We start from the raw sequence: 60948 nt of genomic DNA on the forward strand, positions 1-60948 counted from the left end.
TTTTAGCATAAAGAAATTGTTAAAGTTCAAATATTTAATGAACTCATTTTGAGTAAATAAAGTTACTTGAATCATCCTGAAACAAGATTTACAAAGGTATAAAAGTTTCAACTGCTACATTTAAAAATGAATCATAATGAGGTATAAAAGTAATAAAAAGAAAAATTTGGAAAAGTTGGGACTCGAACCTAGGTGGTTCAGTCCAGAACCTAACACAGGACCACTTCACCAAAGCAACTTATATATAAGATAGTATATTACACGTAGCATTATACAGAATATCAACCTATGAATCAAAGGTTCTCGAGCCAAGCCTTCTTACTTAAATATGGTATACATAGGGTTGAGGGGAGACTATAACCTACCTTCGCCCTTATGTAGATCCGCTACTGGTTGTAAGGCGCTCAAAAGCTATTGCAAAGCAGTTGTAAGGCGTTGCAAAAGCTGTCACAAGGCGTTACAAAACTGCCGCAAAGCGTTGCAAACCTGTCGCAAGGTGTTGCATATTAAAAAAGTACTTAGGGAGCTGAAGACTTAAAAAAAATTGACAGATCATTTTTAACTAAAGTCCAAATTTTGTAAGGAGATTTGACCAGATTTCCCTATCCACAACCTACACTCACATCTCATTATGTATACTATCTTCGCCACTTGCAAAACAGGTAAATGGTGAATTTTCCATCTACACATCAGTAGATCACCCTATACATCAATCATCCGTAAAACATGAGAAATTATATGACTTACTTGTATAATCTTTCTTCTATGGATATAGTAGAATTTAAACTCCCTTCAACACAATGTAGAGATGCACATATTACCACTAAAGTAAGCTTGAGACAAAATCCTATTTACTTAACAACCACATGTACAAATGAAGTTTGCCAAGTAGCTTTTTGGTCAATGGATCACATCCTAATGTTGGTTTCTTTTTACAACAACTAGATTAAAAAAAACAACATAAAGATACTTGTTATTCCTTTTGCCTCTTATGGTTTAGTCCTTGTTTTTTTTTCAAAGAAATTAATAATCAGGTAATTGGATGAAAAGAGGAATTTCTAACAAATAAATACGGCTAACCCTAGAAGTTATGATAACCCTAGAAATCAAATCGGTTGGAAGCTTTGGAGGGAAAGGAAGGAATTTTTTACAAGAACAACACCACGTTAGTGGGACCTATTGCCGTCCATATAAATACCACAATTAACAAAGACACTTCATAATAAGATATTAATGAAAATTATTCCACATGATCAAAGATACCAGGTGGGCCATAGCACAAAACTTAACTTTACTCTAGCCATATATTAGGCTCATGGTGATCGTGGGATGTCTTTATCTGGATCCGTCTCATATCTCATATATATAGTACTAATTTGAACAATCCAAGTTATATGTTGGTAGGCGAGTTGCAAAATTTGGATAATAAGTATGTCCCTTTGATCTTGAAGAAATGTTGGTAGATTGGCTTCGATATCAGGTTCAATCATTGAGCGAAACTTGTATAAGTTTAAAAATTCAAACTATTTTCTATCCGAAGTTAGTTAATACTTGCATATTCATCCTAGACGTCTATTTAGTGCCTCACTTAATCTTTTACTAGCTCATAGAAAAGGAACACTTACCTCAATGGAAGTTGAGAAATGATTCTGTACTTCTAACTTGTACTGACTACTCTAATTCAGGCTTTCACTCAACTATAGCTCAAAATGGAAATGTTATAAGTTCAAATGCCTATGACCCCCACAGACAAATCAATCAAATCCTCTTTCCCACATTTAACCATGAATTCGCCCGTAATGGATTTGGTTGTCAGGGTGCAACTACTATTCGTCTGTCTATATATCCATCGCTAGGCAGGCAAGAGGCGCGGCCTAGTCTCTTCATCCTTGGAGTGGCCCAAGTAAGAAAGATCAACGAAACATACAATTGATTCTCGTTACGAAGAAATGAGAGGGTTGGTCCAATGGGGTGTCCTATGAATAGCAGGGGCACGTCATTCTTCTAAAGAGACCAAGAAGGAAACAGTCGAAACGGATGATCAAATTCATTTTTCTCGGAAATATGTTTCTGAATTTTAGTTTAGACAGTGGGAACTACACCATGCTTTCTCATTTGGTGTCATTTCTCTTCCAATAATCATGCCTACAAAAGCATTGATAGTAGCTTAATTTCTTTCTTTCTTTTGAGGGCTAAATGAGTCTATCTCTATTTCATAGGAGTAGGTAATTGAATATGGAGCTATAGACGAGCATTTTCTAGTTGTCGAAAATTGTCTTCGGGCCTTTGAGGAGCATAACACACGGACAAGCACACACTATTGGTGTCGGTGATGAGGCTTATTGTATACACGGTGGAGCTCAGGAATATCTAATGCAAGATGGGTATCTGAGCGACAATATAGCGGATTTTTGTGGGTTGGGTAACGCAACCTATTAAAGTTTGTCAACTCTTAATTGTTTAGGGTTTAGGGCTATTTCTCACCTCGATAATGGATCTGGAAAACCTAGTACTCACTCTTTAGCAAGAACATGAAGTTCCCTAGGGAGCTTATCATTATGGGCTAGAACCATCCCCTCCTCTTTCCATCCGACAACCTTCTCATCGAGTCTTTTACTATTAATTCGACGCTTGAGTGTCAGACCAGGGACGCCTCTAATTGGACACATAATGACTTGCAACCAAGACAAGCTAACTTCAATCTTGAGTTAAACAACAAAAGAACCTTATCAATTGATGATGATATATTTTCGTTTAACTTCCAAGAACATAGCTAGCTAGCTATTCAGACCTAAAGAAAAACATCTAACAGTAACTAAGAATTAGTTACCTTAAACAGTGGACTCACTCCAGATATCACCACTAGGGTTAAGTAGATTACCTTCACCTGCAAAGTAATCGGAGAGAGATCGAAAAAGAGGGAGAGAGAAGTAGAGGAAAATACATAAAATAGATATATGTTATTCTCAAGCAGGTCACTTATGTACAAGGGATTATTATCACAAACCGCCCATTGTATAATGTTTCCACAAATATCATATTCAAACAATATTATATATGTATATATATATATATATATGTCTAATTTACATACAATCCTCCTCCCATGGCTCATAAAAGCTATATCATATAATATCATTGTATGTATATATGCATGTAAAAGCCAGTTATTTATAAACTTTTATCATCACTTACCATCTAGATCTTAGAACCCTTTTTTTTTCTTTTTCCATTGTGTAACAATTCCAACTCTTGCTGCCTTTCACTCTCGTCGATCGGTATGCCGGAAAGTTCCAAAACCTATTTTATCATCAAGTTGTGTATTTATCAGCTATTTCCTGCATGACTTGAACCTTCATGTTAAGGCACTTTATATAATGTGCAGTTTCTTCCAATAAGCTACACAAATCCATGGCTTCTCCTCCCGGTACTAGTTGACGAAGTTTATCCGTTCGGCTCCACGCTTTTTGACCTTCTTTATTCTGTATAGTTTTCTTCTTCCTCTTCACCACCATCTTCGTCTTTCTATTATTAGCAACCACTTTTTTCCTTATCAAAACTCGATTTCGTACTTGGTTTCGATGTTTCGAAAGTATTGCACGGCTCCAAGATCGACTAGACCCAATGGTGGTAGCCATGGATGTATCAGCTGCAACCTTGATTTTATGACTACATTCTTTTAGGGTTTTGATAGATGAAAAAGTTGGGTTGTTGGTCTTTTTTATTCTTGATAAAGCTCTAATGAATCGAATAGTAAATTGGGTCTTAACAGAATTTCTGTTTGAAGATTTACTTTGATGATTCATGGATGACAAAATTTTGAAAGAACCTAGGATAGTTTCAATTAAAGATTGAAATAATATAAGATGAGAAAGAGAAGGTGATATTTACTAAACTTATTTAAGGTGTGAATTCACAAATTTGAGTGATGTGTTTGTTGACTTAAAGAGAGAGAGAGAGAGAGAGATTGGTGGTACTTGTTACTACTAAGTTTCAAGAAACTCATGAAGAATGAATCCAAGGGAAATATAGTATCAATGGGCACATAGAGAGATTTTCTTCTGACACAAAGGGTCCTCTTGTCAGAGATTTAAAAGGTAAAATTCAATTCTGACACAAAGAATCAACACCCACACCATCTACTACAACTTATAACTAAATTATATAGAGAGAGAAAGAAAGAAAGACTCACATATAAGATAGGAAGAGAATGAATTGAGAACTAGAGAGAGAGAGAGAGAGAGAGAAGGGTTAGAGAGATGGGTAATGAAAGATGAGGAGATGAATGAAACTTGGGAATGAAGGCTAGTTGTTTTTTTTCTTCTTTTTTGGGTTAAAGGGTTGGAGAAGTGGGTTTATGGGCCCACCAAAGGATCAACCACCACATGTTAGCACATGGTTGCAATCACTCTTATTGGTCGAGGGGACCTTTCTATTCCCTCTTTTAATATCCTTACTAATTTTTTATAATTATTTCTTTAATTACTTCATTAGTCCCATTTCTTAGTCAATTGAATTCTCCCATTTCATGTTCTTCTTTTCTTGTGTTTTTATTAAAAACATTTATAGGCGGCTGGTTTCATGTGTAATGCAGTTTACTTGGACCCAAATATATTCTTCCATGATCGATTCCAGCTTGACTCTTCATATACACATCTTCTATCCCCACCTATAGCATACAGATAAAAGTATTATGTTAAAGTGCTCTTATAACATCGTTGTCGTCTGTTTATATCTAACGATGATCTAGCAGACAATCATAATTATGCAAGTAATGTCTTTTGTTTTAAAGTAACATTTTAATCTTTTTTTACTTCCCCATAAAATATTGTAGTAGGAAACTCAATGTAAATTAGTGTCCTAAGTGTCTACACAAATAACCCTAAACATGCTAAGAAACCATGGTATATAAAAGTAAATCATAGTTTTCATATCTGAATTCAGGAATTCTTAATGTTTAGAGGAATATAACTATTCGATTATTACCCAAATTCTCTTTACATTGACTCGTCTAACAAATAAGTACATAAAGTAAATATTAGAAGATAGCATGCTACATCAATTGGAGAGAAACAAGATAAAAGATGGTTATTGGGTATACTAGATACTTGCCCTAAAAAGCAAAAGAATGAAGAATAGAACCTCCTAGCCCGACTTTAGCATCAAAAAGCAATTACTACAACAAATAATCTTTAACAAAAAAAAAGTTAGTAATTGTTAAATATTCTAATATTATTAAATATTCTAATATTATTAAATATTAATTATTCCTTTTCTCAAGTAGTTTTAATTTAATAGAGAAACCGAAAAGAGACAAGACAAGGAAGCATATCAAGACGCACGCTCGACCAAGGAGCATTAATTTTCTTTTTAATTGGTGGATTTCAATCACAAAAGATAGAAGAAAAAAATGAAAATGTGGTCCCATGGTTGTCTATAAGCTTATATTAATCAACCATTCTAATTAGACCTCTTAACCAACACATTAAAATACTCTATTATTGGATAAGTAAATCAACGCGTTCGCTTTTTATTCGTTGGTCAGCCTCACCGATCATGTGGCATGTGTCTATATGTCGATATTTATTATTATTTTATTTGTTCTAGTTGTTGAAATGGATCAAAATCTATTGAGAAAAACTTAGGGAAACTTAATCAAAATCCCAAAATTTAGAAAACCTCGTATCTAATTGGTTTTTTGAAGGAGGTTTGTGAAGGAGGTTTCCAATTTTGGTTTCAAATTGGTTTTTTGAATTATGGCGGTTTGAATGCTCATAGGCGGTTCCAATTTGGGTTTCCAAATTGGATGGTTTCTAAATTTTGGTTTCCAAAATTTGGTTCCCCACCGGCTTATATTGTAATATAAATAAGGGTCTTGAGTCTTTGTAACATACACCATCAACAAGCAACAACAACTCTTCTTTAGAGAGAGAGCTAAAGAGAGAGAGCAAGTGAGAGAGAAATTTTTTGTTCATAGTTTTGAGCGGTGTTAAATTTCTCGGTCGTCGAAGATTTAGTATAGAGGTTAATTTCTATACGGTACCATCTTGGGACGAACTTGCGGGTTGTGTGAGTCGTCTTCATCTATCCTTCAATAAAGATTTCTTGTTCGCCCGAGGACGTAGGCTTTAAAGCCGAACCTCGTTAAATTCTGTTCGCATATTTGATTTTGACTTAGCTTTTCGATTAATCATCATAATCGGATCAATTTCTAGGATAGGTTCGATAGCTTCCCCGACTTTTAGTTATAACACATCTTACCACTCCAATGACGAGTTGTTGGCATTTGCATCATATATATCATATCCATTTTGATGGGTTAAGACTTAATAGTATTTTAATTTTCAGTGGAAACCCTCTTACCGGCATTTTCTTTGTGTGTGTATACCAGCGTATGTGTATATAACGAAAATAGAAATACTAAGAAAATGTTTCAGTGTACTTGTAGAATTGTATATAACACTATCTTAAGTGAGGTGCATGTATTGTACATATAAAGAAAATATGAGAACAAGGTAACCTTGCTGAGAGCCCATTTTGAACAGAATTTGGATTAGTGAATTTGGATTAGCGATTTTGGTGGTGCCTATAAAGCTTTGCTTGACCTTATTGGGTAGCCAGAGAGAGCTGGTGGCAGAGAAGAGAGAGAGAGAGAGAGATACTGGTCGGCAAAACTTCTGCCCTACGTCGGGATCATCTTCAGTTTTGGGTTTTTTATTTATATTTGGCGTGTTGGTTTATTCAATGACAAAGGTGTGCCTCTATAACTTCCCTGCATTATTTACCTCAATTTCCATTTTCCTTTTGGATAAGCTCTGGGCCTAGCTCTCAAACAGATCTTCTTTGAGTGCTTCAAAATCTCTTAAACACTGTTTGTTGTGGGCTCCTAAGAGCATCTTCAATGCAACTCAATATTAAAATATAAGTGCTATCTATTATTTTAGAATTTTTTTTAAAAAAAAAAAACCTCTTCAATGCAAAACTCAAATGAGATCTTAAGATGATGTGGAAACATTTAATTTTAAGAAGTGTCAATTACAAATTCTATTTTTAAGATCTCTTTTAATTATCTTAAGTATCTTACTCATCAAATTCAATTTTTGTACCAATTGAAATCAATTACTTTTCCCTATTAAACATGTGTATGTAACTATTAGAGTTATTTTAGTGTTGCATTTGAGAAGGACTTGAATTTAGTCATATCGGACATCTCAAGAGACTTGACACATAAGTCAATTAGAGTTTTTTTAGTGTTGTATTTTCTCCAATACAACACTCAAAAATATCTCCAGTAATCTTATATGTTAAGTTCTAATTGAGATTTTCATTTTTAGGTGAAGCAAATAGAAATTCTCAAATTTTGTGTCCCCAATGAAAAACTCTAACCTTGTTTGGTTTATTTATGTGGCATGATTACGCTTGTAGAAAAATAATTAATTACTTTGAAAATGTATTAAGACTTAATTTCTATTCGTACCATTTCAATATTGATCAGTTGGACAAGAGATATCTCAAGATGACACTCTATTTTTAAAGTGTTTAAGAATAAACTCTAAAAATCATAAGTGACACTCAAACATTCTAAGATGGTCTAAAACATTATGAACTCTGAACCTACACCTCTATTTTCTTTTAGAGCAAGAACATAGGATTTTTACAGTTATTGTCAACCATCCATCTTCAATCAGACACTATATATTTGGAACTCATAACGATATGGAGGTAGTTATTTGAGGCATCCTAATCAAGATTTCTATTGTATTTTCACGAATTGAATTTTTTTTTTTTCTTAAGTACTTAACAACAATTTTTGTCTATAAAATTATCAAGTGACAAAAACGTAAAAAACACGAGTTGTTCTTGACAAAATCTCAATTCTATTGATTTCCAATAATGATAAGCATTTGAAAAAAGAAAGGCAAGATTAAAGTTATCTCCAATAATGAAAATATTGAGAACACATTCTTGATTGTCTTTTGGTCTGGAATTCGAGACATGAATATTATGTTACCCTTTCTCAAAATAAAAGAACACAATCTCGAATCAAATATAGGGTAACATAAAAAACAACGAAAGAAACGTTTAAAGCATTTATGAACTTTACAATGACTCACGTGGACAAAGAATTTACAAATTCACATTTATAACACCGAACTCCAAAGCAAAATTAGTCCGTGTATAAGATATAGAGTGTGCCCTTAGCCATTAACATAACAAGAATAATGAGGAAATGATTTAAGAAATGAATTATGGTAGAAGTTTTGAGCCAAAGAGATAGGAGTTTGGAGGTAGATGAAACTTGAGCAGGAACAACACTAAATTATGAAATATAATCACCTATAGAAAATGAGTGAAAGTAAGACAGAATTGTAGGATATTAATAAAATGTCACCAAAGTTTGAGATGTAATTGATTCTTTTTCGAATAAATCTCAAAGTGAACCCTTACAGTATCGTAGATATCATGTTGTCATGAAAAGAGAGCATAAACAATAGTAGTTTTTTGTCACAATGACATTGTCAATTTTTGAACTATGAGATTATCGTGATTCACTTCAGTCGATAAGGTGGTAACATAGGCGGAGAGACAAACGGTTTTTTAGTATGAAAAAAACAAATTATAGAATGTTATAACTAAAAGTCGCGGAAGCTATCGAACCTATCCTAGAAATTGATCCGATTATGAAGATTAATCGAAAAGCTAAGTCAAAATCTAAATATGCAAACAGAATTTACGAGGTTCGGCTTTAAAGCCTACGTCCTCGGGCGAACAAGAAATCTTTATTGAAGGATAGATGAAGACGACTCACACAACCCGCAAGTTCGTCCCAAGATGGTACCGTATAGAATTTAACCTTCTATACTAGATCTTCGACGACCGAGAAATTTAACACCGCTCAAAAAACTATGAAAAATTTCTCACTCTTGCTCTCTCTCTCTAGCTCTCTCTCTCTAGCTCTCTCTAAAGAAGAGTTGTTGTTGCTTGTGTTGGTGATGATTAGTGGTGGAACTCAACCCCTATTTATAATAATAATATAAGCCGACATCAATAGGGACTTGCCGACTAATTGAATCCAAAAATTGGAACCCATCCAATTTGGAAACCGCCACAACCCAAACCGCCATTCAAATTTGGAAACTGCCTCTTAAATCCAATTTGGAAACCGTCTCTTACATAGAAACCAGTTTTTTGGAGGGCTCCAGCCTCTAAATATGTCATGAGTTTAAAACTTCATAGTGACCTGTTTATTTCAGGCAGCCCTCGTGTCCCAGCAGAAAACACCAAATACACACATAACGCTCTGAGTACCAACAACTTGACCCACCAAGTTTGATGGTGGGATCCAATCCCACCACCTTTACAGGCTGTTGACAGCCGTTCATTAACCCTCAATCATATTGTAGGTCCTGTTCACCCACGTCTATGTGTAGTTAACAGAATTTAACATTGACCAGCCCAATAGGTCAAATAAATTGACTCTCCTTTTCTTTTGGGTTAATTCCGTTTTGGCCCCCATATTGTGACCAATTCACTGTTTTGGCCCCAAATAGTGTCCGGCAGTTCGTTTTGACCCCAAAGGGCCAAATATTTTACCAAATTATCTTCGGGGGGGGGGGGGGGGGGGGGGGGGGGGGGGCCAAAATGGAATTATTTATGAAAAAAAGGAAAAAGACACAAAATCCACATCACCTATTTCTTTCTCCTCCGCTTCACCTTATCTCTCCTCCATCACACCACCTCCTCTCCACCTCACCTTTCTTCTCCGGCGAATGGTCGCCGGCCGTAATAAAAATTTTGGGCGGTCACCTTCAACATAAAAAAAATTATCTCTCTTCTTCTTCTTCTTTTTTTACCTCTCTCTCTCTCTACCAATCTCACTCTAACCCCCCCTCCCCCCCCCCCCCTTTATACAACTCCAGCGAAGGGGAAGAGCCCCCTCCGTCGGAGAACCAGATCTTGAAGGTCTGGTTTCAAATCAGACCGAGATCTGGTTGTAGAAACTAGACGGGAATCTGGTTTCTACCAACTAGAACCGGGATCTGGTTGTAGAAACCAGACCTTGAAGGTCTGTTTCTCCGCCTTCGTCGGAGTTGTATAGAGAAAGAGAGGGGTTAAAGAGAGAGATAAGAGAGAGGGGTTAGAGTGAGATTAGTAGAGAGAGATGCAAAAAAAGAAGAAGAAGAAAGAGAATTTTTTTTTATGTTGAAGGTGACCAGGCGGAATTTTTATTCCGGGCGGCGACCATTCGCCGGAGAAGAAAGGTGAGGTGGAGAGGAGGTGGTGTGATGGAGGAGAGATAAGGTGAAGTGGAGGAGAAAGAAATAGGTGATGTGGATTTTGTGTCTTTTTCATTTTTTTCATAAATAATTCCATTTTGGCACCCGAGGATAATTTAGTAAAAAATTTGGCACTAATGGGCCAAAACGAACTACAAAACACAATTAAGGTCCAAAACGTTGAGTTGGTCACAATATGGGGGCCAAAACGAAATTAGCCCTTTTCTTTTTTTACTTTTTCAGGGGACGCCCCAATTTTTACTCTTGAGATGCCCCAAGTCCCTAAAACACATTTTCACCCAACAAAAAGTGCCAAATGGCAACTTGGGTATCAAATACCAGAAACATCAAAATTTGGAGTAGAAGTGAAATTCCAAAGCATTTATTTGCAATTTTGAACATTTGGAGAGTACTAAGGTTAAAAAAAGAACAATAGAGAGTTCATATATCAAACAGGGAATGTGAGAGGATAAACAAAGGGAAAACTCCAATTACAACCTTCTGTCAACATGCCATTCAAAGCTACCTCAAACAACAATTTCTTCAACCTTTTAAGTGGCGCAACCATATACTGCCACCGGACTACCACCGGATGTGATCCAACCGCCATTCCTCTCCGTTTACTACCTAATCTTATTGTCCCTCCTCTCCTCCTCCTTAGCCGGCTCGGTCGTGAGCGATACCAACCCACAAAACCTGGTGAATTCGATCCCGTTGACAAACTACTACCATTGCTCAATGATCTCTTTAACATTTTGAATTGCTTTCTAAATTTTCAAGAGAAAGCTTTTTCTTTCTAGGGTCTAACTAACACTAGCTTCAATGATCCTTATATAGAATGTGGGCTATTGTTTATATATGATCATGACCAACATAATTACTACAATAATTTATAAATATACTAATTTATTTATTTTTTTGAAAAAAATATTAATTGTTCAATCATACTTAATTCATTTTTGTACCATTAGAAATGTCTTTTTTCATATGGGTTATGGTAGTAATCATCAAAACTGGACCCATACAACCATTTCAGAAGTTAATTAGAAAGAAAATTAAGAAGATAATTAACCCAATTTTTCATTGAAAGGTTAATGACCTTCAAATAATCAACCTTTTCAATACAAGGAAAGGGTTTATTGCCACGTGCCACATGGATAATAGAAACATATTCAATCTTGACCGTTTGTTACATCAAGGATTCATGGGATAAGATATTTAACTTTTTGTTAATTGCCTTTGCTTAGGTCATACCTAAGACTATTGATATTTATACTTTTCCTTAAACTACACCTCTCAAGTATAATAAGTTTTCTTCCAACAAAAAAAAAGTATAATAAGTTTTCATAAAGATCCATCATATCTAATGAGAGCAAATGTCTTTTAATTTACTCCTCTTTATATTTTTAATTGTATTTAAATAGTCAAATAATACATTTTTATTTAATCTTTGCAGTAGTCCAACAAAAAAAGTATCATATTTTTTCAACTTCTTCACTACATCCACTTTAACTTAAACTAGTTATTTTTAAATCTTAATTTAAAAGACATTCTATCTATCGTTAAGTGGAAGGAGGTGTTTGGAATTTTCAACTTTTCGGGCGGGAGTATTTTTTGTGGTTAACTGCATCAACCTATCTCAATAACATATGGTCTCAATAACATATGGTGATAGGATTCATACAGAGAAATAACTTCGGGGTGTAGCTTAGGTTTCGATCGTGTCAATCTAGCTTTTGAAAAAAAAACGAAAGTGCTACAATCACAATGATTTGACAAAAGAAGTTACCCAGCTGATGTGGCAGTTGTGATATTTATCTCTTAACGGTCTAGATTTAGTCAAAGTTTGAAATCACAACCGCCACATCAGCTGGGTAACTTCTTTTGCCAAAATCTTTCGTGATTTTAACATGTCCCAAAAAAAAAACTAAGTGGAGTTGCATTTGAGGTTACCCTGTTAGGCAGTTACTAATTATCTCGGAGTAATATATATAGTTGCATTATGTATATTCCTTTTAAGAGATTAATCAAGGTATCATAACTTTTTTCTACTACTGGTTGAGTTGGGTGGCCGGAGGGGGCACCCCTGTGTGGCTCACCAACTTTGAATTATTTTCACATTATTTGTCATGCGAGGTATATATAAGTTTGATAAAATCATTGCTTGAGTTTTCTTATCATAACTTTGTTATCTTATTGATTGTCGGTCTTTATTTTTCTTTTTATATTAACAAGTTTTAAGAAAATGGCCTGATGAAAAATAGTTTTTAGTTACAATGATTACACTCATTGCCCTTTATTCATCTTATTATTCAAACATAACTTTAAAGATGACTTTTAGATAGTTTTCTGAATTAACTATAAAAAAAAAAAAAAAAAAACAACTTACCAAGTGGTAGTGAAGTTGGCTGAAAAGTTGAGACTCTGAGCCTGAGGGTTGAGATTATGATCATGATCCATTAAAATTAGTATTAAATAAAGAGCTTTGTCACAGTATCTTCTACCCCACAATTCAGTGATATCCCCTTCCCTGTTTTTAGGGGATTTGGGCTCTAAATTTTCCATATTTTATTACTATTTGTTGTAATAAAATCTTCTCTTATATATTAGATTCATATCATATTTAGATAATAACCCTAGTGTGGGTGTTTTATACTCAAAAAAATTATGTTTACTTCAATATTAATTATAAAGGCAATTCAACACGACAATTAGGTTTATATAGCCCATTTTTGTATCAAGAACATTAGGTTTTATTTTATAGCAATGCAGCTCCAATATTAATTATAAAGGCAATTCAACACGACAATTCGTCACTGATCCATAATATAAATTTTGTTTAAATGATCATTATAAACAATATAATTGTAAGAGTAAAGAGATAAAGAGGCTGCCGTTAGATGAAGAAGAATAGAAGCTGGACTCAAAGAGTATGATATGGGCACTCAAGGTGTACGTGTAAGTCACACATGTGACAGATTAGACAGTTAGTTAAGAGAGGTTTTCTGTTAATGTAAAGTTAGTTAGGATTAACTAACCATAATTCTCTTTTCTATCTTTTCTGTTTTCATTCTTCTATATAAAGGGAAGTATGTAATCTTGGTCAGTAATAAGAGAAATCTATGAATGTTAATTGAATACTTCTAGTTTTCATGGTAACAGAGCCCTAGAATTTTTTTTCGAATTCACCAAATCACGATTCGAGAAAACCTAATTGGGACCATTGTTATTCAAAAGTGAGTTGCTTCTTCTGTCATCCAAGAATCAGAGACGCAATCTTTACAAAGAAGCTGTTGAATCTTCTGCAATCAACGAATCAGAGATCGTTGTCTTCTTCAAATGGAAAATCCAGGAGCCACTGTTCATGCTCCAACTACGAATTTAGGTCAGTATTCCCACAATCCTAATATTACCAGACTGATTTCAGCTAGGTTAGATGGTTCTAATTTCCTAGTTTGGAAAGATCAAATTGAAAATGCCCTAATTGGCAATGATTTGATCTGTTATATTGATGGTTCTTATGAAGAACCTCCTCAATTAATAGTAATTGGGGGTAGAGATGTTGTTAATCCCACATATATTCAATGGCGAAAGAATGATAGTTTTGTTAAAGCATGCATCAAAGCCACCATTTCTCATTCTATAGCTTCAGATATATTAGGGTTAAAAACAGCTAGAGAAATTTGGCAATATCTTGAGTTAATATTTCTTCAAGAATTTGAAGCCAAGAAAGCATCATTGAGAAACAAGCTTCAAAATATTAAGAAAGGGGCAGCTTCCATTTCAGAATACCTAAGTAAGATTAAGAATCTGGCTGATTCTCTTGTGGCAGTAAATGATAAGGTAAGTGACTCTGAATTAGCAAGAATTGCTCTTCAAGGTCTTGGAAAAGAGTACTCTCAATTCGTGATTACTATTCAAAATAGAGAAGGAGCTCTTAATTTTGCTGAACTAAGAAGTAGGCTAACTCATCATGAACATTGGCTTCAAGAACAAGATACCAATGTTGAAGATGAGTCCTATTTTGTTAAAAGATTCCCAAATAAGAAGGTTATAAAATCATCTTTCTCAAATCAGAAACCCCAAATGTCAAATTCCAGTTTTGGTCAAAGACCTCAACCCAGACAGAACCCTTTTCCTTCCTCTTCTTCTTCACAATCAAGAACTAATTTCTTTGACTATACCACTATTCCTTGTGCCATTTGCTATAAATGGGGTCATACCGCAAGACAATGTCGCATGAGGTTTAGGGATTTCTCAGACTCACCCTATCCAAAAACCCCTCAAAGAAACTTTGCAAACTTACATTTACAAGAAACAGAACACGAAGATGACTATGAGGAAGGTGTGGAGGTCCAAGAAACAGAAGAAGAAGAAGAAGAAGAAGAAGAAGAGGCACACTATGGTGCTGAAATGTCACAATCAGCACTAGACATTACATCAAGAGGGCATCTTTCTGCACCTAATCTTGAAGAAGTTCACTTGACCTGTCACAAAGAAAAAGATAAGAAATGGATTGCTGATACTGGGGCCACAAGCCACATGACCCACTCTAAGAGCAATCTGCATTCTAGTACTTCCTATACTGGTGACAATGGTGTTATGATAGGAAATGGAAAATGCTTGGACATTGATAGTACAGGCCAAGCTACTGTTAGTACAGGTACACACTCTTTTCAACTCAAAAAGGTGTTACATGTACCAAGTATTAAGAAGAACCTTCTCTCTATTTCCAAGTTCACTAAAGAAAATTTCTGCAGTGTTGAATTTCTTCCATGGGGGTTTCTTATTAGAGATCTTTGGTCCAAAGAGATATTGGCAGATGGACCTATGGTGAACAATTTGTATAGCATTGATTTCCAAATGAGTCCTTATGATAGCTACACCAATAATTCTGAAGAAGCTTATTCTGTCATAGCTTCAGCCAAAGTTTGGCATAATAGACTTGGGCATCCCTCCAAGGATATAATCTTTGCCTTGGAGAAGAATGACAAGATTAAACTGTCCTCAAAAGATCTTGATGGTATTTGCTCATCTTGTCAACTAGGAAAGAGTCAGAAACTCCCTTTTCTTCCATCTGATAGTGTCACTCATGAACCACTTGAGCTCATCCATTGTGACATATGGGGACCAGCACCTGTGTCAACTAAGTCTGGCATCAGATATTACATTCTCTTCATGGATGACTATAGTCATTTCTTTTGGATCTATCCTATGAAGCTAAGATCAGAGAGTTTGCGTTGCTTTCAACATTTCTAGAGACACTATGAAAGGTTGCTTTCTACTCCCATCAAGTATTTTCAAAGTGATGGTGCACCAGAATTAGCAAAGGGAGAATTTCAGGCACATTTGAGTAAGTGTGGCATATTGTTTAGAAGCTCATGCCCATATACTCCCCAACAGAATGGGAAAGCTGAAAGAAAGAATAGACATATCACTTCAATGGGAAATACATTGCTATTTCAAGCATCCTTGCCTAAGGAATTTTGGTTCCATGCCTATTCTACTGCAACCTACCTCATAAATAGAACACCTAGTAAGGTACTCTCTTTCCTTACTCCTTATGAAGTTTTATTTCACAAATGTCCAAATTATGCCATGCTTAAGGTCTTTGGAACAACTTGTTATCCTTATTTGGGAGACACTAAAAGTGATAAGCTCAGCCCCAAATCTGCAAAATGTATATTTCTTGGTTATAGCCCTATTCATAAAGGCTACAAGTGCATGGATTTGGATTCCCACAAAGAATATGTCTCTAGACATGTGATTTTTGATGAGTATAGCTTTCCCTTTGCTGAAAAAGGCAATACTTTGAAGTATTCATCTACTGATCCTGGTACAACCTATACCATTTTACCTCTACCACCACTTCCAGCTAGCACTGATCCTTATACTGCTCCATATCATATAGACTATCCTTTGACTGACCAGGAAGTAGTGTCCACTTCTAGTCAAGTACAAGTAGCTTCTCCCCTCACCACAAATTCTACTTCAGAATCTTCTCCTGCTTCTTCATCTTCCCAACCAGTTATAAATTCTCATACTATGCAAACCAGACTTAAAAGTGGTATCTCTAAACCAAAGATCATTCCTGATCATGTTGCTCTCTCCACATCTCCATATATCTTAGACTCCTCTTTTTTGGCTAATTCTTCTCCTATCATGGAACCCAAATCATACAAAGAGGCAGCCAAGTCTGCTGATTGGTGTCAAGCCATGAAAGCAGAATATGAATCACTTATGCTTAATCACACTTGGACATTAACACCTAAGTTACCTTCTATGAATGTCCTTGGAAGCAAGTGGGTGTTTAAGGTAAAGTACAAGTCTGATGGTTCTTTAGAGAGGTTTAAGGCTAGACTTGTTGCTCAAGGATATGCTCAGCAAGAAGGAATTGATTATCAAGAGACTTTTAGTCCTGTGGTCAAAATCCAAACTGTAAGAGTTGTCCTTACATTGGCTGTGACAAACAATTGGAAAATTCTTCAGCTTGATGTATCTAATGCCTTCCTTCATGGAGACTTGCATGAAAATGACTATATGAAACAACCTGCTGGTTTCATTGACACTCAGTTTCCAGACTATGTTTGTCATCTTCATAAGTCCTTATATGGACTCAAGCAAACACCAAGAGCATGGTTCACAAGAATAGCTTCCTATCTTGTCAAATGGGGTTTTACTAAGAGCTGCTCTGATACCTCTATGTTTGTATGGTATGTTGATGGTCAAATGTTGGTATTTCTATTATATGTTGATGATATCATCTTAACTGGATCAAGTTTGAAGTTGATTAACTCCCTAGTGGCTGCTTTGGGAAAGGAATTTGCTATGAAACAGTTAGGGGATCTTCATTATTTCTTGGGAATAGAAGTCTTGAGGTCTTCTTCTTCTCCTTCTCTTCAGCTCACTCAAACTAAATATATTGTTGAATTACTCAACAAAGCAGGCATGATTGAATGCAAACCAAGCTTGGTTCCTGTTTCATTTGGCAAAAGAGTCTCTAAGTTAGATGGGGATTTGGTTGATGATCCTCTCTTTTACAGAAGCATGGTTGGAGGGCTGCAATATGCTACTATGACAAGACCAGATGTGACATATGCAGTTAACTATCTATCCCAATTTATGCACCAACCAACATCAGTGCATCTTATGCTGCTCAAGAAAGTTCTGAGGTATCTCAAAGGCACAATTGGAGCTGGCATAAGTATTTCTCCTGGTGATATTTCTACACTTAGTGGCTACTCAGATTCAGACTGGGGTAGCTGTCCAGACTCTAGAAGATCTACTAGTGGCTATTGCATATACTTAGGCACCACTCTAGTTTGCTGGTCTTCTAAGAAACAAATGACAATGTCTAGATCTTCCACAGAAGCTGAATATAGAGCACTGTCTTTGGCTACTTCTGAGCTGCTTTGGATGTCCTATCTATTGAAGGAACTTCATGTCTCTGTCAAATTTCCAATGACATTATATTGTGACAATATGGGAGCTAAGTACTTAGCTTATAATCCTGTTTTTCATGCAAGAACAAAGCATGTTGAAATTGATCTTCATTTCATCAGGGATTTAGTTCAAGAGAAGACCATTGAAGTAAAATTTGTTGCTTCTGATAGGAATCTTGCTGATGTTTTTACAAAAGGACTACTGTTCTCTCTTTTTGATACTATTCGACACAAACTTATGTTTCTTCCCAACTTGAAACATCTGTTTGAGGGGGGATGTAAGAGTAAAGAGATAAAGAGGCTGCCGTTAGATGAAGAAGAATAGAAGCTGGACTCAAAGAGTATGATATGGGCACTCAAGGTGTACGTGTAAGTCACACATGTGACAGATTAGACAGTTAGTTAAGAGAGGTTTTCTGTTAATGTAAAGTTAGTTAGGATTAACTAACCATAATTCTCTTTTCTATCTTTTCTGTTTTCATTCTTCTATATAAAGGGAAGTATGTAATCTTGGTCAGTAATAAGAGAAATCTATGAATGTTAATTGAATACTTCTAGTTTTCAATAATATTTACTGAAACTACAATATAAAAATGAATTGTGCAATTGAATTAAAATTTGAATCATTATATTCGCATGCGAACAACTTTAAGTCTCTCACCACCTACCGTTATCGCCCTAAACAATCATAGAATTGGTCTCTACATCAAGGTGAATGATATTCTGCAATTTCGAAAGACTATATATCATTCTCAAATAATTATATCAAATTATTGACAAATGTTTTGGAATTTTACTTCCCACATTTTCTTGCTTATGCTGTCTGAGCTATCCATTTGTGAAAGTGACTTTAAGACAATCAACCTAATTTTTTATATTAGAGTCAGATAGATCAGATCATTATTAGTTGGCCTAATGTCTTTTTCCCCCGCAATCCTTTCATAGACATAAAATCTCCAAGTTGTCAAAGAACTGTGCCGTTATTTTAGATTTTTGCTACTAGGTCATATTATTTTGGACTTTTTTTTGTTGAACATATTATTTTGGACTTGGCACGTAATGGTTTACTTTTATTTTTATTTTGTTGCAATCGTAGTGGTTTATTTGTTACTAATGATAATATATGTTGAACATAACAACTAGACTGATGTATCTAAAAATATATATTCAAGATGGGTGACTGGGCAAAAATCAACCATAGCCTGAGCCCGGCATAAGATGCATATTTTGGGCATTACCAACCATCAACTGGGCTATTCTAACACTAAGAGCACTTCTAACGGAACGGTTAATCTTGAAAACTTGAGTGTTACATAAAGTTTTTGGATTTTTTTAAGTCTGCTCTCATACAATATTCAATTACGATCTCTAAGATGATGTGGCGGTAGTTAATTAGAGATATCTCAATAAAACATTTTGTTTCTAAAAAGTCTTCTTAAGATATCTCTAATTGTCCACCTAATCAACTTTTTAAATTTAACCAATAGAAATCAAACTTAGTATATATCTCAAAACTAACTAAATATTTTTTTACAAAAATTGTTATGTTACTTAAGTAAACAGAACAACTTTAGAGATATGTGTTGGAGACATACACAAATTGAAGGATCTCTATTTCCGCTTATCAGAATGAAAATCTTAATTGAAACGGGAGGCACACAAAAAATCTTGGGTTATTTAGACATTGCTCCCAAGATATTTACTGTTATGATGGTTGTACCCCCAAACTGAAATATGTATGGTATTGACTCTCATTCTCGATTTTTTCGTTAAATACCAGTTAAGTGGTTCTCGTGTCAACCACATGCTTGACTTGTGACAAGAATACCCTTTTTGAAATATTTAAGTTATTTAGACATTGACGTAATCTATTTATTGATATTAGGACTACACCTCCAAAACAAAAATATGTTTAGGGTTGACTCTCATTCTCGATTTTTTTTTGTCAAATACCAATTAAGTAGTTTACGTGCGGTTTTGTATTTTTCTCATTTTCAAGATTTTCATAGATAGCTTTTATGATGGGAAACTCATCCTAATTTGACAACATGAGAAGTTAAGATCTCAAATCGCATAATTTATAGAAAGTGATTGGTCCATGAACTCGAAGTTAGTCTGAGAGTCCGATTTAAATAAGCTAGAAACATTAAGAAAAATAGGCTACCCGAAGTCCGAGACGAATTCGACCCGTCTGGTTAGAACTACCGATGGGAAACACATAAAAAGGGCTTAACCCAAGTATTTTGTGATTCAATAAGTCTGGATGATTAAAAAGATTAGAGAAGGTCTCAGATATATAATCGTTAATACAAAGTCTAGCCCTTAGTTAGTTTTAAACTTGTTACTCATAATATAAAAAATGCAGGTAGTTGGCAAGCGACCCACTTTACTGATGTTTAACGAAAAATCGAAAATGAGAGTCGACCCCAGACATATTTGCATTTTGGGGGTAGTCATTAAATTACTAAATAACGGGTTATCAATGTCTAAATAAACCTACATATTTCGTGAAGGATATTTTTGTCATAAGTCACGCATGTGGTTGACACGCGAACTACTTATCTTATATTTAATAGAAAATTTAAGAATGGAGGTCAATTCCGCATATATTTTTATTTGGGTTATTTTTCAAATAGCCCCCAACTTTATGACAAGCTTCCTGCCTAGTCCCCCTACTTTATCAAAAATACTAAGATGACCCTCTTTTTCAGTTACCATTATAAGTCCGTTAACTAGTCATCACCTCTCTGTCCTACATCTCATCACCTTTGTCTGCCACCTAATCTTCTCGCCACCTCACCGTCTTCCCTGGCGAAGGTCGTCGGTCGGCCAAATTTCCGACCGGTGACCTTCAAACATAAAAAAAAAAACTTTCTTCTTCTTTTTCTCTCATGTTCTCTCTCTTCCTCCCCCGTTCTCTCTCCCTCTCTCTCTTCCTCCCATGTTCTCTCTCTCTCTTCCTCCCATATTCTCTCTCTCCCTCTTCCTCCCTTGTTCTCTCTCTCTCTCTCTCGTCCTTTCTCTCTACTCTCTCTCTCTCTCTCTCTCTCTCTCTCTCGTCCTTTCTCTCTACTCTCTCTCTCTCATCCTTTTTCTCTACTCTATCTCTCTAAACACTCCGACTAAGGGGTATCCCTTCGCTGGAGGTCTGGTTTATCAGACCTAGAAGATCTGGTGAACCAGATCTAGGTCTGGTTCGAACATTAAACAAACAGTTAGTTTTCATTAAACAACTAAAAAAGATGAAAAAATATGATTAATGAACCAAAATAGAAAAACTCAATGTTGTCAAAATTTAAGAATTAATGAAGGAAACAAATTATTTTTCCTAAGATTCAACAAAAACTAAGAACTAAACAAATGAAGTAGAGGAATGAAAATTTCATTATCTCTGTAAATCTTTGTTAGTTTAGAGAGAGAAGACAACTCAGGGGTAACAAAATGATGAATCAACCGCGAAACACTTCCGATTCAACCAAATTCATCCACAAAAAATCAATGAAGAAATTCACAAATATCAGACCTCAATATTGCAATATTCACTCCAATTTCAGTTCAAATTCATGAGAAGATAAATCAGATGAAAACTTGAAGCTGAAAATTCTCCTATAAGAAGCTTCATCAAAGTTATTAACTACACAAAATTCAAACTAACAAGGAAAAAAGAACTAAAACTATATCTGAAATCCGAATTCTCTTCCTTCTTTGTATCGGCCATTTCAATATCAAGAAGTAACAAAACAATCAAACACAAACAAAAGCACTCGATTAGAGAAACCTCCGTTGTTGTTTTCATTTCTATATTCAACTTTCTCTCTCTAGATTTCTTCGAGAATTTAAGGTTTGGTTAATGAAAACTAAGAATAGTTTGTTTAATGAAAACTAAGATCTAGGTCTACTTCAAACTGTTTGTTTAATGTACGAATAGACCTTCAAATGTCTGTGCGAACCAGACCTCCGGCGAAGGGAAACCCCTTCGCCGGAGTGTTTAGAAAGAAAGAGAGGGGAGAGAAAGATAACAGGGGAGGAAAAGAGAGAACAGGAGAGAGAAATTATTTTTTTTTATGTTTGAAGGTCGCCGACCGGAAATTGGCCGGTCGGCGACCTTGGCCAGTGAAGACGATGAAGTGGCAGAGAGATGTGATGAAATGAGATGGAGGAGAGAGAGGTGATGACTAGTTAACAGTCTTATAACGGTAACTGAAAAAGGGGACCATCTAAGTATTTTCGATAAAGTAGGGAGTTAGGCAGGAAGCTGGTCATAAAGTTGGGGGCTTATAACGGTAGTCCTATTAGGGTAATATTGCTAAATAGTTGGGAGTTATTGTCTAAATAATCCCAAAAATTTTATTGCTCCAGGTGCTCCATTTACCCATAAACTCCTCCTAAGCTTGGGCTTTGAGGATATGCGGAACTAGGGGTGGCAGGGGAGGGCAATGGCCCTCCGTGAAATTGGGTTAGTAAAGGCTCTTATTTTGACTTGCCCTCCCTGAAATTGGGTTAGTAAAGGCTCTTATTTTGACTTTCTAACAATAAGATTGACTCCAACAAAATTTTTATGTATGATGTGATATAATAGATTTCACCTTTCCCCTCCCTAACACTATTTTGTGGTTTCACCTCGCTTTGAGTGAGCAATAAACTATGACGCTTTTAGAACTCCCGATTAGGTGATGTAGAGATAATGAAACATTGACTTCACTTTCTTGACTTGGTCGGTCAACAAAACACCAAACTTTAGCAACCTTGGAACAAGAAGTAGGTCGTTATACGTTACCTTCTTCTTAGTGACTAGAGAGAGAGAGAAATTGGCTTGTTTGTTGTTACAACTACCTCGAGATACACATTTATCAACGGAAACAATAATCCAACCGTTCCACCATTTTCATACCTAATTCGTACTTCAATAATAAACGCGCCATCAAGTTACCAACCTCCCTCTAATCAAACATCCTCTTTCATTAACAACCGTTGGATTAAAATCTATTAATCATATAGTAGATCTCTAGGTTAAATGAACGGTCATAATTTAAGAATGAGTACAAATACTGGGGTGTACGTTAAGGAAAAAACAGCCAATAATGGATTACCGCTCTTGGTTGTTCAGTTGTTCTTCTCAAGTTATTCAAAGTTGCTTTCGTAATTCTCTAATGGCGACTTCAGTCAACGTTAAACGACAAAGTCAAATTTCCAAGTCGTCATTATCTGTCTTTAAACTTTACTACTATCACTTTTGTTTCTTAACCCTAACTCTCTCTATGGTTTCTCAAAAACTGCTGATTTTTTCTTTCTAGGGTTTTTTTTTTAATTGAGGTTTGATGATGGAGGAACAACAACCCATTGAAATTAAAGCTATGAAAGCTTTAGGGTTAGGGTTTGATTTAACTTCTGATTTTAGATTGAAATTTGCTAAAGGAATTCGAGATAGTGATAATGAAAGGTTAGTAGTTCTTGATGAAGAGAATCTTAGAGACATTGTTATTCCTGGTGGACCAACAATTTCTGGTGTTCCAAGAGATATTGGTTGTGATAAAGGGGATCGGATTAGGTTTAAATCAGATGTTCTTGAGTTTAATCAGGTAAAAATTCTTTCCCCCTTTTCTACTAAAATGTCTGATTTTAAGAGAAAATCATGCTTAATTGTTAATCGTTTTTTAGATCATATTTAACATAAATTTTAAGGTGAATTTTTTTCCATCCATGGTGATTATAGTTAGCAAAATTTAGGGTATTCTTTTATCTCTCTTTTCTAATTTAGGTATTACTTCTGCTAAACTAAATCATGTTAATTTCCCATAATTTAATACCATTGACTAACTAATTGAGAAATCAAATCCTAGTATGCTATGATATTCTTAAGAATATAATCACTCCTAAACCTATGTAACAACGATACTCGGTTTTAGAATCGATGCTCGTATAGGACACTCGATACCCTAGTCAGATACTTCAATCATTTCAGTGGGTATAAATTTTAGGGTTGAGTTGCATCTCCTTGAGCTTTAAAATGATCGTTTTTACGAGTGACAACTCGATACATGAGCTTTGAGGGCATCCCTTGTTTTTGTTCTTTGAAATTGATTGCTCTTCTTGAAAGTTAGTTTTTTCCCCCTTGTTGTTTGATTGCTCTTATTTTGATGTATAAGTGTGGTTCTAGCTTATGGTCGTTTTATAGAGAAGACCCGTTCCTTACTGCTCTTTTCGTTGGCAGATGTCGGAATTACTTAACCAGAAGTGTGCAGTACAAGGAAAAGTGCCTTCGGGTTATTTTAATTCGATTTTTGATTTCAGTGGTCTATGGTTGAATGATGCCACCGACACTAAATATCTCGCTTTTGATGGTTATTTCATCTCATTGTATTATTTACACCTAACAGCGTCTCCATTAATCCTTCAAGAGAAAATAAAGAAAGCTGTTCCTTCTAACTGGGATCCGGCATTACTATCTAGGTAGTTATCTTTAACTTCTACTCATGGCTTAGATGAATAATTGTCACACTCATGGTTTATAAGAAATTTGTTTCTTCTGGTTCTTCTTTCCTTTAAATGGTTTGTTAGTTGCCAAATAGTCGGCCAGTAAGCTTCTGGAGGTGCCTCTTATAGTCTGTCTAAGAATTGACACTAACCTATTTTTCGATCTTTATTGTACATTACAGGTTCATCCAGAGATATGGGACACATATAATTGTAGGAATGGCTATTGGAGGTCAAGATTTAGTTTGTGTTAGACAAAACCATTCTTCCTCCATTGCTCCTGCAGAACTAAAACGACTTCTGGAGGATCTGGGAGATTCTTGGTTTTCAGATGGTGGGGGTTTTTCTCCGTTAAGGAGGACTCCAGAAACAAAAAGAAAGGTAGTTTAAAGAATACTTCTTATACTATTTTTGCTGTGTCAGATACGGATACTCCGACACATGTTAGATAATTCCAATCATTTTCATGCTAAAATGTGAGATTTTCTTTTTATGGGTATACTTGCACAAATTTGTGAGGACCGTGAAATACTACTATAGGCTAGTCCTCTTATTGTATGAAATATGTGATAAAAGTTGATCCAAAAATAAATATTCAAGTAAAAGTTAAGGACGAGGACAATGAAATTTAAGTGTATGGGTGTATATACCCATATCTTGATTCTTAAATTGTTTTATACGCTACTTTGTACTGGTTATACAAAACTGTACTCATGTCTATGTTACATATCTTCAAATCATAAAGTACGTTTTTTTATTTAAATTCATGCATGATTAGACCTAATTTATGTTATCCATTCACATAGGTTCCGGAGATCTTCAATCGCATCATGCAAGCAAACACTATGCGATTGACAAGAATTACAGAATCATCAACGAAAGATGTAAGTCCAGATCACCAATTGGGTTTTATATGATTATAAGAAATGGCTTACGGGCATGTATTTGGAATACTTCACCCATCAAATTGTAATTAGTTTGACTTCTGCTCTGTATCTTGTCTAAAAGAACCCAAATACGGTATCTTATATCAGCTGATTATGAACAGGGGCTGACAATTGTTTGCTCAAAAAGAGGAGGGGATGCTTTTCTGCATAGTCATTACAAGTGGCTTCAGACAGTGCCTTCTAACCCCGAAGCTATACTCTTTAAGTTTGTACCCATAACATCTCTCCTTTCGGGCATCCCAGGCAGTGGCTATCTTAGTCATGCAATCAACTTATACCTAAGATGTGAGTTTTTCACTTCCTTCTACTTACCGGTATTGGGAACGAAAAGAAAGTTAATTTTATCCCGTGAGGACTTTCTCCACATAACTAGTTGGTTTGATGAATAACTTGCTAAATTGCTTCTCTCATCAGATAAACCTCCACCAGAGGATTTGCAATACTTCTTGGAGTTCCAAGTTCCGCGGCAGTGGGCACCTATGTTTAATGAGTTGCCTCTTGGGCATCATAGAAAGGCCTCTTGTCCTTCCTTACGGTTTAGTTTCATGGGACCAAAGCTTCACGTCAGCTCCACTCAGGTATAAACCAAACAGTACTTGTTTTATTCAAGTAAGTTACCATTGACTTCTAAGATACCAGAAGCAGTACTAATTTCCGAAGGACGAAGAGTTGCTTAGATAAGTTTCTAGTAGTTAAGAGCCATATCAAGGAGAGGTTTCCTGCCAGTTGATCCCAGCAACGTTGACCTTTATGTTTCGTTCTCGTTATTGAATATGTTGTCAGCTTTGGGTACTTATTTGCTAGCGTTCTTTATCAATTTGCAGTTATTCCCTTTAGTTGCCACTTTTTAACATCGATTCTGATAATCTGCAGGTATCAAGTGAGAGAAAGCCCATTATTGGTCTCCGCTTGTACTTAGAAGGAAAGAAGTGCAACAGATTGGCCATACATGTCCAACACCTCTCAAACCTCCCAAGATTGCTTGAATCTTCATGGGCCGGCCCAACAACACTCAGACCATGTCAGTGGCAAGGATCCGATGAATCCGGTAGTCAATACTTAGAACCAGTTCAATGGAAACGATACTCAAACATTTGCACATCAGCCGTGAAGTATGACCCAAGTTGGTTACAAGGAGAATCACGGGGTGTATTTGTTGTTACGGGTGCTCAACTCATCACTAAAGGAAAATGGCCGAAAACTGTACTTCATCTTCGTCTACTTTTCACTCATATCCCATATTATACTATACAAAAGAAAGAATGGGCTCTTGCTCCAACTTCTCAGAAATCAAGCTTTCTCTCGAACCTCAGCACAACATTCATGCCTCCTGGCCCTCCAAAACAAGTACCTGTCGCACTTAACTCCGGAGTTTATGCAGATGGCCCTCCAAGACCGATTCACTCGCAAAAGCTTCTGAAATATGTGGAGACAGGAGAGGTCGTTCGAGGACCACACGATGTGCCAGGACATTGGATGGTGATCGGTGCTAAGTTGAATAAAGAAAGCGGTAAGATTGGTTTGCTTGTAAAGTTTGCTTTGTTAGATTATACTATGTAAGTAGCTCAGATGGATTGATAGATCTTACAGTTTCTTCTGTGTATAGTAATAAGTCCTTTTTTTTTTACTATGAGTAAGAACTATGTACAGATATTTTAGCCCTAATTTTTGGTTTCTCTATGTGTTTCTAAATGCATAAATATTTTTGAGACTCTACATTTTGCTTCAGCTGTGGAATTGCTAGGTAATGTTTGGATGCCACCTACGACGAGGGGTCTAAAAAGGCCGTTGACCCAAAGATAACCACCATTTTCTATTTCCTTTCGGTTCTCGATTTCAGACTCTGTTTTGTAAAATTCAATGACTAAAGAAGCTTCAAACTAATCAAGCATAACTACATTCATGGTGAAGAACTACTTGAAGCTCAAGCAAACCATTATTCCTGCACTCATAGGCTTGAAACTCATACACTTAGACTCAATGCCTTCAAAAGAGTGCTAGTTCAACCCTCAATAACTAATTTCTATGATATCTATTTGAATACCATCCTTCTGACATTCTTTCCCAGGTACTCTTGAACCCCTATAACTATAGAACTCTTTCTTTTTTTACATTAAAGTGGTGGTTGTTTTTCTTATAATCGTCTAAATCTGATTCATTTGAAGGAAAGGCAAACTCATTCTTAAATCTCCTCTATTGTGCAGGTATTAAGACTAGGCGAAGAATTAAATGAATCCGTTAGCTTGACCAACCCCAACCTTTGGGCCTCAAGTTCTTATTTTGCTTACATCCTTCGATGACAGGCCGATCGAAGGAAGGCTCGTGGAGATCCTACTTCTATCTCATCACAAGCAGGCGCATAGGCCTCTAAGAATGTAGAATATCACCTTCTACTCTATCAGCTATTGTGCCTAATCTTGAGCTTTTTGGTCATAGGTTGCCAGTTTTCGAAGCTCACTTTGTAGGTCAGAACTATTGAAAGACGAAAGAGAACTTATTTGGACGAAACTTCTGACTCAGTGAGATTATTTTCGCTTTAACATAGTAAAACACTCGCTTTATGGTTGAACATAGAACATCCAAAACTATCAAAAGTGGTTATTTTATTTTATTAGCGCGACACCTAATAGCTAAAATGTATAACCTCGTTCAAAAGAAAATGTACATATCGACAATTTTGATCCAGTGACCTCTTAGTTGTCTCAGAGGATTGTTATCCGAAGTCTTAACACCCTCGGACCTTGGCCAATCAAAAATTGTATGGACATTTTCTTACTTGGTGAACAAAAGCTTATAATAGGAAGGAAAGAAAACAGATACATAGCCAAAACAAAAGATAATCTAGTTTTCACATGAACCATGATGAGAAAGATCAAACCCTTGATTTAGGAACAATGAATAGAGGTGGTTCTTTTTGAAGAGTCAACCCAAACTTCTCCTCCACTATCAAACGGTCAACACTCATCCCATTTGGTAGACACCATTCCAAATTCTGCACAATTGTTGCCACTAGCAATGCAATAAACTGATTTGCTATTGGCAGACCAGGGCATATCCTTCTCCCCGCACCAAATGGTATCAAACTGAAATCATTCCCCCTAAAGTCAACACTAGAATTCAAGAATCTCTCTGGTGAGAAAGTCAACGGATCGGTCCAAGTCTTGGGATCACGACCGATTCCCCAAGCGTTGACCATAATTTGACAATCTTTTGGGATGGTGTAGTTGAGGATTGTACAGGTTTCAAGTGCTCGACGTGGGAGTAGCAATGGAGTTGGTGGGTGAAGTCTTAGGGTTTCTTTAACAGTAGCTTCAAGGTATGGAAGATTGGGGAAGTCGGATTCTTTTACCGATCTCTGGCCTACCACTGTTTGAATTTCTGATCTAATCTTAGCTGTTATCTTTGGATTCTTTGTTAGTTCAGTCATGGCCCACTCAATTGTCGATGCGCTTGTTTCTGTGCCTGCCCCAAATAATTCCTGTACATAAAAAATACCACAATTATTGAAGACAAAAGAAAGAAAATGATCAAGTGTATAAAAGGATATTTGCAACAATCCATGAGGATATTTAGGTCATATAAATTGGTTTCGGACCATTCAGACAAGTCACATTCTAAAAAAAAAAAACTTATGCTGTGTTTGGTCGCAGGATTCCTATCAAAAGTGAGATTTGGTAGGAATCATGAATTCTTGGTCTGTTAAGCCACCAAGAATCCCAGGACTCTTGAATCCTAAAGATTCTTAATTCCAAAATTTGTATAGACCAAAATCCCACCCTACCCCCTAGGATTTGCTAGGATTTTGGATTAATAAATCTAAATTTTAAACTTAAAATCAAAGAAAAAATATTTCCTCCTACAAAATAATAATTTTAAATTTCAAAGAAAAGATCTTCGTGAAAAAAATACTTAAATAATAATAAATCATAGGACTCTTATTAGTTGCCAAACAAACCAAAAAATATTACTTGAATTCATGAATCCGTAGAATCATGAATCCCAAGGACTCACGAATCCGCAGATTCATGATTCCGTCATCCAAACACACTATTAAGAGATATATTAGAAACAACAGTAATGGTATGTCCGACCAGTCTCACAGCCGATCACGGTCGAGTGACGTGGCCGGTCGAGATTTAGAGAGAGAGTTCTCTCTCTCTAAATCTGGACCGGCCACGTCACTCGACCGTGATCAGCCGTGAGACTGGCCGGACATACCATCATTTTTGTATTAGAAAACTAACCATAAGCAAGGCATTGATCTGATAATCATTAAGTCCAGAATCAAGACAAACATCAACAAAATCATTCTTGCTTTGATATCCATCAACTTTTTTAGCTAATTTCCTTTCTTGAAGCATAGCTCCCCATATAGCATAAATCCCTTTTAAACACTCTGCAACTTCTTTCCTCTGTCCAAACAAATCAAATTTACCTAACATTGGAAAATAATCAGCTGGATTTGTTGAATTCCCCAATTCCAACATCCTCCATAGATATTCCTTGAACTCTGAACTTCCACTATTTGGATCACCCAATTCAAATATATTCTGTGAAAATATCAAATTTCCAAATATATTCACTAATGTTCCAAATATTACTTCCACAATTTTCACTTCTTCCCCTTGTTTTTTCATCAAATATTCAACCATTTCTTCACATTTTTTCTCTCTAACATGAGCTTGACTTTCTATCATCTTCTGTGTGAAAAGTTCTGTCCTACAAACTTTTCTTAAATTCTTCCAAGTTTCAGTACAATCTGACCAAACTATTGAATTTTCTACATGCCCTTTTACTCGAAAACTTTGAAAAACGTAACGAGCGGATAGAATTCGATCATGGGTTTTTAGTATTTCGGAAGCTGCCGAAGATGTTGATGCAACAACTACAGTTTCAGTACCCATTTTTAGAGTGAAAATATCACCATAGGTTTGAGCTAGTTCGGCGAATTGAGCGTGTGGTTTCTCACCAAGTTGGAGGAGATTTCCAACTATTGGCCATGGTTTTGGTCCTGGTGGGAGATTTTTGTGACCACTACCACCAAAGAGGAGGTATAGTATTGAAGAAATTATTACTGCAATAAGTGCTACTGTGACAACCTCCATTTTTTTTTTCTCTAACTCTGTTTCTCCCTCGGACTTGTAGTTTGGTTTGTGGTTGGGGTTTTGAATGATAGAATAAGGAAGAGTTAGGTGAGTGGGGCATGTGGTGGCCGTGGCACTCGTGGGAAGACAATTTTGGTGAACTTCTAAAATGCATAGGGCACGTGGGATTATCCCCCTTAGTTATCCAGGAAAATTCATTTCTTAGTGTTTATTTTTTCAAGGATTCAAATGATCACGGGATTCCGGGCACCCAAGGTCCACAAACCGTCTCTTTGAAGTTTCCTTGAAAAAAAAAATCTCTCTAGAGTTTCTCAATTGATCAAGGCCATCCCTTTCACTTACTTACGAGGGCACAGATAAAATGAAATGGACATCCACACTGTCTGGCCATTTCTCTGTGAAATCCATGTACCAACAAATATTAATGCTAATATTGGAATCAGTTTAATTATTCATAATCATTAGTCAAAATTTATGGAAGTAAAAGTGCAGACAGCTCGCGCGCGAACTAGTGAGGAAAGTGAAGCTCTAGCCATACTCAAATGTATCATATGGGCGGAGGAACACAAATACAAATCAATCATAATTGAAAGCGATAACCTCAACTTCATACAACATATGAAGAACCCAGACACTTTATCCAGTGGCAATCAATGAACCATATCCGATAAATCAAGGAAATCAACAAAAAGTTTGAGAATACCCAATATTCCAATTCACATATACAACACGCGCTCAGAATACCCATGCGGACAAACTGGCGAAATGGTCAAAGAAGACTAATAGAACTAAATTCTGGAAATACATTCCAAATTTTTTGTCTCGTATGTATTACAACTATACTCTTGTGAATTAAATGTGATGTATCTTTCAACAAAAAAAAATGATTTTAATTGAACAAATAATTTTCCTACCTAAGATTTGATTTCACCCAAAACTATGATAGGGAGATGTAAATGCCATCACAAAAAAAAAATCGTTTTTGTTCGAGACTTGGGGTCATACATAAATGGTGTTTGTTTGTAATCCTCGTTTAAACTTCATTGCTATGATTTTAAGTGTCCAATTCAGCTGGTTCGAACATCTATATAACTCAATAAAACCTAAATTTCAGTCTAGATAAAAGGATATTAATCCCATAAATGAAATTTAATAAATTCGATTATTAAATTAAAGAATTATTTGAGTGATTCTTTGGACGTCGATTCAACATCAGGAGGCTGTCTATTCATAAGAGGGGAAATGGAATACAAATGTTACTTATAGGTGATGTTATTTGATAAGTCAAACGTCGATTCAACATCCACTTATTATGTACTTGTGAAGATAATCATTTTAAGTCGAGCTTGCGCGAGCATATAATTCACCACCTATAAAATAGTTATTGTTTATTTTGTAAATAATGAAAAGAAATGATGAATGAGTAAAAATAGTAATGATATGTACACATTATTCGGTATGGTCACATACAACATAACAGCTGTGATGGTATGTTGTTCAACAAAAAAAAAGTTGTGATGGTATGCCTAACTCTCTTTCTAAATCGAATCCGGCCACATACCTCAGCCCGGATTCATCCAGGATTGTGGCTGGCATTTGATCATTTTCCTACAACATAATATAGCAAAATTATATGAAGAACTGATTCAACTGAACCACAATCGACAGAAGCCCAAATTAATTTTATAATTTAGGGGCGTGTTTGAGGGGGTGCGACCGGTACCGTCAAACCACATAATTTTCTTATAGAGATAGGGGCCCCTAAATTCCGATTAGTTATATTAATTTAGCAGTACACAATGAAACAAGATGGTGATGTAGCTGAATTGGTAAACCTCTTGAGTGTTAACAGAGAGGTCTCAAGTTCAATCCACCCAACAGTCACTTTTTTGTTTATTTTATGAACTCGTTATTATCTCCAACTGTTTCTAACAACAACTATTTTCTTCACAAAAAAATAACAACTATTAGTTTATTTTGTATGTTTATGAAGTCGAATAATTATTGTTCTATCTTTTCGTGGAAGGAGTGTTGTCAAATGTGTATGGTTTTTGCATAGAAGTATTTGGGATGAAAAAATACACAACTTAGAATAAGTATTCAACTTCACGGAAGGAGTTAAACTTTTTTTCTTATCGAACTTAGTTTCTTAAGAGATAATTACTAAACGTATAATGTGTGAAAAGAGTTTACGTTTTGATATCAGTGGAGAAAGGGCCCCAAATATTTTTTTCGCACCGGGCCCCCAAATTCTCGGCCACGCCACTGTTTTATATAATATCATTCAATAATTAAAGTCTTCAATCATGCTTCTTTTGTTGAACTTTCAACAAAAAAAGAAATTTCAAACATGTTTCTTATCCTAAATTTATTTCATATTTTCATAAGGGTTTGTTTGGGTCCCAATTTTACAACTTCACAGCTTTTGAAATCCCAAATTCATAGTAGGCGAATAAACTAATTTTTTATTTGTTATAAAAAGTTTTGTTTTCTTCAATAAACTTTGTAAGTTTAAAGATGGGACAACTTCTGTTAGCTGAGGAAATTTATTTCCCAAAGCTCAAGGAAGCTTGTTTAATCCCATAATAGCTTCCAGTAAGCTCTGAACTGAACCGAAAAAATGTTGAGTTTTGGGTTGTTAGTTTCTGATGGGTTGCATCATGTTACTCAAGCTAGGTTTTAGATCTATCTTGGCTAACACCTTTGCAGAAGACAACATAAAAAACGTGAAGATGAAAAAACTGCACGTTGAAAGTGAAAATGTGTACCTCTAACAAGCTCTCTATCTGGAAGATGAAAAAAATGATTCGCCCTTCCAATCACTAAAGCTCGAACAACAGCAAGACAAAATGATTTCTGCATAAAGTCTGCCTAATTTTTATTTTTGTCTTATCAATTTTTTTATAATATAACATTCTCTCCAAAAACTGGATGTGAGAAAGAGAAAGAGATTGGGAACAACAGTTGGGACTGAAAAGAATATAAAACTTCCAAGTTCAATAAAGAAGAATCAAAAGGCATTACAAGAGAATTTTAACTCTATTCATTTTGCATGCCTACCATTGAAGAACCTCCTACATGAATGAGAAAAAAAAAACATAGAATTGAGTAAAGATCTCGCCAGGATATTCAATTTCAAGGTACAACATTTCATTCGTCAAAAAGAACAAAACAACATAAATTTGTCATATGGTGTAACCCAATTAAGCCAGAAACTTCGTCACGAGAAGGAAAAAAAAACAAAAAAGAAAAGAGGATGATGAAGACTATAATGATGATGATGATTCAAGTGTGAGATGGCCAGTCCTTTCGTATTTCGAAGCAGTAATTGATATCCAAATAGCATTTCCCATCATCATCGACAAACTGAAAAATACAAAAAAAAAATGAGTTTCGCAGACGCATATTTAACATTTGTCTACAATAATATTAGTAACATCGACATGGCATTTCACAGACGTATTTGTATAACTGAACATTATTTAGTTATAATATCAACATTAATGTGTAACATAATCTAAAAAGGTAACGAAATGACGATAGATGTACAGATTCTAAAGAAAGCTTCGGCTTCACCACATATTAGAAAAAAAACTTCTTCTATACCATGCAGTTTCATATTCATCTCATTGGACCAGCAAGAATGTTACTTTGATTACTACATGCTAGATAGAAATGATATCACAATATAGTATTGGGAGCGAATACTTGGATTTTTCCCTAGGAAATGTCATTCTCTACAATGTATGACTAGTAGATCCAAGGATTAAAATTGCGATTCAAAATAGACAACATAACCCAAAGTATCGAATTACTAGCAATACTTTTTGTAGTCTAAGATTCTCAACTAAAAAATGAATTTTATAGTACGATAAGCGAATAATGCCGTGTATGCTCGGTTCCTTACTTCCCTATTTTATCAGTTAAGAAAGAATAAACTTTATGAAGATGCAAGAGCAAAACTCGGAATTCCTTGTCTTTTTGTAGGTTTACCTTGGTTCTTGCAGAATATGAACCTCTGGCAAACATCCCAGAAGGAGTCGTCTCCTCTTCTAATTCGTAAGTATAAGGTTCTTGCTGAGGGCTGAAGGTTCCTAGCATCACTTTCGTATTCTCGACTGCCATGGATTGATCAAATACCAATATTAGCTAGATAAGACGAAATCAAGTAACCACTTAGAGTTGAATCTTAAAAAGAAATTAGGGTTTGTTTACTTTTACCTCTCACACCAGTCTTCCATACAGTGTTGGTATACTTAAGCCCAGAAACAATATTGTTAGTGACTCTGAAAGAAAACTTGAGATGATAACGGCTTCCGTCTTTGAGGGAAAATGCATAGCCCTTTGCATTTGGTTCAAATGGAATTGGCAAAACTAGTTCTGGTCGATCTGGGCTCAAGATTGTGAGGCTCAGAATTTGTACATCAGGTTCCAGAGTTTCTGTTTATATTTCCACAAGTAATAAATCAAATTTTTTAGATGAATTTCATGTTCCTAATTTTCAACAGTAAGATCTTATATGGTAATGGCATAAAATGGGAAATGCAGGAAATAACAATCAAAATGATGACAAAGAGTTGAAAATTATGTTTTCATGGTTTCCGCTAGAATGAGCGAGAGACTCTGCCTAACGCGCATTGGACTGTCAACCATAATTTAAGCAACCAAATCAATAGATTTATGGTATGAAAGAATCATGAATCCTATGGAATCATCATGGATCATAGGATTCATGAATCCCTAAAATTTTCTTGGTCTCTTTGGCAACAGGAAAGCAACAATCTCACCAAATCTTACGGGTAGACTGGGGTTTGCAACCAATACAAAACAATTCCATGGAATTTAGGATTACTAGGATTTCTAGTTGCCAAACAAACCAAGCAATTCAAATTCTAACCAAATCCTACTCTGCCAAAATCAGACCATTAGTGATTTGTAATGGTGACTTAGGGTTCATAATTTGTGTGTGTGTGTGTCTGACTAGTGTGTGTGTGTGTGTGTGTGTGTGTGTGTGTGTGTGTGTGTGTGGGTTCTCCAAAGGGAGCTCATTATTAAAGAAGATTAGGCAAAACCCCAAGTAATGATGACATAGGTATGTTAATTATTATTAATAACATAAGAATCATTAAAACCCTCAATTTGGGAGTACTTAATTTAACAAAAATCCAAGGAAATTGTTGAAATTAGGTTCTTAATAAGTTGAGATAACTGGAATTAGGGTTTTTGAGAAGAAAAAATGAACCTCCAACAGCAGATAAATCAACAGATCCAAGAAGCTGTTCCTTCCATCGCCTCAGACTCTCATCATCCTACACCATTCATTATAAATGAAGATCTTCATTTTCAACTAAAACCCATTAAAGAATATCAAAATCAAATTGAGTTAGAGAGAGAGAGAGAAAGACCTTATCTTTCTCGAGCTGTTCTTTGAGGGAAAACTGAGGACCAAGTTCTAATTCTCTATCAGTTTCAACATCAGTTTCTTCTTCTTCATCGGCATTATCATCATGTTCAGAACAAACAGAAGTAGTACTGAATTCCCTTGATAACTTATCTGCTTCATGACCATCACTGGTTTCACCACCACCACCACCGGCAGCATTAGCAGTAGCACCACCGGGGACACCGGAGGCATTTTTGGTGTTACGATCTTCTTGTTCTTCAGGGTTAGCCATGTCAGAATTGAAAGAAGGAATGCATTTGGAAGAAGGAGAAAAAGTTCCTAAAAGTGCCGACATTTTTGGGGTAAAAAAAAAACAAACCCTTAGACTTGATTTCCTGAAAAAAACAAGGGTAGAAATTGATGGATGGAATGAAACAAAAAGAACTAGTCTTTAGTAGTTTACCGATTCTCTCTCTCTCTCTCTATCTATCTATCTAATGGGAGTAGTTTTTAGTGGTTTCTCTCTCTACTCTGTTTTTTTTTCTTGTCGAATTTACAGGGTGTTACGAGGTTGGGGTAAGTGTGGGGAAGAAACTAGAGAGAGAGAGAGACGGATGGCCTTATCATCAGGAAAGGAAGAAGACCGTTGCGAAAAATATTAAAGTTAGGAAAAGGAATGGTGTAATGAGCGATTTTAGAAGGGGTAATGGATTCAGACTTTCAAAGACTTTCATAGACAAAATGTCTCGTAGACATTTCAAGACATTCAGATGACTTATTATAGACAACATGTCTTCATAGATATTTTCAAGACATTGAGTTTGTAGACAAAAATGTCTTTATAAACATTTCAAGACCTTTGATCCATAGACAAAATGTCCTGGTGACATTTCAAGATCTTGAGTCCAATGACAAAATGTGTAATGCATATTATATTTGTACTAATCAAAAATATATTTTTCAACTTTCGTAGACATCTGTGAATATTTGTGGACATTGGTGGACATTTGGTAGACATTTATTATTTTAATATTATTATTATTGTTTAATCACATGAAATAATATATTTATACTACATTTCGAATATATATTTTCGACTTTCATAGACATCTGTGAATATTTGTGGACATTGGTGGACATTTGGTAGACATTTATTATTTTAATAATATTATTATTGTTTAATCACATTAAATAATATATTTGTATGAACATTTCAAATATATATTTTTCGACTTTCGTAGACATCTGCGAATATTTGTGGACATTGATGGACATTTTGGTGGATATTTATTATTTTAATATTATCATTATTGTTCAATCACATGGAATAATATATTTGTATGAACATTTCAAAATATATTTTTCGACTTTCGTAGACATCTTGTGAATATTTGTGGACATTGATGGACATTTGGTGGTCATTTATTATTTTAATATTATTATTGTTGTTTAATCACATGATGGACTCCAAATGTCTCTTGTTTTTGTAAAGACATTTTGGACTCCAAATTTGTCCCAAATCCTTCACAAAGTCCATCAAACTATGAAGTCTACCAAAGTTTGGGACATTTTGTCTATAATCAAATGCCTTAGACTTTCATAGACTCTCAAATGTCGGAATTTGAATGCCTCGGACTTTCGAGGACTTTCAAATGTCTGGATTTGAATGCCTCGAACTTTCTTAGATTCTCAAATGTAGGTCAAGTAAAACCCTCAATCTTTCAACAACAAAAAAAAAAGATAAAGGTAAAACCCTCTATACACTTTGTTTTTTTGCCAAACAAGTTTACTCGAGTACAATGTTAGGTTAATCCCACGACCCTTAACCAAAAAAAAAAAAAGGTTAATACCACATTGATTGTGGAAGGGGCAGAGCCGTAGAGGGTGTATTAATAAGTGTGGAAGAAGCCTTACCTCTTGAGCTAGCTTTTGAGGTGGACGAAGAACAAACAAACTAAAAAAATAATAGTGAAAGTAAATAATTTACAGGTTCGGTTTGTGAGACATTCTCTACGAAGGATAATGACGTGATGATTTCCACTATAAATGAATGGGTTATTTCCCTAATGGCCCCCTACTTTGTGACCAGCTTCCCGCCTGGCCCCCTACTTTACAAGAAATACCCATATGGCCCCCTACCGTTATAACACCGTCAGTCTCTCTCCTCCATCATGTTTTCTCTCTCTGCCAACTCACGCCACATCATCTGTTACGCCACCTCATCACCTTCTCCGGCAGAGGTCGCCGGCCGGCCAAATTTCCGGCCGGCGACCTTCAAATTTTTTTTCTCTCTCTAAAAAAAAAAAATTTTTTTTTTTTTTTTTTATTTCTTCTCACATCTCTCTCTCTCTCTAAACTCCGGCGAAGGGGGTTTCCCTTCGCCGGAGCTGTTCGTGATGAACAGACTCTGTTCATCACGAACAGCTCCGGCGAAGGGAAACCCCCTTCGCCGGAGTTTAGAGAGAGAGAGAGATGTGAGAAGAAATAAAAAAAAAAAAAAAAAAATTTTTTTTTTTTAGAGAGAGAAAAAAAATTTGAAGGTCGCCGGCCGGAAATTTGGCCGGCCGGCGACCTCTGCCGGAGAAGGTGATGAGGTGGCGTAACAGATGATGTGGCGTGAGTTGGCAGAGAGAGAAAACATGATGGAGGAGAGAGACTGACGGTGTTATAACGGAAGGGGGCCATATGGGTATTTCTTGTAAAGTAGGGGGCCAGGCGGGAAGCTGGTCACAAAGTAGGGGGCCATTAGGGAAATAACCCTAAATGAATTATAATATAATATTAAAGAGACCTTCTCTCATGTGAGACTATTCTCACACGCTCACTCACATTTGGGGTATTTCATCCTAACACGTGTTTTTCTTTCTTTTCGAGTGGTGTGGTATCTGTGGAGCATGTGTGGCGTTAATCAATCACGTGTCGGCCTAGTTCAGATATCATGTTAAGTTTGTGGTCATTCAACTCAACACCAATTGGCAACGAGTGGAGAGAACCTAAATATTATATGCTTGGTTGCTAGACATCCGTCACATCCCTTCTCCCGTGTGAGACTATTCTCACAAACCTCTATGAAATTAGAACATATATAATTAAACAAGTTTGACCAGAATTTCACTTCATTGAACATTTTTACGAATCGGATTAGACATTAACTCGTATCCAAAACACTTTAAAGGAAAACCTTATACACCTTAAAGATCATACGCCACTGTTAACACCCCATTACACATTTGTTAAGTGACCTCTAAATTTGTATGAGTATATTTACTGTGGCAACAACCCCAAGTGGGACCTTAGGTTTTTCAGTAACTGTGGCCCATGACCATTTATTCCTAAAGAGATTGTATACCTCTTTAAGCCACTCACGGGATGTGGTTGGATCTATAATTTCGACTGTGCTAATGCAGTAGGCAAAATTGTCCATCTCATACCATAGTAGAATTGTTTGGTTCATTAATCATAATTAATATTTTGAGTTGTATAGTGTTTGTTTTACCCGTAAGCCACATCCAAAATCTGGTCGGAAGTCTAGTTTATTTAATCTAATTCATGAGGTACGAGTCGTTTGGATTGTTAGTCTAGACTGATCTTAAATATATTTAAACTTTGATGATTTAAACTTAGACAATAAAAAATGTGTGGACTTTAATTCTTCATCTGAAAGAGATGGTATATGTTTTTCTACTGCAATCTACGATGGTCATTACAATGGCATTGATAAATCAAAGATGTAATAAGCACGATAACAGTCAAGTTTGAACTCTTACAGGAACGGGTCTGAACCCCAATTATGTTATTTGTACTTTAATAACTAAAGTTCAACAAACAATGAAATCCACTTCTTCTGGTAATCTAATCTGGGACCTCCAAGGTTTAAGTGTTTATGTCAACATTTCAACAACAAAAAAAAATGTTTCTTATCGACCACTTAGACAACCAAATGTTGACGAAACAAATTGTACAGAAAATTGTCGTAATGGAACAAAATGTACAAGTATCTCAATGTCATTGTCACTTCTATTCATTTGAAAAAAGAAAGTCTAGAGTTTTTCATGTGGTTGGTATAACCATTATGATGGTCTTTTTGTTTCTTCATAATTGTTTTTGGTCTTTTTAATAGATATGTATCTTCGAATTAGATAAATAGATTATGGAATAAATCCAATTCATTTACGAAATTGATAGTATCTTTGACTAACATCGTTTTCCGAAAAGTCACGAAATCTCAAATATAACAACAATAGTAGTTGGTTTCCGATTATATTAATCACAATGGTTAAATGTCCCGAATACTAGTTTTGTAAATTTTAATGCCCTAAACATTCATACATTTCTATATCAAACCACATACACATTTAAGTTCCAAATAATAAATATTAAAACTCTATTTGAGAAATTTTCCTAAAATTTATGGGGTTATGCTTTAGATGTTCATCTTTGAAATAAAGTTAAACTACTACATCTTAGAGAAAAACTTTATTTTCACCTGGAATGATGACTTTCATGTAAGAAAATATTAAACCGAAAAGAAACTACTCTCCCATAAAAAGGGTAGTTTTAGTGGCACCCCAATAAGTGTTATAGACGCCTCTCTCAAACGAATTTGTGAAGGAGTTTGTTAAAGAAGGAGACGCCTATAACACTTATGGAAGGCCCCTATAGAACTTCCCTCCACGAAACAAAAAATCAAACATAATAAACACTTGCTTCATTTTTAGACTAAAACGGCTCAATTTTTCATAATGATTTTAGAAAAATCATAAGATATGAAGCCAAGTCTAGTTCTCCAATCTCATCAATTACTTCCTTTCCATACTAATAACAAGGGCGAAACATCGAATACAAAAGCGATACTTAAATTTTACACATAATGGTAGAAACCAAAAAAAAATTCAAGTGAGACACTCAACCAGCAACAAGTAAAAAGTACACAACTCATCAATTTAGTACACTAATTAGACATGTTTAAGTCTGGCATGTCCATTTTGAATGACCGTTCGACGTGAACGACCCAAATTTTGACCAACTTTTAAAATAGTGACATGTTGAACTAGTAGACTAAATTGACGAGTTGTTTAATATTTCCTCGGAATTTCACCTACCATTCCTTCCTTCTTGTATATATACATAAAAATCAATCCAGTACAAACCCATTTTCAAATTCAGAGGACACAAGTGGGCCTAAAGCAACTTGAAATAAAGCTCAACACTTTCACCTGTCAATGTTAAAAAATTACTAATTAGAGTTAAACCTAAATTAATTATGAATTTGGTATTGGGGGAGAATAGAAAAGAGACTGACCTTGATGTAAGATTTGTTGCTTGGTATTTTATATAGATCTTCATCAACTACAACTCTTTGTGTTCTAATTTTTGGTGGTGGTTCTTTTGGGTCATAGGCCCAATCTTTCTCATTCTCCTTCTCTTCTTCTACGTAAAATTCATATTTTTCTCCTTTCCTTTTTGTCTGAACAATATCATTGATTATTAGTGATACTAGCAGACTATCACCGACACAATTGTTATTTGTTTACTGTTTAAATGAAAAGCAATCGAGTAAAATCAATTGTATTAGACATCAATAGTCATTAGGTTATAACTTTTCCAAGTTTGGATAGAGGTCAGTGGTTACAATGTTTAAAGAAAAGTATTTTTTTTTGATGAAATTTAAAGAAAAGTATGAAAATGAAAAAAGAAAGGTGATAAAGGGAAAAGAGAAAAAGTGAACAGACCCGTGCTAGGTGACCCATACATTTAAGGTCAATGAGTATAGATGGAAACAAGCTAGGGTTAGAGTTAATATGTAAATAACACTCGAGTAATATTCAAGCATAGTATCAACCAAAATTTAACTAATTCTCTGTTGTCATGAAAAGCCATAACTAACAGTCAAGAAAACCCAAAAGAAAATGAGAAAGAAAAGTGCCATATGATTAGACAACTAAGGTCAAGAACAGTTGGTGATTGGTTTGTTGCTAGTAGACAGCTAGGGTTAGGGTTGACCCTTGAAGAATAATCTACTTACTTGGTGGTAACATATGTCTATCTACTCAAGAGACCAGAGTTCAAATCATACCGTTTCAGCATTTCCTAGAAAAACCCATATAACAACTATGTGGTTCCAACTAATAGAATTGAGGACAGAGTTGCTCCCATATGTCATACTTTAGTGAATAGATTTCACTCAACACTATGTATGTTAGAATTCAACTAATTGCAAACCTAATCGCTGAGGAAAACAAAAATTGTTTAAAATTATTTAGTACGACCGATACTTTTTGAATATCTTCTAATTAGTTAATCAATTGTCAATTTATAAATGAAACAAGACACACATAGACAATATATTCAATATACCAGAAAATCTAGGGACAATCAAACAAAGGTAAATACCAAGTGTACAAAAGATTTTGATCACATGAATTAACTTAAAATCGTTTGTGCACATAAAACTCTGGTAAACAAAACTTTAAGACGGAAATATAACAAAGAAAAGTCCATATACTTATTTTATTAACCATTATTTTTATATGGAGATGTTTTGGGGAACCGAAGATAAATCCCTATATACCTCCTTGTAATAAGAAGTTCATTAAGTTTGACAAATGCATGTAGTGTTTTCTTCTTTATTTTCTAAATTTGATTCGACCTGATTTGATTGTTCGGGTTTATCCTGTTTGTGATTGGTCAATATGGCTAATCCGAATTGATTTTGGAACATTTGATTCAGACAATTGAGATTCAGACAACAGACAATATATTTAAAAAAAATAAAAAGGTATTGTTCAATTACCTTTCTAGGAGAAAAAATAACAGCATTAGTAGTTGTGAGTAGTGTTGGTTTATGCAGTTGATCTTCATAGTACCCTTGATCACCTCCATATAAATCTTTTTCAACCACATATAGATCTTGTTGTTTTTCACCACTAACATCACTACCATTTCTAGTATTGTAATAATAGTGATAGCAATAATAGTTCCAATCACCATATGTTGGGAAAGATGTACTATTGGGCCAGTTGATCATCATCTCCTCCTAAAAATACCCAAAAATCAAGCTCTATCATGAGATATTAATTTAAAAGTAAGATAATCTTTTGTCTATAGGTAATGAAAGAGAGTAGTTAAAGAGAGAGAGAGATCAAACTACAACTATAGTTTTCAAGTTCACTTACATTCATTGTGAGACCACTTGAAAATTAAGGAACCAAAAAGCAAAACTTAGTAGAAACTTAAGTCTCTCTTTCTCACACTAGATGTATAGAACAAGTTGGGCTTGAACTTTGAAGTATGAAAAATGAAGTGAGGCTCTTCTCTATCTCACAGTCACTACTTAAAGAGTCTCTATGTTTCAACAGTGTGACAAAAAGTAGAAAAGACCCTCTTTTAATTTTTTTTTTTATTGAGGTATGGGTCTTTTTAACTCTTTCAAGTTTGAGGTTTTGGAAAGGGTAAAAAAATAAAGAAGAGACAAAAGTAGAGAGCATATAAGGTCAAGACTGGCAAGTCTTTAAGGGATTCAGAGAGTTTGTTATGTCCATACAAAGGGATCATTACGAGTCATTGTAGAATGTGATATCTCTCCTTTTCATGGTCCTGTAAACAACAAGAGTCAGGTACTGTTAGTTTTTTTATGGTTTTATAGGCAGCCCATATTATTGTTCTAGGTGCCCACCACAAGCCAAATTTTGCAACGGAATAGGGTCTTGGAATCAAAGCCGATTTTAGTTAGATCCAACTCATCAAACTCAGAAATAGAGCATGTTATTGTGTTTATCTCGTTGAGCTCTAAAATTTAGATCCAAGAATCACTCTAATCCGATTCAGGATGAAATAAGACATTCAACTATAAAATATGGACGAAGTTCAGTTAACCTAAGGACGGACTAAAAATCATCCCTTTTTAATTCTTTTCTCTCTGCTCCGGCGAAGGGTTCTCCCTTCGCCGGATCTCCTTGTTCTTTCCTTTTTGATGAATCTGATTTTCCTTTCCGCCAGCATACATCTTCATCTTCTTCTTCGTTTTCAAAAACTCTCGAAAACCCTACTTCTCTCTCTTGGTCTGTTTTTCCTCTCTCTCATCAATTGAACGCCACCACATCTTCCTTCCTTCAAAATACGTCTATTCCTTCATCTCACCGTCCATGTGTCAACCCTATCTCCACAGTTGTCCCTCTTCCCCGTACAACGCGTCCCAGTGTTATTTCGTCTGCTATGGAACAGTACCCTGCTCCACCTGTCTCTATTCCTGCCACTGATTCCACTACTCCTCCTGTCACAGTACCAGATGTCTCCCCTCCCTTATCCACGTCTCCCACTACTTTACCGTTGGACTCAGCAAATGTCGAGTCTGCTGCACCCATTTCTCGTGTACCCTCTATTCCTCTAACGGAATTATCTTCACGTCATCCAATGGTAACGCGTACTCGTGACAGCACGAGAAAACCCAAGGTTCTCTTCAGCTCCTCCCACGTGATCCCTCACACGCTTATCTCTCATATTGATAACCCCAATTTCTCTGAACCTTCCAGTTTCAATCAAGCTTCGAAGATTCCTCACTGGACAACAGCCATGAATGATGAGATCAGTGCTCTCAACAAGAATAAAACATGGACTCTTGTACCGTGGTCTCCTTCTATGAATCTCATCGACTGTAAATGGATTTATAAAGTTAAACAACGACCTGATGGTACTGTGGATCGTTATAAAGCTAGGTTAGTTGCTCGTGGGTTCAATCAACAACATGGGGTCGATTATAAGGAAACTTTCAGCCCTGTTGTTCGTCCGGCCACCATTATAACGATTATTTCTATTGCAGTCAATAATGATTAGTCGGTTCGGCAGTTAGATGTCAAAAATGCCTTCTTGAATGGTGATTTATCAGAAGAGGTTTTCATGCGACAACCTCAAGGTTTTGAGCATCCTAATCTTCCGAATCATGTATGTAAATTACACAAGGCCATCTATGGCTTGAAACAAGCCCCTAGGGTGTGGCATCAAAAATTTACAGACTCTCTATTTCGATTAGGGTTTCACCAATCCATCTCTGACTCATCAATGTACAGTAGACGAAATTCAACAAGTTTTTTGGTGTTTATGCTTTACGTCGATGATATTTTAGTTACTGGTTCATTAAGTACAGAGGTAAGTAAATTAATTTCCCATCTTCATACTCAATTTTCTCTCACTGGTTTGGGCAATCTGTCTTATTTTTTGGGTATGGAAGTTATTAGAAATCAAGACTCCATCTTGATCACTCAACGGAAATATATTGTAGATTTACTTAATCGTTTTGGTCTGCTCAATTCGAAACCATCTCCTACTCCAACGAGATCTGGTTCGAAACTCTATGTTCTTGATGGAAAACCTATTTTGGATCCTCAAATATATCGAAGTCTTGTTGGTGGATTACAGTATCTCAATCTCACTCGACCTGACATCACTTATGCTGTAAATCAAGTTTCCAAGTTCATGACAGCTCCATCGGATATTCACTTCACGGCGGCCAAGAGGATTCTCCGCTACCTCAAAGGTACTATCACCGATGGTCTCACCATCAGAAGATCATCTTCGTTGAAGATTAGAGCTTACTCAGATGCTGACTGGGCAGGCTCTCCAGATGATAGACGGTCCACTTCAGCATTGTGTGTCCTACTGGGTCCAAATGTCATCATCTGGACATCAAAGACTCAACCGACGGTATCCCGCTCATCCACCGAGGCAGAGTATCGAGTTGTCACCCATTCAACGGCTGAGGTTACATGGCTTCAAAATTTGTTAGTTGAATTGGGATTTCAGATAGAGGCACCTCCTATTATTTTCTGTGACAACATAAGTGCCACCTACTTGGCAGTCAATCCAGTCCTCCATTCTCGCGCCAAACACGCGGCTATTGACTTCCATTTTGTGCGTGAACAAGTCAATAATAGATGTCTAAAGGTTCACTATGTCCCAGGAGATGACAATATTGCGGATGTCTTCACAAAGAGTCTTGCTACTCTTAGGTTTCGTTTTTTGATATCCAAGCTTTCTCTTGGTTCCCCTCGTTCAGCTTGAGGGGGGGTATAAGTGTATTCTCATGTTATGTATTTTACTCTTTTCTCAAGGGTAGTTTTGCCCTTTTCTATCTTTGTAACTTTATCTATATATATAGAATGATCAACCCTCATTAGGGCATCTTGACCTCATTTACAGTTTCCGATTATATTAATCACAAGGGTCCGTGGGTATATAGACCAAAATAATATTCAAAAAAGGTTTTTGATCCAATCTTCCCAAAACATGGATATTTAGTCCTTTTACATTATGGACATAATAACCCATTCTTTATGAGAGAACTACCGTCCATGTCCCTCCTACAAAAATCACGGGATTTTTAATTTTGTAGGGTGAATTTGGAATGTTTCTAATGTGGGCGTGATTTAGGGGATTTAAAGCAACTAACTATAAATCCGAAATTGATTTTTCTCTATCTTCTAACCGTTTTGGAAAGCAAATCTATTTCCAAATCAATTCAAAACAAAAATCGTAACCAAATCAATTTTCTCTCTCTTCCTATGTAAATTTTTTTCGATTCAAATCAATTTTCTCTCACTTAACTTTCAGATTTGGAAATAGTATATTTTCTAGGATCAATTTACGTGATTTGAGGGTTAATATACAAAACATATATATCACTTTCTCTCACTTAACTTTCAGTTTTGGAAATAGTATATTTTTCTGGGAACATTAAAGCAACATATGTTTTCGTTTTTACTCATACATAAATACACATAGAATAAAAATTATGAAACAAATACGTAAATTATGTATTGTTTATGACGAGGAAACAAATACGTAAATTATGTGGGTCTTGTTCAATAAATTACACATAATTTCTTTTACATGACACATAATTTTTTTTTACATTACACATCCTTTACATTCTGTTACAAAAAAAAAAGTACAAAATCTTCTTTGGTTCAAAAATGGTGCCCATCCATGCACTTTCCATTAGTTTCGTTGACTCACTTTGATTTGATGATTCTCTTTGAAATTTCATCTGGTATATCAAATCTACACACATAAATACACATACATTAAAGAAAAAAAAATCATATATTGTATTATAAACTATATGTACAGTTTCGTAAATTATATATAATGTTTGTCAAAGTTTGACAACATTTGAAGGTTTTGAGTAGTTTGGTAAACTTATCAAGGCTACTGTTTTGGGTGAAAAGTACACGTAATGGTAAATAAATAATACATAAGTTATGTGCACTTATACATAAATTGTATACATAATGGTAAGAACATGAAGATATACGTAAATTATATATACTTTATTGCAAAGTACACGAGATTTGATAGTAAAGCGAAGTATTTCTACTAATGAAATGAGTATTGTTTTGGTGTTAAAGCACGGGTAATGTTCTATAAATTACTCATAATTTACTATAAATTGTGGTAATTTACGATACAGTACATGTACTGTAAATTCTGTTATGAGTAACCGTACGAAAGTACAAATGTTTCATAAATCCGTACGGATTGAAAACCAGATCTGAACAAAAAAAATGAGAATATCATTAAGCTTAAACTACAAATCTAAAGATATCTGCTATGATGATTGATTGCAATAATGTCAAACTCGAGTTGAAAGATTAAACATCAAGATCAAAAACATAAATGAAATTTTAAGAGAGAGAAAGAAAATAAACATCAAACATTCGATTGATGATTGATAATCTGATCTCACGAAATATCAGAAACAACTGAAAATTAAACATAGATCTAAAGAAATATGATATTATCACTGGATGCAAACATAACATACTAACTTTGAAGGAATCATTGAATAAGGAATAAACATAAAGATCTTAAACAGTTATGAAAATTTTAGGGTTTTAGTTATAAATCATTGAATAAGGAATAAACATAAAGATCTTAAACAGTTATGAAAATTTTAGAGAGAGAAAATAAACATCATACATTCGAAGTTAATGAATTAGTAAACATATCTTATAGATATGTATAATAAATCTGATACGTTTTATAATAGAGCGAAATAATTAGGGTTTTAGTTATAAGAAGAAATATTAGATATTAACAATGGTGTTTATAAAGATTTCGAAAGTATTAAACCTGATAAATGATGAATTTGGACAGCAATATAATGTAGAAGAAAAAGATTTTCTGAGTTTAATGGAGGTTTGTCAACTAAATCGGTTTTAGAGAAATCAAATAAAGAGTTTCCGTTACTGAAAATAATGAAGATATCCTTACTTTGAATAGAAACATGATTGGAGAGAAATATGGGAGATAATAATGAAGATATCCTTACTTTGAATAGAAACATGATTGGAGAGAAATATGTGAGATAAATATGGAAAAAGATATGCATAGATTTCGAAGATAAATTAGTTATAAAATATGGAAATGTTAGATTAGGGATTATGAAATAATATTTATTCTAGAGATTTGTGTTTTCTCTCTAGATGAGACCAGATGGACTAGATATCCATTTATGTTATTTTTTTGGTTTTAAAACCCTTTATAGGATTAGAGAGGATTATATCTACTATTAGGACCCGTTTTTTGGACTATAAACCTAAAAATTCTAATCACAATGGTTAAATGTCCCGAATACTAGTTTTGTAAATTTTAATGCCCTAAACATTCATACTTCTGTATCAAACCACATTCACATTTAAGTTCCAAAAAATAAATATTAAAACTCTATTTCAGAAATTTTCCTAAAATTTATGGGGTTATGCTTTAGATGTTCATCTCTGAAATAAAGTTAAAGCACTACTACATCTAAGAGAAAAACTTTGTTTTCACCTGGAATGATGACTTTCATATAAGAAAATATTAAACAGAAAAGAATCTACTTTTATCCGTCTCTCATAAAAAAGGGTAGTTTTAAAGGCACCCGATAAGTGTTATAGACGCCTCTCTCAAGACAAATTTGTGAAGTAGTTTGTGAAAGAAGGAGACGCCTATAACACTTATGGAAGGCCCCTGTAGAACTTGCCTTGGCAAAACATAAATCAATCATAGTAAACACATACTTCATTGTTAGACTAAAACGGTTCGATTTTTCATAATGATTTTAGAAAAATCATAAGATATGAAGCCAAGTCTAGTTCTCCAATCTCATCAATTACTTCCTTTTCATACTAATAACAAGGGCGAAACATCGAATACAAAAGCCATACTTAAATTTTACACATAATGGTAGAAAGAAACAAATTTTCAAGTGATTCACTCAACTAGCAACAAGTAAAAAGTACACAACTCATCAATTTAGTACACTAATTAGACATGTTTAAGTCTGGCATGTCTATTTTGAATGACCGTTCAACGTGAACGACCCAGATTTTGACCAACTTTTAAAATAGTGACATGTTGAACTAGTAGACTATATTGACGAGTTGTTTGATATTTCTTCAGAATTTCACCTACCATTCCTTCTTGTATATATACATAAAAATCAATCCAGTACAAACCCATTTTCAAATTCAGAGGACACAACTGGGCCTAAAGCAACTTGAAATAAAGCTCAACACTTTCACCTGTCAATGTTAAACAATTACTAATTAGAGTTAACCCTAAATTAATTATGAATTTGGTATTGGGGGAGAATAGAAAAGAGAATAACCTTGATGTAAGATTTGTTGCTTGGTATTTTATATAGATCTTCATCAACTACAACTCTTTGTGTTCTGATTTTTGGTGGTGATTCTTTTGGGTCATAGGCCCAATCTTTCTCGTGCTCCTTCTCTTCTTCTACGTAAAATTCATATTTTTCTCCTTTCCTTTTTGTCTGAACAATTATCATTGATTATTAGTGATACTAGCATACTATCACCGACACAATTGTTATTTGTTTACTGTTTAAATGAAAAGCAATCGAGTAAAATCAATTGTATTAGACATCAAAATATCATCAATAGTCATTAGGTTATAACTTTTCCAAGTTTGGATAGAGGTCAGTGATTACAATGTTCAAAGAAAAGTATGAAAATGAAAAAAGAAGGTGATAAAGGGAAAAGAGAAAAAGTGAAAAGACCAATGCCAGGTGACCCATACATCTAAGGTCAATGAGTATAGATGGAAACAAGCTAGGGTTAGAGTTAATATGTAAATAACACTCAAGTAATAATCAAGCTTAGTATCAACCAAAATTTAACTAATTCTCTGTTATCATGAGAAGCCATAACTAACAGTCAAGAAAACCCAAAAGAAAACGAGAAAGAAAAGTGCCATATGATTAGACAACTAAGGTCAAGAACAGTTGGTGATTGGTTTGTTGCTAGTAGATATCTAGAGTTAGGGTTGACCCTTGAAGAATAATCTACTTACTTGGTGCTAACATATGTCTATCTACGGAAGAGACTAGAGTTCAAATCATACCGTTCCAGCATTTCCTAGAAAAACCCATATAACAACTATGTGGTTCCAACTAATAGAATTGAGGACAGAGTTGCTCCCATATGTCATACTTTAATGAATAGATTTCACTCAACACTATGTATGTTAGAATTCAACTAATTGCAAACCTAATCGCTGAGAAAAAACAAAATTTGTTTAAAATTATTTAGTACGACCGATACTTTTTGAATATCTTCTAATTAGTTAATCATTTGTCAATTTATAAATGAAACAAGACACACATAGACAATATATTCAATATACGAGATAATCTAGGGACAATAAAACAAAGGTAAATACCAAGTGTATAAAAGATTTTGATCACATAAATTAACTTAAAATCGTTTGTGTACATAAAACTCTGGTAAACAAAACTTTAAGACTGGAAATATAACAAAGAGAAGTCCATATACTTCTTTTATTAACCATTATTTTTATATGGAGATGTTTTGGGGAACCGAAGATAAATCCCTATATACCTCCTTGTAATAAGAAGTTCATCAAGTTTGACAAATGCATGTAGTGTTTTCTTCTTTATTTCCTAAATTTGATTCGACCTGATTTGATTATCCGGGTTTATCCTGTTTGTTTTTGGCTGATTGGTCAATATGGCTAATCCGAATTAATTTTGGAACATTTGATTCAGACAATTCAGATTCAGACAATATATTTAAAAAAAATAAAAAGTTATTGTTCAATTACCTTTCTAGGAGAAAAAATAACAGCATTAGTAGTTGTGAGTAGTGTTGGTTTATGCAGTTGATCTTCATAGTACCCTTGATCACCTCCATATAAGTCTTTTTCAACCACATATAGATCTTGTTGTTTTTCACCACTAACATCACTACCATTTCTAGTATTGTAATAATAGTGATAGCAATAATAGTTCCAATCACCATATGTTGGGAAAGATGTACTATTGGGCCAGTTGATCATCATCTCCTCCTAAAAATACCCAAAAATCAAGCTCTATCATGAGATATTAATTTAAAAATAAGATAATCTTTTTGTCTATAGGTAATCAAAGAGAGAGAGATCAAACTACAACTATAGTTTTCAAGTTCACTTACATTCATTGTGAGACCACTTGGAAATTAAGGAACCAAAAAGCAAAACTTAGTAGAAACTTAGTCTCTCTTTCTCACACTAGATGTATAGAACAAGTTGGGCTTGAACTTTGAAGTATGAAAAATGAAGTGAGGCTCTTCTCTATCTCACACTCACTACTTAAAGAGTCTCTATGTTTCAAGAGTGTGACAAAAAGTAGAAAAGAGCCTCTTTTAATTTTTTTTTTTATTGAGGTATGGGTCTTTTTAACTCTTTCAAGTTTGAGGTTTTGGAAAGGGTAAAAAAATAAAGAAAGACAAAAGTAGAGAGCATATAAGGTCAAGACTGGCAAGTCTAAGGGATTCAGAGAGTTTGTTATGTCCATACAAAGGGATCATTACGAGTCATTGTAGAATGTGATATCTCTCCTTTTCATGGTCCTATAAACAACAAGAGTCAGGTACTGTTAGTTTTTTTATGGTGTTATAGGCAGCCCATATTATTGTTCTAGGTGCCCACCACAAGCCAAAATTTGCAACGGAATAGGGTCTTGGAATCAAAGCCGATTTTAGTTAGATCCAACTCGTCAAACTCAGAAATAGAGCATGTTATTGTGTTTATCTCGTTGAGCTCTAAAATTTAGATCCAAGAATCACTCTAATCCGATTCAGGATGAAATAAGACATTCAACTATAAAATTTGGACGAAGTTCAGTTAACCTAAGGACGGACTAAAGTGGCAAAAAAGACAGGTAAGGGTAAATTCTGGGCAAAGTGACGTCCAGATCTGGATTTCTCGCTTTCAACCCACGGAAAGTCTAAGATCCAACAGACGCGCACTAGATCCTTTAAGATCTTGATGGGAGTCCACCACGATCGTTCGATTCGCCAAGATCGTTGGATACACGAGGACCTTTATGATTTAAGTGTCTAGAAATTGAACTGTTCGAAAAACAGTTGACTCTAATTGGGGGCAGAAAATTCAAAATTAGTCATCTTTTTGAAGGGATGTGTCCCAAGAACACAAAAGGTGTATGTGTCTATTCGATTCATATATAAAGAACTCAAATCCACTCCATTTTTTTATTGTTTGAAGGTCGTCGACCGGAAAATTGGCCGGTCGGCGACCTTCGCCGGTGAAGACGATGAGGTGGCGAGAAGATGAAGTGGCAGAGAGAGGTGATGAGATGGAAGAGAGAGAGAGAGAGAGGGAGAGTTGATGACTGGTTAACAATGTTATAACGGTAACTCAAAAAGAAGGCCATCTAGGTATTGTTGATAAAATAAGGGGGCTAGACAGGAAATCGGTCATACAGTTGGGGGCTATTTGGAAATAACCCTTTTTTATTTTATAAATTAGACTTCCAAATCAGTCTTTTCCAAAAACAACTTTTTTGAATCTAAATAATAGGAGTTAGCATAATTTTTCTGAGTTGCAATAGTCATTTTAAAATATTCGGATAAATTTAATTCACATTTATGTCTCTTTTTTTTGTTGAAACAATTCAGATTTATGTCTTTTTTTTGTTGAAACAATTTAAATTTATGTCTTTTTTTTTGTTGAAACAATTCAGATTTACGTCTAACTTGAATTAACGTAAATAAGTCTATTGATCTTATGTAGGCTCCCACCCTAAGCGTCACATTAGTAAATTTAAAGAAAAAAAGTTTAAAAAGAGGATGTTGTTGACACGGGTACTTAGTGGTCTCGTGCATTGGGCAGAAGTTGTCGAGGGCGACAAGCAAGAAGGTCCACCATGACCCACGCTCGTTTGGGGAAAAGAAAGAAAGTAAAAGAGAAAGATTGAAATAAAGAAAAGTAAAAAAGCTAAAGCTAATGAAAGTGAAAATATTAGACCTACAACATGCTTGTCAATAGCTGGGAGGTTTAGTTTGCCAAACATGTTTTTTTTTTAACTTTCACTTTTGACTGTACTACATGGATTAATTTTTGTGGCTTAAGGCGAGAAAGGGCTAGCCGTGACCGCGCACAACCACCACCGAAACACAAGCACGGTTGTTCTCAGAAGAGATGTAAAAGGGTCGCTGCACCTTATGTATCTCTTGTATACATGATGTATTTTCTTTCGTTACTGTTGGAAAGCGAGAGACACGGGTTGGCAACATAACCAAATGGAAAAATAAAAAGAAGTAGAGTTAACGTCTGTCAAAGCTGACTTTTCTTGACCACAATGCCTCTGCAAAAATACAAGCATACTATGTGTGAAGCCCTCTTTGATATAGTGGTACTATTTGTTATGTCTTAATCTTTGAGAGGTGTTCCATCTCTCATGGTGAAATTCTTGGTCCTTTGTTTCAACCAAGATGACCACTATAAGCATAAGAAGGTTTTGTTAATTAGTTTGTACTAATGGAGAGAAGCTAAGAAATAGGTTCTTTTTTTTTGTTGAAGATAGCTGCGAAATAGGTTCTAAGTTTGAAATGAAATAGTTAGTTGTATGAAATATATATCGGAAGTGCTAGAAGCACAAAAGTTTTTGACAAAAAAGATTACCCAGCTGATGTGACGGTTGTGATATTCATCTCTTAACGGCCTAGATTTAGTCAAACTTTCAAACCACAACCGCCACATCAGCTGGGTAAGTTCTTTTGTCAAAATCTTTTGTGATTTTAGCATTTCCCAATATATATATGGTTCTTTACTGTTAGCCTAGTTTTATATCTGCCTTAACACAATAGAGACTCCCTTGAGCTTGAGTAATTAAAACCATTTATTTTTATTGAAAATTTTATCCCCAATCTTCTGAGAGACTGAGTTGATTAAAGATATCAGCTTAAATCGCGTAGTATGATCCAATGTACAAGTTGTGTGGTATGACTTTACCTTATAAACTACTGAACCGAATGCCTTGTACATTTTAAATGTTCTACCAAAATTACAATGTGAACCCCATATGTCTGCACCTGCCATATGAGCTCGCTCGATAGCTCGAGAGGCAAAGAGATAGAGATGCTAAGTAATAGAAGATGATCAACTTGCAGCTTTCTGCCTCATCCACTTTGTGGCAGACCATTTCTCTCCTGACAGTACTTCACATCCTCCATGAATGCTGTTTGGGTCTGATTGTCCATCTAATCCCTAAACCAAAATATAAAAAAAAAAAACAAATCATCAACCATAATAACAATATCAAGAACACCAAATTGTTAAGATAAACATCCAAAAGTTGTATTCCTGAACTTCTTTTTTTTTTAAAGAGTACAGGTGCTCGGTTTCCATCCACTTCTTAAACAGTTAAACTACCCAGAACTAAAACTTATTAAACACTTCACTTATAAACTACCCAAGGTTCTGCATTTTTGTTGGTTTCCCATCTGTTCCAGTTCACGTTTCGACCTTTAAGACCGAAAGAAAATTAGTTGCTGTAGTCTTATCTCTATCCTTATTCGGTCAGTTTACATTCCATCAGAAATCGAAGTGCCCAGAACTGAAACCAATTCCAACCGTTATGGCTCAGTCCCAAGTGATTATAGTTTTAAGATGAAATTGGACTAGGAAATTCTCAGGTAAATATGAACCCATTGACACTTAAAATAAGCTTAAGATACCATTGGTTATGGAAACAGGAGGAAAGAACAAACCATGCTCCAAAAAAGGATTGCGTCTCCTTTTATTGGTTTCACAGATATTCCTTTCACGGTTTTCCCTCCGCAGCTACAGTCTCCGCTTCCAGCCTGAAATCATGTGCCATTTAAATTCCACAGAAATGTCACTTTTCCCTTCTAAAATCAGTGGAAGAATCTATGTTTGAATCAGCAGACACACAAGTAGAAAGTGGAAAACAGTTGGAAATCTAAGGCTCATTTTTGTTTTTTTGGATTATGTGTGAAAGTGGTTCAGTCTTCAGACATCAGTAACAAAAATAAAGCCTTCATTTCATAATCTAATCTAAGTAAGAAGTTATATATCAGAATGCAACTCAAATCTATTAAAAGGGAGAATATGAAGAAAATGGGTAGAACGCGAACTAAAACGATTCTTCTCGTAGGAAAAGACCTGATAGCCATTGGGACATTTATAAGCCAGCTTGTACGAGCAAAATGTAGTCCAGAGATCAATAGAATAAGAATTACAATAAGGAATGCAGTACGGAATATGATGCATAAACTAACCATAGGAAAGTGTGTTTCTCCTCCCTCAACATTGTCACTCAAATACATAAGAATCGTTGCTACACGCTGACCTCCACGCTTCAAATTAAACTGCAACCGCAACAACCCTCTTTGTAAGTCAAGAAAATGTTAAAGGAACATCAAGCAAGACTAAGTAAGTTTGAAGTGTACAAAATTTGATGAGAACTGAATTAGGAAAAACTATGTTCTTATTTGTGTATGTGAATTTCTTAAGCGGTTCTATTTTGTTAGTTTTCTCCTTTAGATTTTTCGTCATAGCCTTTTCGAAGGTATTTTAGGAGACCTTAACTTTTTACTCTCTTCAGGAATAAAAGTAGCTGTAACTACTAAGATTGCTAGTTGCTACTTAAAATTGTTAGCTAGTGTTAGTATCTTCTAGAGCTTTTTCAATGGAGTTATCTATATAAAGCAAGGAATGAAATTTTGGTGGAAATTTCAGTAGGCATGGAAATGGAAATATGGTCATTTCATGATCAGGCGTTGCTAAGAGAAAGCAATTAACTTTCGGTTTCGGTGGAAATTTCGGTAGCCACGGAAATGGACATATTTCAGTCATTTCGGCCGAAATATTTTGAAATTTAATTTCTTAATATAAAGGAGCTCCAATATGAAACACAAGTAGTTTCTAGTCAATTTCTCTAAAGAGAAGAAAGTTTCTCCGATGTGACATTTTGAGCAAAACTAAAAAGACATAATTTATTCCAATGACCAAGTAAATGTCATCCTTTGCTTCTACTGATCAATTGACATTAGAATAAAAGACAGATAAAAAGAACTCACAGTATCCGAAAAATAGTCATGATGTGGCTTGTAATATTGATCCTTTTCATACCTGCACCATTGATGCTAATCTTGATAAGGGCACATATTAGCTTTTGAGATTATATTGAATCAATATATCAGAAGAGATTTTAGAAGCTCTACCGCAAAACTTGAATGAGCTCTCCATTTTCTATTGGCACTTGGGCGTAAACAGCAATTCGTTTTTCAATTGCCTGGGTACGAAATTCATGAAAATAATCATTTCAAAGTTAAATCAAGCTGCTTGGTTATATTCATAGCCATCCTTCTAGATGCATCGTGCATCATATTACAAGAATATAAGGAAAAAAAAGGTTGCCTGGAAGGCCATTCTGGACGAAATGAAAATGGTTCTCAGGAAACTACAACAGTTATGAGTTTAGCATAAAGCAGACCTGTATAATAGGATACTTCCTTTCCACACTATTCAAAAACATACCCGAACTTGTTCTGACATCACTTTTAACTCCCTGAGAATTATGAAACGAACTAATTAGATAATATTAAGAAATTAAGAGTTAAATCACTACCATAATTAGATACGGACAATTTGGCAAAAGAAACCATTGAGCATCCATTTTAAGACGTAACAATATTAGATTATGTTGCAAACAGAGTAACTATCCACACTTTGTATGCACCTAATACACACCACTCGGATTCAAATGCCAACGAGAAAAACACCACAAGTTCAATGATGGTAGATATTCAAAAGAAAATCAGAAAGACTGGAAGAGAAATGCAGACACGTTACTACACATTATGAAATACAAACCAAAATTAAAAAAGTTAACAAGATGTTCATTCCAAGTCCAACATGCCTTTCCTGTGGCCCTGTCCACCACAGTCGAAATCTGGAGACGAGGTCGGGCAAGTGCTCTGAGATAATCACATTCCTGCAAGCAGCAAAGGTACTACCACAAGTCATTTTTTTAGAAAAAACTTTCCCGAAAAAAAATGTAAAACTTCATGTTTAACTAGTAAAGAAGAAATGGTTTTCAACCAATCCTTCCATTCATGATCTGAACTGAAAAAAGTTAAATTAAGATTATGCTTGTAGATCCATACCACCGTACTCAAAAAATTATGGAGCACAATAATTCGTGGTGACCAGCTGATTATTTCAGGTTTAACCTACATGAGCAAAAGAAATATTGTAAAGAGGCAAGTGACGAAAGTTCCAGATAAAACAAAGAAAAACCAAGACAATGAATATACTCATCAGATTTTAAACTAAGTAATACTATAAATTCCACAATTTAATACAGTAAAATTTAGGATGCTGTGAATAGAGTATCACGTATCATTTTCCTATCTTACACTAGTACGGAAGATTGGAATGAGTCTAAAACTGACTATATAACAAGAAAAAGTTGAAATTCAATAGACGAACACCAATTAATTTCTAGGCCATCTATATTTGTAATCATCAAGATACTCCCCCAATTGCACTTCCTCTAAAGGACACTTTGTCTTGATAGACTTAACATGGTATAAGAGCTAGACTCACACGAGATAGACCTAAAAGACATGTTTAAGCTCAAAATGATGCCACGCATGAGGGGACACATGAGAATAGACCCACATGGACAAAGGGAACTCTCGTTAATAAATATAGTATCTATTCCTTCTCACTCATTATCAATTGATTATGAGTTGGATGGTCACAAACTTAACAGGTAACCATCCCACCAGATAGGGTTGATTAGATAAAATGTTGTCATTTCTGTAGGTTTAAAGGTTTAATTTATGCAATTTCATTTCAGAAAATGGTAAACCAGCAAGAAAGAATCTGACAAAGACCCGAAATTGCTATGATATGACGACATGAATCTATTGTTGACTGTCAATTCTGTACATCAATACATACCAAAAAGTGAAATAATAGATTGCCAATTGATGTAGTTACATATGAACTATTGAGAACTCCTAACCCAAGTGGATAGTCACCAGGATATAATAAATTAATAACTTGGGTTTTGTAGGGTTTTGGGAATTTGGCATGGTCTTTTTATTTTTAACCCAGATTCAGTTAGTTAAAGTGAGAGTGTGAGACAAAAGTTATAGTGAAAATAATGTGGAGAGAATCCAGGGAATAACATATGAAGTATGCATGGTAAGACTTGCTGTCTACTTCTTTGTGTATTTTTTGTTCTCTTGGTGATGTCATTTAAGAAGAAGAATTGTGCCTAGTTGGACATTGATTCCTAAACCTCTTTAATTGGAGCTAGCCCTATTCTTAGGATTTTCTTGAGAAGATACAGGCTTAGTTTTGTGCTACACTACGAACTCTAAAATTCTACAAGAATATACAGAATATAAGTGAGGAAACATGAAACATATGGTCGAAGTACAGAAAAAGCATAACATAACATTGACCCATGCCAAAGAAAAACATACAAATCCAATTCGGAGCATTGCTGCCTCTTTGTCATTTTCCCAATGAGAAACACCTGAAACTATACAATACATACCAATTTCATCTGTCAGCTATAACTAGCATTGAGCACTTTGAAACATTAAAAGCAACTATGAAAAGAAAACGAGAACCTCTCAACAATCTTTTTTCCACCAACATCAAGCTAACACTCAGTAGGATTAGAAGTTTCAGAATTACCTTAGTTTTGGAAAATGTAATTTTTCCTTCTAAAATTTCAGTGAGATACATTTCTACATGTGGGACGAGGAGAACGAATGTTGGTCAACTATAAAAGGGGAGACATGATCGCTTCACATGAATTTAAAATCGGGACTATATGGAGATGACATAGCTGTTCTATGGAGATAAACAGGCAAAGTGGAACGAGGTCGACAAGGATGGCTCACTTGCTGGGTTTTACAATCGATCGTTAACCCATGTTATTTCTGTTTTCTGTTTATCTTTTACTTGTTGTCACTTATTCCGCATTCGATCCTAGAAACTGTTCCTCCCTTTTGTGCTTATGTCTAGGAAATAGGATTACTTGACAAGCAAGTACCCACCTAGAATTAGGAATTCCTAATTACTTTCAATTTAGGAAGTCCATGAGAGAACGTTATCATTTCCCAATATACCTATTCCAGACTAACCAATAAGGCAGCTTAAAAGAAATTAATTTTTTTTTTTCAATAGTGTTTGTTTTAGAGAATTCTTGCTTGGAGAAATAAGTTGTCACTGAATTAAGCCTCCATTAAAGCTCCCACATGATCTACTCAACACGTTGATCGTGATTGCTAGAAATTGCACAATTCTAAAACCTCTAACTCCTTAAAATCGACATATTTGCACGTCGTTCTATAAGATGGTTTATGTTATAAGAGGGCATAAATCCTCACTTGGCATGTTATAATACGGGCCCAAAAGCATATGTTAACTGATCTCTCTATCTATTATCAATCAAGATTTTCGAATAGTAAAGAAATCTACCAGCAGATTTCTCTTGTAATCTTTCTATAAATGCCAGCTGAAACAAAGCACCTACAAAATCCAAGAATTAAAACATAAATAATCAATTGACATTTCTTGAAGCCAAGAAATCAGAGAGAGAATATGCTAAAGCCGATAACATAATTACTTTAGGTCAGAAAAACATGGAGAATTCGTTAGTACCATATGAACATTTTAACAAACTAATGTTGATCAACTTCAATACCCTAACCTAGATGTTCATACTCACTACAAATTTAAGTCCCAAATTAAACCTAAAAAAAACATATTAGATTGCTTTCAAACATTAATAACTGAAGATCCTCATAAATGACACAAGCTAATTAAAAGTAGTAATACATGTGTTTACATTAAAAATTTTAGAAACTAATAAAAGAAAAAACTGAAGAGATTTAAAGAGAAAGATCGTTACCAATTATCATTCCAACTGTAACGAAAGTGAGTAGTCCGAAAATGATCTTGGCTCCCACCATGACCGAAGAAGTAGAAGAGATTAAAGAAAATTGTCCGAGATTTACGTGGAAAGTGAGAAGGAAATAATTCGTTAAAGAGAAGGAAATCTAGAGAGAGAAAGAGAGAAGTAGATAGAGAGAGTCTTGAAAGACTGGAAGAGTCAAAAAAAGGGAAGGTTTTAAGTTGCGGAAGAAACCATCAACAAAAGAAAAGAGACGCCCATGGCTTTAGCCTGAAGGTAATAATACACTACTAATACTCCAAAACAAAATGTTAAATAGGCGCCTGAGCTGAGATAAATGACCCAACCAATCTTTATACTTTAATGAAAGTACCGTTTGGCAACACAAAGAGTAATACTCCTAGTAACTAATTCTTTTGTTATGGAAAAATAGGGAAGTAGAAATTAGTTTGGAAAGGTCACTCAGGACTAAATTGGACTTGTCGGGGTCGGTCAGATCTTGATCCTTCACCAAACTATCATTTGGTGCTTTCCAATGTTTACTATACTTATCTTCAGTTAACTTTTTCTGCTTCGTTCGGACAGTTTGGTATAGATTCATATATTATAATCATGAGTATATTTGAAGCTTGCGATCATCGCGGTCACATTGATTGGGTGCCTTCAAATCACAAAAGTTTCTCAAACATATAGGGGGTGCTCAACCCTGAACTAAGTGTAATGAAATAATGTTGAAATCATTTTAGAAAATTGTTTTAAATAATGAGATGTAGCTTTAGTTAGTAAGTATGGTATAATGCAGTTAAAACAAAAATAAAGAAAGTATGGTATAATAAAACCATTAGTTTACGCGATCAATGCCTTTTTCGTAATTTGATATTTTCAACCCATTATTGTCTAGAACTATTAATCCAACAACTATTAGTCTTGGATAATCGAATCAATTAGGTTGTTTAGTTTTTCTGCTTCAAGACTAGAGATTACACGATTTGAAGTTCAATATTTGTTGCTTAATGTTTTGTTGTGTTTGTAACAAATGTAATTTAATGTAAAAAAAT

At 35.0% G+C, this 60948-nt stretch overlaps 7 protein-coding genes across 9 annotated transcripts; 1 reads left to right on the top strand and 6 right to left on the bottom strand.

The window, feature by feature from the left end:
• Window positions 1–2941: 2941 nt before the first annotated feature.
• Window positions 2942–4271, bottom strand: LOC147568969 (transcription factor IBH1-like). The gene has a single exon (XM_086655413.1). It carries the CDS (start codon window positions 3804–3806, stop codon window positions 3312–3314), a length of 495 nt encoding a protein of 164 aa, XP_086511539.1. The 5' UTR covers window positions 3807–4271; the 3' UTR covers window positions 2942–3311.
• An 18196-nt stretch (window positions 4272–22467) lies between these two features.
• On the top strand, window positions 22468–26856 carry LOC147568970 (MACPF domain-containing protein At1g14780-like). Its single transcript, XM_086655417.1, has 7 exons — window positions 22468–23298; window positions 23931–24169; window positions 24376–24574; window positions 25000–25077; window positions 25242–25425; window positions 25555–25718; window positions 26014–26856. The coding sequence occupies exons 1-7, from the start codon at window positions 23038–23040 to the stop codon at window positions 26698–26700; spliced, it is 1812 nt and encodes a 603-aa protein (XP_086511543.1). The 5' UTR covers window positions 22468–23037; the 3' UTR covers window positions 26701–26856.
• Window positions 26857–27637: 781 nt separating this feature from the next.
• Window positions 27638–30295, bottom strand: LOC147568971 ((S)-N-methylcoclaurine 3'-hydroxylase isozyme 2). The gene is made up of 2 exons (XM_086655418.1): window positions 29385–30295; window positions 27638–28618 (listed from the first exon to the last, which is right to left on the bottom strand). The coding sequence occupies exons 1-2, from the start codon at window positions 30243–30245 to the stop codon at window positions 28013–28015; spliced, it is 1467 nt and encodes a 488-aa protein (XP_086511544.1). The 5' UTR covers window positions 30246–30295; the 3' UTR covers window positions 27638–28012.
• A 3033-nt stretch (window positions 30296–33328) lies between these two features.
• LOC147568972 (rho GDP-dissociation inhibitor 1-like) lies at window positions 33329–36378 on the bottom strand. Its single transcript, XM_086655419.1, has 5 exons — window positions 35651–36378; window positions 35488–35554; window positions 34467–34685; window positions 34239–34363; window positions 33329–33611 (listed from the first exon to the last, which is right to left on the bottom strand). The coding sequence occupies exons 1-5, from the start codon at window positions 35981–35983 to the stop codon at window positions 33531–33533; spliced, it is 825 nt and encodes a 274-aa protein (XP_086511545.1). The 5' UTR covers window positions 35984–36378; the 3' UTR covers window positions 33329–33530.
• A 4029-nt stretch (window positions 36379–40407) lies between these two features.
• LOC147568973 (uncharacterized) lies at window positions 40408–42992 on the bottom strand. Its single transcript, XM_086655420.1, has 4 exons — window positions 42804–42992; window positions 42422–42664; window positions 40931–41095; window positions 40408–40844 (listed from the first exon to the last, which is right to left on the bottom strand). Exons 1-4 carry the CDS (start codon window positions 42807–42809, stop codon window positions 40791–40793), a joined length of 468 nt encoding a protein of 155 aa, XP_086511546.1. The 5' UTR covers window positions 42810–42992; the 3' UTR covers window positions 40408–40790.
• A 5674-nt stretch (window positions 42993–48666) lies between these two features.
• Window positions 48667–51334, bottom strand: LOC147568974 (uncharacterized). Its single transcript, XM_086671520.1, has 4 exons — window positions 51117–51334; window positions 50749–50991; window positions 49274–49438; window positions 48667–49187 (listed from the first exon to the last, which is right to left on the bottom strand). Exons 1-4 carry the CDS (start codon window positions 51120–51122, stop codon window positions 49134–49136), a joined length of 468 nt encoding a protein of 155 aa, XP_086527646.1. The 5' UTR covers window positions 51123–51334; the 3' UTR covers window positions 48667–49133.
• A 2472-nt stretch (window positions 51335–53806) lies between these two features.
• On the bottom strand, window positions 53807–60285 carry LOC147568975 (prolyl 4-hydroxylase 1). 3 transcript variants are annotated; one of them, XM_086655416.1, is made up of 12 exons: window positions 59888–60168; window positions 59364–59505; window positions 59241–59322; window positions 58449–58501; window positions 57117–57182; window positions 56870–56944; window positions 56444–56518; window positions 56172–56242; window positions 56028–56079; window positions 55227–55316; window positions 54696–54788; window positions 53807–54192 (listed from the first exon to the last, which is right to left on the bottom strand). In XM_086655416.1, the coding sequence occupies exons 4-12, from the start codon at window positions 58464–58466 to the stop codon at window positions 54085–54087; spliced, it is 648 nt and encodes a 215-aa protein (XP_086511542.1). In that variant the 5' UTR covers window positions 58467–58501; window positions 59241–59322; window positions 59364–59505; window positions 59888–60168; the 3' UTR covers window positions 53807–54084. The 3 variants fall into 3 exon arrangements, with proteins under 3 accessions (XP_086511542.1, XP_086511540.1, XP_086511541.1); XM_086655414.1 differs by lacking the exon at window positions 59241–59322 and having other exon boundaries at window positions 58449–58507; window positions 59455–59505; window positions 59888–60285; XM_086655415.1 differs by lacking the exon at window positions 59241–59322 and having other exon boundaries at window positions 58449–58507; window positions 59458–59505; window positions 59888–60169.
• Between the last annotated feature and the right edge of the window lie 663 nt (window positions 60286–60948).

This window comes from Eschscholzia californica, unplaced genomic scaffold (genome assembly GCF_041429995.1).
Source record: "Eschscholzia californica isolate CP2 unplaced genomic scaffold, dmEscCali1.0.p SCAF_1, whole genome shotgun sequence".
NCBI classification, from domain to species: domain Eukaryota; kingdom Viridiplantae; phylum Streptophyta; class Magnoliopsida; order Ranunculales; family Papaveraceae; genus Eschscholzia; species Eschscholzia californica.

Bases quoted from the DNA above. Each gene is read 5' to 3' on its own strand.
- LOC147568969 (XM_086655413.1), bottom strand. From the start codon at position 3,806: ATGAATCATCAAAGTAAATCTTCAAACAGAAATTCTGTTAAGACCCAA.
- LOC147568971 (XM_086655418.1), bottom strand. From the start codon at position 30,245: ATGGAGGTTGTCACAGTAGCACTTATTGCAGTAATAATTTCTTCAATA. The intron at 28,619-29,384 runs GTTAGTTTTCTA...TTTTATGTACAG, and splicing joins AGATCAATGCCTTGCTTATG to GAATTATTTGGGGCAGGCAC.
- LOC147568970 (XM_086655417.1), top strand. From the start codon at position 23,038: ATGATGGAGGAACAACAACCCATTGAAATTAAAGCTATGAAAGCTTTA. The intron at 23,299-23,930 runs GTAAAAATTCTT...TTTCGTTGGCAG, and splicing joins ATGTTCTTGAGTTTAATCAG to ATGTCGGAATTACTTAACCA. The intron at 25,719-26,013 runs GTATAAACCAAA...GATAATCTGCAG, and splicing joins TTCACGTCAGCTCCACTCAG to GTATCAAGTGAGAGAAAGCC.
- LOC147568974 (XM_086671520.1), bottom strand. The intron at 49,439-50,748 runs GTAATTGAACAA...ATAATTGTTCAG, and splicing joins TTATTTTTTCTCCTAGAAAG to ACAAAAAGGAAAGGAGAAAA. The intron at 49,188-49,273 runs GTTATTCTCTTT...TAACATTGACAG, and splicing joins GCAACAAATCTTACATCAAG to GTGAAAGTGTTGAGCTTTAT.
- LOC147568973 (XM_086655420.1), bottom strand. The intron at 41,096-42,421 runs GTAATTGAACAA...GATATTGTTCAG, and splicing joins TTATTTTTTCTCCTAGAAAG to ACAAAAAGGAAAGGAGAAAA. The intron at 40,845-40,930 runs GTCAGTCTCTTT...TAACATTGACAG, and splicing joins GCAACAAATCTTACATCAAG to GTGAAAGTGTTGAGCTTTAT.
- LOC147568975 (XM_086655414.1), bottom strand. From the start codon at position 59,948: ATGGTGGGAGCCAAGATCATTTTCGGACTACTCACTTTCGTTACAGTT. The intron at 56,080-56,171 runs GTAGAGCTTCTA...TCAATGGTGCAG, and splicing joins GAGCTCATTCAAGTTTTGCG to GTATGAAAAGGATCAATATT. The intron at 54,789-55,226 runs GTTAGTTTATGC...ACATGATTTCAG, and splicing joins GAGAAACACACTTTCCTATG to GCTGGAAGCGGAGACTGTAG.
- LOC147568972 (XM_086655419.1), bottom strand. From the start codon at position 35,983: ATGTCGGCACTTTTAGGAACTTTTTCTCCTTCTTCCAAATGCATTCCT. The intron at 34,364-34,466 runs GTAAAAGTAAAC...AATCCATGGCAG, and splicing joins ATGGAAGACTGGTGTGAGAG to TCGAGAATACGAAAGTGATG. The intron at 33,612-34,238 runs GTAAACCTACAA...TGTATTTTTCAG, and splicing joins CATATTCTGCAAGAACCAAG to TTTGTCGATGATGATGGGAA.